The following is a 68,911-nucleotide window of genomic DNA, read 5'->3' as shown; positions in this document are numbered from 1 at the left end:
GGGGAAACTGAGGCACGGGGGCGTGACCTGCAAAAGGCTACACAGCAGGTCAGAACCAGGACCCAGCTCTCTTAACTTATACTCCAGTGCTCTAGGTACTACAGCACTGCAGCTTTGATCCCCGAGTGTTCCAAAATCCTGAGTCAGGGCCCCAAAATCCTGAGCTTGCTTTTAAACATCGTGACTTTTTTTTTTTTGAATAATGAATGTGAGGTTCTTGTTAATTTCCCTACTGGTTTCTGAGCCAGTTTCAAAATTTTCTCTGCCAACTGGGAGGACCTAGAAATGTAAAAAAAAAAATTTAAACCAAAGCGGAGAGTCTCACACAATCACCTGACTCCAGCAGGTGGGGCTTGAAGAAAAATGTCAAATAACGGGCAAGTTTCCAAGACTGCCAGGGCCTTGCAGGACCATTCTGTTTCTGCCATGTGGGCCCTGGCTTGCTGGAGTGGACTTTTCTGCAGGCTGGGATTCTAAATGCAGAGGACTGTTTGCTGGAGGGCTGGGGACATGCGTTTCTCTCCTGTCAAGAGGTTTGGGCTCATTGGGCATTTAGGACAGAGTGTCCTGGAGGGAATCTCGGCTTCTAGCAAAATCCTTTAAGAGTATCATCAGCACCTCAGTGGACTGAGCCAGATTCAGCATCCTATCAGACACAACCACTACACTGTCTATCCTTTCTGTCACTGCAGAAAGTGTCTACACTACAGCCTTGAGCTTTGAGCAACCTCCCTTAGGCTACAGTTTCTGGTGGGTGGGGTGAGGGTCCTTCTCTGTCTTGCTACACTTCTTAGGACGGGGAAGGTGGGAACCTTGCGCCTGTTACTTCTCCACAGCTCCTATTCCATTCTCCCATTCCCAGCCCCTCCAATAGCCTCTCTCGCGTCCTTACAGCTCCCTGCCACTGGAAATCTCACTTGCCCCTTGTAACGAATCTGAGGCCACTTAGGATTTCACGGTTGTCACTGTCAGGACCACCCGGAACGTCACAGCACTGAGCATGCACAGATTGAAAGACCAGGAGTGACGATCTAGTGTGACATCCAGCATAACACAGACCCCAGGACTTCCCCAAATTAACTCCCTTTTGAACCAGAGCATAGGGTAGAAGTCTGATCCTCCTTTCCAAGGACGTACTCCCCGCCAATAGGAGCTAAAGGGAAATCTCTTGCCAGCAGTATGGGGCCTATGGCAAGCGACTGAGCAATTCCGATCCCTTCCTGTAGGGGGCAGGGAGGCACATACACATTAGCCAATACCGGGCCTTCCTTATCTTTCCTAGAGGCCAGGCTAGCTAGAAGTGCATTCTCCAGGGACCTGTAAAGGCTTGTTGTCCGTAGTGGGACAAGCATGTGTTCACTCTGGTGATTAAGGCACCGGGCTGGGTGCAAGAGATCTTGCTTCAGTGCCATGGACTCTCTGTGTGACTTTGGCAAGTCACTTAATCTCTCTGGGCCTGATCCAGGGGCCCTGGGAAATCAATGGAAAAACGCCCCCTAAATTCAGTGGGCAGGGGGATCTGTTTATTGGTTCCTGTCTGGAGAATCAGGGCAATAATCCTCCCTTTGCTGGTCTGTGCTTGGAGCAAGGACTAGGCGTAGCTACCAGAGCTGGGGGAAAGAACAAGGGAACAGATCTTATTGTGCCTTTCACAGCCTGTGGCTCCGGCTGAAATTCACCCTCATGGAGCATGAGCCAGCGTCTGCACCATAAGAACGGCCACACTGGGTCAGACCAAAGATCCATCTAGCCCCGTGTCCTGTCTTCTGACAGTGGCCAATGCCAGGTGACCAGGGGGAATGAACAAAACAGGGAATCACCAGTGATCCATCCCCTGTTGCCCATTCCCAGCTTCTGGGACAGAAGCTAGGGAGACCATCTCTGCCCATCCTGGCTATTCACCATTGATGGACCTGTCCTCCATTAACTTATCTAGTTCCTTTTTGAATCTTGTTATAGTCTTTGCCTTCACAACATCCTCTGGCAAGGAGTTCCACTGATTGGCTGTGCGTTGTGTGAAGAACTACTGCTTTTTGTTTGTTTTAAACCTGCTGCCTATTAATTTCATTTGGTGACCCCTAGTTCTTGTGTTATGAGAAGGAGTAAATAACACTTCCTTATGTACTTTCTCCACAGCTGTCATGATTTAATAGACCTCTATCATATCCCCCGCTTAGTCATCTCTTTTCCAAGCTGAAAAGTCCCAGTTTTATTAATCTCTCCTCATAAGCATCCGTTCCATATTCCCAATAATTTTTGTTGCCCTTTTCTGAACTTTTTCCAATTCCAATACATCTTTTTAAAGATGGGGTGACCAGATCTGCAAGCAGTATTCAAGATGTGAGCGTACCATGGATTTATATAGAGGTGATATGATCTTTTCTGTCTGATTATCTGTCCCTTTCTTAATGATTCCCAGCATTCTGTTTGCTTTTCTGACTGCCGCTGCGCATTGAGTGGATGTTTTCAGAGAACTCTCCACAATGACTCCAAGATCTCTTTCCTGAGTGGTAACAGCTAATTTAGACCCCCTCATGTTATATGCATCGTTTGGATTATGTTTTCCTACGTGCATTACTTTGCATTTGTCAGCAATGACAAACAACAAAGAGACATGCCCAAGAGATGCCACCAACTCCCAACATCTGGCACCGCCTTCCTCAAAGCAAGAACAACCCCGCCATGCCATCCCCGCCTGGGCACTTCTGCAACCCAAAGCAGTGCAAACCCTTGAAAGCAAACCCAGCTACGGAGCCAGGCTGCCTACAGAGCTCTGCTCCGTGAGCTTTCCCCAGAATCCGCTTTCGACCACGGGGACATGCTCCAGTTTGCAGCGCCAGCATGATGCACCGAGAGTGGGCAGAGAGCTGGCTGCCTTCCCATAGCTGGGCGAGAAATTGAGAGGCCTGTGGTTTCCCTGGCGCACTGCTGCCACCTGCTGGCCAGAGGGGAGAGGAAGCAGCGTCTGGAGAAGTGGGTACCTAACGCGCCCCCATCTGCATTGCAATCACAGGGGAGCCCGAGATGCAACATTTAGACCAAGAGCCAAAGTTGCAAAATGTTTGCGCGGGGGGAGGGGGGGGTTGGGTTGGGCTCTATCTCCAGTTGCTGGGCTCCATGATTTAAGATTTTAACCAGCCAAGCTGTCCTGAGCTCTAAAGAAATCCGACCTTTCAAGCCCTGGGGCAAAAAGACCCAGGATGAAACAGAGGAGAAATAACTCACAAAGCCAGCTACACTGAGGATGTTTTCCCTTCCACAAGGAGCCTAGGCTGTGTTTAAAAACCAAGGCTGCTGAGAGCTCATTTACCTGAGGCCTTGCTAACCATAAATGGAGGCACTGTCGGTATCGGCTAGAGCCCCTCTGTCCCCCTGCAATCGGATCCATTTGGGGAGCCCAGTAGGTCTCGGGAGAGGCACAAGCAGTTTCAGTGGAAGACAGGCTAAGGAGAGCAGAGCGCCAATTCTGATATTAGCCAAGCTGTCATCTGTCAGCCCCAAGCAGAAATCACAGGACAGATACCTGGAAATACCTTCATTCACTGTAGCCCATTTGGTCTCCTGGCGAGTTATTCCAGAGCACCAGATGAGTGCCCCAGAACCAGTCATACGACTGCCGTCCTACAGACACACACACACCTATGCAATCATGCCTCCGAGACACACTCAGCTGCCTGCCAGCCAGCAATTTCACCTACCTAGGAAAGAACATTTATCCTGACAGTCCAAATTTAAGTCCATCCATCCCCCTTCCCAAAACCAAGGCCTCACAGCACAGAAATCAGCCAGTGAAATCTGCAGCCCCAGTTGGTATTTAGTGCTGGGCTCCCAGCATAGCTTTGCCTCGGTCCTGCTTATCGACTTGAAGGTCAGAAGGGACCATCGTGATCATCTAGTCTGACTTCCTGCACATCGCAGGTCACAGAACCTCATCCACTCCTGAAATAGACCTCTGACCGAGTTACTGAAGTCCTCAAGTCATGGATTCACCATTTACACTATTTTAAACATGCAAGTGACCCTACAGTAGCATCCATTGGCTGAGCAGTGTACACAGAACGAGAGACAGTCCCCTGCCCTGGATCCATATGATACAGATTTGGGTGGGAGGGTGAAGGGAGAAGTGAAGTGACTTGCCCATGGCCAAAAAGCAGCTCAGTAGCAGAGATGGGGCTAGAACTCAGGTCTCCTGAGTTTTGGTCTAGGGCTAGACTACACTGCCTCTCATACTGTGGCTAAACAGCCACTAGGGAGTAAGGTGAGACCAAACTTTGTTTCACCCACCAACATGAGAAAGGGCCATCAACTCCTGGGATCAGAAGCCTGTTCATAGCACCAAACACCCTCACTAACAGGCACCGGTACCCTCATATTTACTCCCATAGGGAAAAACCCTGCACAGTTCCACTGTACTGTATAACACAGGGCTTCTGGATAGGTCAAGCAGAGACTGAACCTGCGACCGCTAGCTCTGAGAGCAGGAGCAGCCATTGCCTGGGTCAAAGGACCAAGCGCATCAGCTCATAGGCTGTAGCACACTCAGAAACTTCTCCCAGCCACTAGAAGGCACGAGTGCCACAATGCATTAGCGTGGGGTAGCATTACTTTGTATTTCATTGCCTCCACGGTGTCAGTGCCATGCTGTCAAAGATCATAACCCTCTTGGCGGCTGCATGTCTCAGAGCAAATATAAGATCATTCTGCAATCTCAACCCTAAAGTCTGGGTGCAAAGGGCAAAGCACCGCTGACCAACCGCACAAAGGATGGTGGAGTTACTTCAGGTAGCCTGAAAGCCTACTTTCCAAGATCTATTCATCAGAGTGTTTATGACTGTCACTAATATCACAGCCTTAGCTTGCTGTATACAGCATTGAGAGACGGATTGGATGTTCGGATTTTTGTTTCCCATTCACTGGCATAAAGCTACAAATGATATGTGTAACCTTAACTCTGCATGCAAGTGCTCCTTATAATGCAGTCTCTCCTTCCATCATCACACATTGATTCTCAGTAAAAACACTTTAACAACATACACCTTCATTTACAACCTTAAATACAGTTGTTCTGTCTCGAAGTGGTGAGACTAAGAGTACTTTAAAGTCATCGATATGAAAAGCTCAGTAAATCGTTCTTACACAGTGGACTGTGGATTATGTATAACATGACAGAGCAAGAATGAAGATTTGCAGGTATGTAACAAACCACCTGAGCTCTCAGATAAATTAGTGTAGTAATTAAATGCCTCATCCCCAAATGCATCCTCCCACGGTCCTAGAGCCCAGGCTCCTGCCCAAGTCCAAACATCTAAACCACAGTTAAACAGCCCCTTAGCCAGAGCCCCATGAGCCTGAGCCAGATGAAATGGGTTAGCTGTGGGTTTTTAATTGCAGGTTAAACATACCCTGTGTAAGCTTTGAGAGCTTGGCTCTCTCACCAGCAGAAGATAGTCCAATAAAAAATGGTCCCACCTTGTCTCTCATCCCCTACGGAAAGTGTGAAACAATTGGAGAGGGTTCAGAGAAGAGGCACAGGAATCATTTGCAGTCTGGAACACCTGCCTCACAGAGAGAGACTTCAAGCGCTTTAAATCTATTTAGCTCATCAAAGAGACAACTAAAAAGTGCCCTGATCATGGTCAGGGAGAAGATTTCTGATAGCGGAGGACACTGTCGTCCAGCAGGCAAATACTTAATGAGATCCAATGGCTGGACATTGAAACCTGACAAATTCAGGATGGAAGATGAAAATAACAGATTTACGCTGGGGTGAGTGAGCCCTGTGCCATGCAAACAGATTGCCCGCTCTTTGGAGCAGGGGCTCTTTATTTTGTATTTGTACAGGGCCTAGCGCACTGGGGTCCTGGCCCATGAGGAGGGCTCCTAGGGGTTATTACGGTACAAATGCTATAATCATAATAATGCAGAAGGCCAGACTACATGATCACATGGTCCCTTTGCCCTGAAAACCTGTGAAAGTTGAAAATAAGTTCTATAGCACGTTCTTATTATTTATTTATCTGTATTACCATACCGGGCACACGGCATTGGCCACTGTCGGAAGACAGGATACTGGGCTAGATGGACATTTGGTCTGACCCAGTGTGGCAGTTCTTATGTTTTTATGAAGTACCTGGAAAACCCAGTTGACCGAAGTATTAAAATGCATACCTATGAGAGAGGAGAATCCAGCCTATAAAAAGTCTAGGCAATCACTATAACAAGTGAACCTAAGTATAAGAGAATGAAAAGAAATATTATCAGATGCTACACGTGTGTATTGACGGCTGTCGGAGAAATGCTCTGGTGTCATCTTGTACTGAGAATCAATACATGATCATATAATTCAAGACTGCATCGTAATACATATGCACAAGAGGCAGGGCTTAGGTGACACGGGCAATTTTACCTTTGTCTGTTCCTGGCTTCTGGGAGCTTAAAGTTACTTCTTTAATACTCTCTTGGCATAGTTTTCTGAATGGAGTTTCCTAGGGTGTTCTTGTTTAAGAATATTGGGTCAGACCAAAGCCCAGTATCTTGTCTTCTGACAGTGGCCAACGCCAGGTGCCCCAGAGGGAATGAACAGAACAGGGAATCACCCCAGTGATCGTTGCCCATTCCCAGTTCCTGGCAAACAGAGGCTAGGGGCATCATCCCTGCCTGTTCTGGCTAATTGCCATTGATGGACCTATTCTCCATGAATTCATCTAGTTCTTTTTTGAACCCTGTTATATTCTTGGCCTTCACAACATCCTCTGGCAAGGAGTTCCACGGGTTGACTGTGCTTTGTGGGGAAAAATACTTCCTTTTGTTTGTTTTAAACTTGCTGCCTATTTGTTTGTTTGTTTTAAGAAAGATGAAATTCTCTAGCATGGAATTTGACTAGACCCTCTCCTGCAACATCCCATCCCAAACAGCTAACAAATCCCCTCTCTGGCTCACTGTAGGAACTGGGAAGCTTTTTTTAACCTTTGAAAGAGGTATGGCAAATGACCCAACTCTCCTTCCACATTCACTATGCTCCCAACTCAGCAACCCACCAAAGCGTATGATTAAATCCCATCCAAATCAATGGGATTTAAGTACAAGCTTAAGTGCTTTGATATTTCAGGGCCTGTGTTTTTACTGTGCTGGTGAGCTAAACACACCTGCATTCTCACTGCGGCTTTCCCTCAGCTCCTGCCCCCCTTGGCTGCGGTATCAGGCTCTTTCTGGCTGGGTGGAGGTATCAGATCCTAGGTCATGCCTTATCTGACTAGCATGTGGGGAGGGGAAGGAATCAAATCCCAGCCCTTCTCCCAATATCTGCCTGGGAACACAGGCATCAGATCCCTGCCTTCCCCCATCTCTGATGAGGGTGTGGAAAGGGGGGAGGATATCAAATCCCAATCCTCCACCTACAACTGGGGAAGGGGGCAGGAAAGGTATCTGTTCCCAGTCCCACATGTCCATAGGCGGAAGGAGGGTATCAGATCTCAGTCCCCTTCCCTATAGCTAGGAGTAGCAGATCCCCCATGGCTTGTGAGATCTCACATCCCTCTCCCCTATGGTGGGGAGGGGAGGGGAGCAGATCCCCCTCCCCCATGGCTGGGAGGGTCTCAGGTCCCCCTCTCCTATGCCTGGGGTGTGTGTGTCTTACATCCCCGTCCCTTATGCCAGTAGGGGTCTCATATGTTCCCCCTCCCCCATGGCAGGGGGATCTCACATCCCTCTCCCCCATGGTGGGGAGGGGCTTAGCAGATCCCTCTCACCCATGGCTGAGAGGGTCTCAGGTCCCCTTCCCCTATGCCTGTGGGGGGAGTGCATATCTCCCCCCCATGGCAGGGGTCACAGATCTCCCCTTTCCCCAGTGGCTGAGGGGTGTCTCATATCCCCCCCCAATGGCAGGGGTCACAAATCCCCCTCTCCCCAATGGCTTGGGGGTTTCTCATATCCCCCCCTCCGCATGTCAGGGGTCACAGATTCCCCTCTCCCCAATGGCTGGGGGGTGTCTCATATTCCCCCCTTCCACATGTCAGGGATCACAGACCCCCCTCTCTCCACTGGCTGGGGGGTGTTTCATATCCCCCCCAGCAGGGGCCAGAGGTCCCCCTCTCCCCACTGGCTGGGGGGTGTCTCATATCCCTCCCTGGCAAGGGGTCACAGACCCCCTTCTCCTCAATGGCTGGGGGGGTGTCTCATATCGCCCCCTCCACATGTCAGGGTTCACAGACCCCCCCCCCTCTACTGGCTGGGGGGGTGTTTCATATCCCCTCCTGGCAGGGGGTCACAGGCCCCCCCTCTCCCCACTGGCTGGGGGGGTGTCTCATATCCCCCCCATGGCGGGGGTCGCAGATCCCCCTCTCCCCACCGGCTGGGGGGTGTCTCATATCCCCCCCATGGCGGGGGTCGCAGATCCCCCTCTCCCCACTGGCTGGGGGGTGTCTCATATCTCCCCCATGGTGGGGGTCACAGGCCCCCCCCTCTCCCCACTGGCTGGGGGGTGTCTCATATCTCCCCCCATGGCGGGGGTCACAGGCCCCCCCTCTCCCCACCGGCTGGGGGGTGTCTCATATCTCCCCCCATGGCGGGGGTCACAAGGCCCCCCCTCTCCCACCGGCATGGGGGGTGTCCCTCATAAATCTCCCCCATGGGCAGGGGTCGCAGATCCCCTCTCCCCACCTGGCTCGGGGGTGTCTCATATCTCCCCCCATGGGCGGGGGTCACCAGGCCCCCCTCTCCCCACTGGCTGGGAGTGTCTCATATCTCCCCCCATGTGGCGGGGTCACAGGCCCCCTCCTCTCCCCACTGGCTGGGGGGTGTCTCATATCCCCCCCATGGCGGGGGGTCGCAGATCCCCCTCTGGGTCCCCACCGGCTGGGGGGTGTACCTCTATATCCCCCCCATGGCGGGGGTCGCAGAATCCCCCTCTCCCCACCGGCTGGGGGGTGTCTCATATCCCCCCCATGGCGGGGGTCTCGCAGATCCCCCTCTCCCCACTGGCTGGGGGTGTCTCATATATCTCTGGCCCCAATGGCGCGGGGTCACAGGCCCCCCCTCTCCCCACTAAGCTGGGGGGTGTCTCATATCCCCCCGACATGGCGGGGGTCGCAGATCCCCCTCTCCCCTAACCGGCTGGGGGGTGTCTCCATATCCGACCCCCATGGCGGGGGTCGCAGATCCCCCTCTCCCCACTGGCTAGGGGGGTTCTCATATGCCCCACCCATGGCGGGGGTCGCAGATCCCCCTCTTCTCCCACCGGCTGGGGGTGTCTCATATCCCCCCCATGGCGGGGGTCACAAGGCCCCCCCTCTCCCCACTGGGCTGGGGGGTGTCTCATATCCCCCCCATGGGCGGGGGTCGCAGATCCCTCCTCCCCACTGGCTGGGGGGTGCTCATATCCCCCCATGGCGGGGGTCGCAGATCCCCCTCTCCCCACTGGCTGGGGGTGTCTCAAATATCTCCCCCCATGGCGGGGGTCGCAGAAGTCCCCCTCTCCCCACACACTGGCTGGGGGTGTCACCCCCCCTCATATCTCCCCCATGGTGGGGGTCTCATAGCCCCCCCACGCCCCACCCCACCGGCTGGAGTGTCTCACACCCCCTCCCCACGGCGGAGGAAGGGAGCCAGGGGCGGGTTCGGGGGCTGCTCTCTACCAATCGCATGTTTCCTTCCCGGCCGCCCCCAGCCTAACGCCTTCCCCGGCGTGGGCCGAGCTGGCCGGCAGCCGCCCCTGCGTGTGACCGCCTGTGCCGGGGTCGGGCGCCACCCCCCCGGCCGGACGTGTCTGGGACGCAAGCAGCCGCCCCTGGGGCCGGGCCCGCTCCCGCTACGTAGCGACGGCGCCCTGGGTCCGGCTGGCCGGCGCGGCGGGTGAGTGCGCGCGGCCGGGCCCGGAGGGATCGCGGGGCCGGTCGCGGGGCCTGGGGCAATGCGGGGAGGTGCCTAAAGCCCCGAGGCCCGGGGGTCCCAGGTGACGTGGGACAGGAGGGGCCTGAAGCCCCTAAGCCCGCGGGTCACAGGCAGGGAGGGGGCGCAGGGCTGGGGGTGCCCCCAGAGCGGCGGTGCTAGGCGGGGAGGGTCCCAGGGCCTGGGGAACGGGGGGATCCCCGAAGCCCCTCGGCCGGGGGCTCGCAGGGCAGTGGGGGGCAGGTGCCTGAAGCCCCTGGTCCCGGGGAGGACCCAAGGCGGGGGCTGGAATTAGGGCCGGATGAGACCCCCCCACACACATATTAAGGTAGTGGGGGGGCTTGCGTGGCCCTAAGCCGGAGCGTAGCCACAAAACCAGTGCAGGCCGTAAAGCCTCGGGCTCTATTTGAAAGAAGGCCGCCCCCGGCTGCGGGGCGAGCGGAGCCATTTCGTCCCGCCCACCGGCGTGCAGGCGATGACTGCCATGGGGCGGGGGGGCGGCTTTGGGTCGAGGCTAGCGGCGCGATTGGTGGAGGGACCTGTCAGTTAGGGGGCAGGGAGGTTGCCAGGTGGATTGTTTTGCAGACGGCCCGGGGTGAGGCTGGGGAGGAACCTGGAGGGCAGAGTAATGACCCCCCCCATTGGTGCCCACAGCCTGGCTTGACCACACTGCTAGAGCCAGGAATAGCCCCCTGCCTTAACTACTAGCTTACACGCACCCTGCCCTGGTAATAAAAGGCCTGGCTCCCACTCCCTGCTGCTTTCATTACAAGGCCATGCTTTACTGCCCCATCTGTGACTAGAACTCCCTTGTTCTCACTCCCCTTTGCTTTGCCTTTACCACTGGGCCATGCATCTCTCCCCAAAAGTTTGAGGGAACTTGTGAATGAAAATAAACTGACATCCTTAATCAACTCCTTTAAATGGGGCCATTTTAACCTCCCCACTGATGGATTGGCTTAAAAAAGTACAACCCCCCGCCACCCCCAGTTCCTCTTCTGTTTGCTGAGCAGTGTTGATGCCTCCACGCCCCCGTCGCCACCAAGCGTTTCCATAGCCCCATAAACGTACGCTGTGTGTTACACAACCCAGAACAAAATGCACTATGTGCCCCAGAGCGCTACAAAGTCGTCATAGACTCAGAGCCATGTGAGTAGGCTGTGGGGAATAAACTCTGGATCTGCAGATTAAAGTACTGATCTCTGCTCTCCGCCTGCCCTACACGCATGCCCACACGCTGCAATTTTTATCCGTAGAAGAGCTTTGTGACATTAACTTTCATCCCTTATTTTTAGGTTGGATTTTTGTTGCCCTGTTCTCCCTGCCAGCAGGCAGCTCGTGGGGGGTGACGTCTGCCCCAGACAGGAAGCAACAACTGGAGCAGTTCTTGAGCTAAGGTGACTTCTTCTAAAGGCTGGGTACTGGAATATGAGAAAGGGCCCAGTTCTTTGGGTGGGGTACGTTTAATCCAGGCACCAGCGTGGGAGAGAAGCACCAGCAAGCTGGGCAGTGGGTCAGGTTCATTCTGATGACTGGACCCTGACCTCTGCTAGGGAGTGATGCTTTTAGTGTACCAACCCCTTCCTTAGTGACAGCAGCACAGGAGCCTCCCCAGGCCTCTTTGCAAAAAGCTGCTGGCTCAGGACAAGGTGGGGTATGATGGCAATGAGGGGAGAGAATTAGACCTGCTTTCAGGGATAGCAACATCGTGCCAGGATGAGGTGAGGTGACTGGGAAATTTGCTCCTCTCTCCAAATCCATGCCAACATTCTCTACTTGTTAACACACTTCTGTTGCAGTGCTGTTTCCTGCTTTGAGCACATTTGGCTCCTCAGTGGGACCCTCCATTTGGATCCTGCTACTTCATTTTTTTGCATTTGATCTGCTTTCATAGCATGAGTACTGTGCTGTTGTCATTGTCACTTCTGTGTAATTCCCCCAAGTACCGCTGGACAAAAAGATTTTATATTCAAAAGGGGCAGCTGTTGTCGGGGTGCCCAAAATTAGAGGCCTCTTTAAAAAATGAGGGTGAAAAGGACTGTTACATCCAGGTCCTCACATTCCAGGGCTTTGCTACAGTATTCCCAGGGTGAGTTGAGTTAATCTCATTCACGGGGCAACATCTAGATAGTCAAGTGTGGAGGAGGTTTATCTGAACATGTTTACATGTGTTTGATGGGAAGCGTAGCCTGCAGGGCATGGGGAATACCAATCAGTGCTGTGTTAAAGGAAGCTGCAGGGTAGTATTAAAGAAACTCTAATCACCCATCTACGGACAAAGAGTGAGCTAGTAAGAGCTGAATCATTCCCCTCCTACGGAAAACCTCACAAACCTCACAGGAGGGGAAATGTTCCTTGTTCCCAGTGCTTGTTCCCTCCAGGGGATGGTTTTGCAGGCACAGGGCTCTTTCAGGGCTCCTGGGATCTTTTCATCAAGCTGAATGAAGCAGCAGTAACTTCTGTGGGGGCGTGTTGAAGAAATGCCACATGCTTGCTAAGGACAGTGCTCTGCTCCCCTCCCACCAGCTGATCCACCCCTAAACCTACAGAGTTCTAACATGCCCTCTTCACATGGAGGGACATCTGTGGGCTTGGAGAAAGTTGCTGCCTGCCTGTCTCTGAAAGCTTTGGCAAGGGCAGAGTGGAATTTCCTGTTGGAATTTTTAAAGGCTTTGCTTCCACTGGATCACTATTATTTTATTGTACTGTGAGTAGCTTGGGACCAGATTCTGAGTAGCTTGGGGCCAGATTCTGAGCTGCCCTTTAACCAGTGTAAACCTAGAATAACGACCCTGAGATCAGTGAATTTATTACAGATTTACAACAGCATAACAGACGCAGAATCTCGCCCACGCAATAGGAATAATTTATAATCTGTGCTATAGGTTGTGTCCTATGTTTTTCATCTCTTTCCATCTCACTGCATTTTACTACTGGGAGCTGTTGCTTATGGTTTTTGCTTAAAATAATTCAGTGGGAACATAAATAATGCAGCACGTTTGAAAGTAAAACTGCACAGGTGTGAAAATAAATTGAGGGTGAGTTTTAAAAACAACACAAGACTGGCCAAAAATTGTGTGTGTTAAGGGTTTTACAAAACCTAGTAATAGGCATTCTCTCTTATTTACATTCATAGCCCGCTCCCATCAGGGTTCAAAGCAGCTGATCAGAGAACACAGATATTTGTTTGGATTTAAACATTCTCTTTCAATATTTTCTAGGTTAGATATCACAGCCTTGGGCTAGTGCCTGAGAACCAGAAAGGAAAACTTGTTATAAATGAAAATGAAAACTGTAAAAGTGCAAAATGTAACTAATCCACCCAAGTGTGGTCCATTTAAATGCTTTGATTTAGAGATCGAGGGAGCTGCTAACACATCATAAGGAAATTTTTGATTGATATTTGGGACCTGATCATGCAGCCCTTACTCACACAAGTAGTCCTTACTCATGCAGGTAACCAGTGACTTTAGTAGGCCTACTTGTGTGAGTAGGGACTACTTATAATCCTGCTTCTTTTGACATGATTGATGCAGGAGTAGGCCACTTGTGCAATTTTACTCTCCTACGCTCATGCACAGGTGTTTGCTAGATCGGTGCCCTTGCCAACCCTGCAACCCATATTCACAAGATCATGCCTCTCTTGGGGTCCTTTGTGCATTTCCTTCCAGGTCAGCCATGATGTACAAGGAAATGTCCCGTGGATATGTAACTGCTGTGTCTTTCTTGTTCCTGCTTTATAGTTGGAGGAGAGACAATGGCCCAGGAGACTAATCAAACACAGGTGCCTATGCTGTGTACCACCGGCTGTGGATTCTACGGCAGCCCCCGGACCAATGGGATGTGCTCAGTTTGCTATAAAGAGTATCTACAGAGGCAGCAGAGCAGTGGCCGGATAAGCCCCCCAGGTAGAGGAAAGTCCATTGATTGGAAGTCTGGGTGCGTGATATTTTATGAAGCCAGGACAGAACGGATGAAATGTAGCGCTGCCTCTCAGCCGATCTGAGAGGTCTCTGGCTCGGCATATAAGCCAGGATCCCACAATCCCTGCACTACCTGATCCCCGTTGTTTGTTAGACATGGCTTCCATGCGTCACACTCCAGTACGTCGCATGTCCTGACAGTGAGACTCCATGCTGTTCAGAGCTCCCCAGTTACCACCAGAGACACCAGGCCAGATTCATCCCTGGTGCAAACCCACTGAAGTCAGTGAAATGGCACCAGGGATGAAACTGGCCACTTGGGTTGTCTAGTTTTCTCATCTCAATAGTGCCGACAAGCCAGAGCAGTGAAATTAAGGATCTGATCCTTGCTACTAAACACATTAGACGTGTGATTGAACAGAGAGGCAGCTGTGAAGACAAACTCTGCTCTTCCCATCGTTAGCAGGATTCACCCCTGCTGTGGACTTGTGCAGACACTGAGTGTACAGGTACCTAGATGGCAACGTGAGAGATGCCTGATAAATCCCTTATATATTTTTATCCCCAGCATAGCAATGCTGTACTTGATTTCACTGCAGGGGACGGTACACTAAGGAGGTTGTTATTCCTTAAGGAGGATTAGAGAATTCACTAAAGTGTTTGGTTTAGATCCTCAGCCGGTATAAATCATTGTTTCTTTTGTAGCCAGTGGAACGACACTGGTTTACAGCAGCTGAGAATCTGGTCCTTTGCCTTTAAGCAGTGGCAAAATAACATTTGGGTTTTAGATAACGTAGGTGCCTGCAGTGTCCCTTTAAGGGCCCTTTCAAAGGTCATGTCTGTCTTGAGGTGGAGAATGGGGCAGCTTGGTTTCTCAGTACCAAGAAACTGAGAGGCGGACTCTCAAAGAAGAGTCCTGTGGGGAGCTGAACAGCCTTCCATTGACGCCAATGGGAGTTGAGGGCGATTTGCACTCTGAACCTTTGAGGGTAGGTTCTCTTCATCCGTTAAAGCCTGAGGAGCAGCCAAAACCTCCATGGATGATCCCTTTGGCTCTTGTGGCAAAAACCACTTGAGTTAGTGAGAAGGGTTATGTGATCCTGGGTCTGAAGGACACCAAGTGAATCAGGAATTCATTCCTGAGCCTTACCTGCTGTCCCTTTGGCTACTGGTTAACGCCTGTGCAGCTTGCTAATGTTTCTGAGAGTTCACTGAGAGTGTGGGGTTTTGTCTTAGCAGCAAGTGGTCCCAGCAACAGCCCCGCGGCTTCAGATTCCATCCCAGGACAAGGCACAGAGGGAGACCCGACGCCTGAAGATGTTAAAAACAGGTAAGGGCAAGAAACTCTATGCAGATCTACCAGCAATAGCTGCGGGACCAGGAGAGAGGCTTTTATTCTCTGCCTTGCAGCTGATTAGCTTTTGTAAAACAGTCTAGGTCTAAAGAGGTCACTGACTCAGAGTTCACCTTTCTGACAGCAGGGCCAGCCTCTAAACTTCTAGTGCCCCAAAGATGACTAGCTGACATGTGGGGTCTGGTATGAAAAGGCATACACCTGTGAGTGTCCTTCCACCCCACTGCCCCCTGCTGCTTGGATCTTTGCTGAGGTTAACCCTGTCTGATCCTTTTCCTCTCCGCCTGCTTCATTTCAGAGGAGCATCCTGGCTGTACAGACAAGCCACAGGGCCTGATTCCCCTCTCAGGCTGGTGTAAAGAGTAATTACATTGAAGTCAGTGGAACTATATTGGTGTAAAAATGCTGTGAATGAGAAGAATAGAATACTTTGTGAAGTCCACAATAGATCTCCCTATGTATAGCTAATTTACCAGTGCAGCACCTGGATGCAAGGGTGATGGGCGTTCTAGAAAACCCCCAGAGGGCTGGAATGAGACAGAAGACTCAGACCTATTTTCTCCAGTACATTGCTGTAAAGTTCAGCAGAGTCCTGTCCTTAACTTGATTGAGGGAGCTGACTGCCTGGGTATGTTCACTTCAGCGGCTGAATGCAGGGGTGGCCAACCCGGCTTCTGATTGGAAGCAGCTGTTGATGAAAGAGAGAAACTGACCTTGCCTCTTTTCTAGCTGGAATAAAAAACCCACTGGATCAAATCCATCCCCACTATAATTCCATTGATGGCCCAGTGCTCTTCACCCTGGGTTGAATTCTGCTCATAGCTTTCAAAGGCTCCACATAGTATTAAATTCAAAACCAATGATACAGATGTGTCTGAAACAGACTTTAATAAATGGAAGGAAAAAAAATCCAGGGCTTAGAGTCTTTGAGGGAGAAAAATCAGGTGGATTTCTGACCTAGAATGCTAAGCTGTAGTAGATAAAAGTTGTAAATACAACTTACAAATATAGTAAATACAAGTTTGTATGCTCACAGCTCTGCCAGTGCACCCTAGCTGGAATCCAAAACACATGCTGTATTCAAATCCCAGTTTGTCCCAGCTGCTTCATAACTCACGCCACCCCTGCTATTCTCGCTCAGCTCTGTCATAGCCATGCAGTCCTCACCAGTAGCTGTTCCAGTCCTGGATCTCTCTCTATGGACCGTGAATCATGTCCATGGCTTTGGGATGTAGCAGGGAGGAGGGAGGCTGAGATCATCACAAATTCATTCCATTTGAGTCCTAAGAGAAACGTGATCCCAAGTCTCCAGAGAAGAGAGGGTAAATGGTTGACCTACCGTGCCGCTGTGCTTTCTGTGAACGTAATGAAGTTAATTTTGTGGGCTGAAGATGCATCTCGCATAACTGCTCATCTGAGGAAAATATTTCTGTTTGTTTGTTGTTAATGCTCCCAGGACTCAGACTCCTGTGACCCATCAGATGACGGCCATGAGCATATCCAGAGAGGAAACCAGCAGCGAGACAGTTGGATACATTAGCACAGACGAAACCTCATCAGCATCTTCTTCATCAGGTAGTTAGCTGATTAAGACTTGGCACGAGTATAAATGACAATCCACTTTTAAGCAGCAAATAGAATACTAGCCAGGAACACAGGGAAGAATCACACATGTATGATCTGTAGCTAAGATCTAGGGGAAGGCATTGGAAAGGTAGTTTCCTTATTGCCTGAGGACAAAGCCTAATAGATCGCTCTATGGGCTGAGAACTGACTAGCCACCAACCTTCAAATACCTGGCAGCCAGATAATCTTCCATGATTTCTGTCTTTTTAAATGTCAGAACACCTGGAAGCAACCCACTGCCTGGTGTGCTCCTCTAGGTGGCTGCATGCTGCGGTTCTGTTCTGCCTTTCTCGGGGGACAAGTGGCGATCGATCCAGAGCAGGTTAATGGCAGAGGACTAGGAAATAGGACTCCTGGGTTCTATTTCTGGCTATACTGGTGACTTGCTCTGTTGCGTTCCTCACTTTACTGATCTGTGAAATGGCCACATTAATACCCGCATGCCTCACAGAGATGTTTGTACAGTGGAGAAGTGCAAGTGTCAGTGCTAAGTAGGGAGCAGCTTCTGGTTGATCCGTTACAGTTGATTTGGAGCCATAACGGCGCCACACTTTGCCATGGAGATGCTCTCCTGCAGTCTGAAGCTACAGTTATTTAACCCACACCACCCATTTGTTCCTGTACAAACACTTTTTTTGAAAATGGAGTGTTGATGGCCATTAAAGGAAGTAAATCCTGCTGCCAGAATTGGCTCGAGTATGGTGACAGGAGTCCTTTTCTTATGAGCGCAGGGCAAGAACTTGGAAAGAGTAGGTGAGGCTGGTGGTGGTTTCTGGCAAGTGGCGCAAAGACAGAGGTAGCCTAATCTGATGGAAAAAGCACTGGGCAGGGACTTGAGAGACCTGGCTTCTGTTCCTGGCCACTGACTCATTGCATGATCATCAGCAAGTCACTGCTGAAGGTAGGTCTGCACTGCAGCGGGGGGGCGGGGGATGATTTGCCGTTCATGTAGATGCACCTGCACTAGCTGCACTTTAGCTAGTTTGCTAGATGAGCAGACTTAAGTATGTGGCAGCGTGGGCTGCACAAGTCGTCCCTACCCTTGGGGTGTGTACTTGCTTGTGCTGCCTGTACTGAAGTTCACGCCACTGCATCCTTGTGGCTGTTTTCAGTGAGCTAACGAAGTTAAAGCTAGCGTGGGTACGTCTGCACAAGCCACAGATCACATCCCCAGCTACAGTGTAGACGTAGCCTTCGTCTTCTAGGGCTAGATTTTCTAAGGTGTTTAGATACCTGAAGATGCAGATAGGTTCCTAGTGGGAGTTTCCAAAGTGCATAGGCTGCTTAGGCACCGAACTCCCATGGATCTCAATGGGAGACAGGTGCTAGTCTGCTTAGGTGCTTTTGGAAATCCAGCGATTTCTAAATACCTTTGAAAACCTGGCCCTTAGAGCCTCAGGGTTCCCACCAGTAGAGATGGGATAGTGGGGCTTACTTACGTGTGTAAAGCATTGTGAGATCTACAGGTGAAACATGCTATGGAAGTGTGACCATTCATTTATTTAACTAAGCTAAAGCCCTGAACTGGGACTCAAGAGATCTGGATCTCAGACAAGTCATGTGATCTCTTTGCCTCAATTCTTCGCCTGTAAAATGGAGATAATCTCTCTCCCCTTTCTGTGTTGTCTAGATGGTAAGTTCTTTAGGCCGGGTATTTTATCTCGCTGTACCTATGTACAGCTCCTAGCACAGTGGGGTGCCAATCTCCAGTAGGGCCTCTAGGTGCTAGTGTAACAAAAACAGTACATAAAAATGTTCCCTGGTGTGGAAGGGAGGTAAGGAAATTCTCCCCTCCCCTCTTTGTTCCAGAGACCCTCCTTGAAATATCCCAGAACTCTGTTGAGGGTGAGAAGACTTCAGAAAAACCCAAACAGAAAAAGAATCGCTGTTTTACTTGCCGGAAGAAGATTGGGCTAACTGGTAAGATGTAATGGGGAAAGCCACCTGTGGCCAAGAATGGTACCTGCCTACTTTAGGGAAAGCTGATTTTTAAATCCCTGAGGTGGTATCGGTTTTCAGACTTTATTGTAGGGTTTCATAAGCATACAGCCATAATGCCTGGTTCTGTGATCTTCTCTGATTTCACAAGATAAGCAGAGTTGGGGTGGGTCAGTATTTAGAGGTGAAATTTCCGAGGGATGTGTTGGTATCATGAGAAATGTGGGCAAATTGGTCAGCAGGACACTGTCCTTTGAACAATACTGAACCCACAGCCTTAGCTTTCCTAAGCAGTGGCAGAGTGCAAGTGACACAATTCTCATTTGTTTCCTTGCTGCTCTGAGCATTCCAATAGCAAGTTGAGTGGCACCTCTCAGTTTCGCTCCGCTGCTGCTTGGCAAAGCTTCGTGCAGAAGCATAGGCAATGGAGCTGGCTTTCTGCAGAATTGGGAGGACAGCTGGTGATTGTGGGTGCCTTGGTAGTTGGGTACCCTATTTGAGACATTTTAAAAGGGTCTGATCTTCAGAAAGGGCCTCATACCCACGCTCTGAAAATCAGGCCCTTTTAAGATCTCACAAGTTGGACCCTCAGAAATGGCGGTACCTAAAATCTCTAGTCACTCCTGAAAACCTTGGTCTGTGTATTTCAGGGGAAAGCTAAAGTGACGCGCTAGACCCCTGGCTTGCCAGAGGAGGCGGCAAGTATGTGTGTGGATTTTTTTAAGTCCTTTGTACTTTCTCCCTAATGCTGAGAGGCCACTGAGGAAATGTGAGCCTCATGCAGCTTGTGGATGTGGCGAAGGACAGATAAGGCCTGAGCGCAAGCTGAACTCAGTTAAGACCGGCTATAGGGAAGCTTGGGTAATATAAGAATGTATTATGACAAAGTTCCTCCTCTATCTTGGTGGGTCCTGCGCTTATTGGCATGTTTGTTTGCCTCAGAGATCTACCATGTGGGTCAGGGAGCAGCCCAGAGACCTTCCCCTCTGGCAGAACCCACAGTCCAGGTCAATTCCTCCCGTGTCTGATCAGGAGTTGGGAGGTTTGGGGGGAACCCAAACCCACCCTCTACTCCAGGTTCCAGCCCAGGACTCTGTGGACTGCAGCTGTCTATAGTGCCTCCTGGAACAGCTGCGCCACAGCTACAACTCCCTGGGCTACTTCCCCATGGCCTCTTCCCAACACCTTCTTTATCCTCACCACTGGACCTGCCGCTGGGTGTCTGATAATGCTTGTACTCTTCAATTCTCCAGCAATACACCTTCCCACTCAGCTCCTAGTGCCTCTTGCTCCCAGCTCCTCCCATGCACGCTACAAACTGAAGTGAGATCCTTTTTAAACTCAGGTGCCCTGATTAGCCAGCCTGTCCTTACTGATTCTAGCAGTTTCTTCTCAATTGGCTCCAAGTGTCCTAATTAGCCTGCCTGCCTGCCTTAATTGGTTCCAGCAAGTTCCTGCTTGTTCTGGAACTGCCCATTACCTTACCCAGGTTAAAGGGATCTACTTAATTCTGAGACTAATATATCTGCCTTCTAACACTCTCCTGTATGTGGGGCCTATTTCTGATGTGGGGCCAATTTCCGATCCTCCATCTGTTCATGTATCCAGGCAGAGTTCCTCTGGGCAACGACCACCGGCTCTCTCAATGTTTTTGAGGAGTGGTGGGTTTAGTGGCCTCTCCCTAGGAGGGAGGAGGGGTTTTCAGCAGTCATGTCCCAGTACTCCAAAGGAACACTCTCCTATATCCGTCTGGCCTGACCCTGTCACAGTATCTACACGTTTGTTTTGCAATAGGGATGTTTGGAATTCATTCACTGGGAGTCCAGGTCTGGAACAGCCTTCCAAGGGGAGTGGTGGGGGCAAAAACTCTTAACTGTCTTCAAGCCTGAGCTTGATAAGTTTCTGAAGGGGATGGGAGGATGAGTCTGCCTACCATGGCGTGTAGCCGATCTGCGACTGCCAGCCGCAAATCTCTCCAGCGGCTGGTGATGGGACACTAGGTGGGAACGGCTCTGAATTACTACAGAGAATCCTTGCTCAGGTGTCTGGCTGCTGGGGCTCGCCCACATGCTCGGGGTTGAGCTGAGCGCCATATTTGGGGTCAGGAAGGAAGTTCCCCCCAGGTCATTGTGGCAGAGACCCTGGGGGGTTTTCACTGCCTTCTGCAGCATGGGGCACAGGTCATTTGGAGGTTTAAACAGTAAATTTTCTGTAACTTGAAGCCTTTAAGCCATGATTTGAGGACGTCAGTAACTCAGCCAGAGGTCAATTCAGGAGTGGCTGGGTGAGGTTCTGCAGCCTGTGATGTGCGGGAGGTCAGAATAGATGATCACGATGGTCCCTTCTGGCTGTAAAGTCTAGGACAGGGGTCGGCAGCCTTTCAGAAGCGGTGTGCCAAGTCGTAATTTATTCACTCTAATTTAAGGTTTCATGTGCCAGTAATACATCTTAATGTTTTTAGAAGGTCTCATTTCTGTAATTCTATAATATATAATTAACTACCATTGTATGTAAAGTAAATTAAGTTTTTTGAAATGTTTAAGGGGCCTCATTGAAAATTAAATTAAAATGCAGAGCCCCCCGGACCGGTGGCCAGGACCTGGGCAGTGTGAGTGCCACTGAAAATTAGCTCTCCTGCCGCCTTTGGCACACGTGCCATAGGTTGCCTACCCCGGTCTAGGAGTCTGAGGTCCAGTGAGACACATTGTCAGAGGGGCAGGGAAAGGGAGGGCTTGCCCTGCTGTTACCGGTTCTTCATTCTCCAGGGCTGTCAGTTCTGCACCGTTCCCTAGCACTCCCTTCACTTAAATATACAGCCGTTCCTTGGAAAGAGAGAGCTTGACTTGCCAGCTGGCTAGGCCCTCTACCTCTCAGCCCTGGTATAGTCAGTCAGTCTTTTGTTCAGACTGGGGTCCCATCTATCAGCGACTCCCAGCATACCCCAGGGACTGTCTACTACTCTGGGTTTCTAGCGCCTGGCCCACTGGGGCTCCCTGTTTGGTTGGTCCTTAGCCACTAATGTAATAACCATGATCAGCATAACATGGGACTGATGCTCTAGGCTGGGTTTTTCAAAAGCACTTGGTGTTGGCCTAGTTTTGTTGAAGTCAATGGTCAAATCCCCACTGAGAGTAACAGGGGCAAAGTTAGGCCAGGAATGAGCACTTGAAAATCCCCCCAGCCCCCTGCCTGCTGCTGAAAATCAACTGGACTCTGACTGTTCAGTGAAAGCAAGATCAGACTATTCGTTATGAGCCTGTGGAGCTTGATGGTGAAAAAGTAACAGGGTTCTTCCAGGCAAGCAGCATTAATCAGGTCCTCTAAGATGTTACAGGCAAGAAAATTCACTAAGCAATTAACTTGGCTGCGTTTCCTTACCAAAAACAGTACTCCCCTCAAATTACTCCACCATTTAATCTTTCCCTGGAAAAAGTTAACCCTAGAGCTGCGGCGGTCACGCTGTTTGAGCAGAGCGCTCTTCTCTTTAACCTAGTTGTAGATTGTGATTAGCAACTTGAAATTTACACACGAGCCTTTGCTTTCACCGGCATTAAGGTCCCATGCGCAAGATAAGCCCGAGGTGTTTGTGCAGTGCCTGGCACAACGAAGCCCTGATCTCGATTTGCAGCCGTTGGGCGCTATCATATAAATGTTATTAGCAAGTCCACTCCAGGTACACAGAGGAGGGAAAATACACTCTTTGTGCAGGCTTTCCAGATCTGTAGGCAACCGGATGTCTTGGAAGGGAAGCTGCTTTCTTAACCCAACATGTTTAAAAAGTTGACCCCCCCACCCCCACCCCTTCTTATGGGAATAAACATATTGGGTAACTCACAAGAATTCTGTGTATTAGGGTAGGGTAAGGCAAGTCAGTACTCGTGTCCTTGGATTCTCACATGAGGATAAATTCATACATCCCATCAGTTTCTTGGAAATTCTTCCATAGCATGGTGCTTCCAGAAAGAGGCTGCAGCATTGTCCGGTGGTTAAAGTGCTGAACTGAGCTAGGAGACCGGAGTTTTGCTTGGCTGCTGAACTGGTGCAGATTACTTTCCTGCCCTGTGCTGGATTCCCCAATCTAGGACACTGGGATAATGATACTGGTTAAAACACCTTTGAAAAGCATTGTCTAAGAGCAAGCTAAACGACTGAACGACAGACTTCCAAGGCTTAGGTAGTTCACATGTGTAGTTGACTCCATACAAAGGCACCAGAGACATTAGCCATAAAACCCAGTTCTCTGGAAAGTTTTCAAGGGGACCAGTGATCAGAGTGGGACACAGTTATAGCTAACACGGTTCTGTGGATAAAGCAAACCTAAAATGTCCAAGTAGCAACCAGGCTGTTCCCTAGTATCTAGCGAGATCCATCAAAATGCAGCACAACCTCAACTATCTGAGCTTCAGCAAACTGGTTTCCAAAACAGGCTCATTTTCTCATAGTCCATTATCTTTGGTTATTCAAATGCTTCTAGTGCCGCTGCTGCCTTTGGTTTGTCCTTTGCTGAGTGGGTTGTGCTGTAAATCTAACATGGCATGGTGTGTTTTGAGCCACTCCTCCTGCCATGGGGGCACAAAAAAGCTGCCTCCTGGTCAGCAGAAATGTGAGAACAGGAAGCTTGATCTTTATTGGAAGCCTAGTGACATGCTGTGACCTCCAACCTTGGCTTCTGATTGGTTCACTAGCCCTCCTCCTCTCCGGTGAATATGGGAGCGCAGGGGCAGTAGGCCCCGTTAAAAATCTTTTCCCACCCGTTTGCGACAGCTGGCCTAGTCACAGGAAATCAAATGAAGTGATGGCCAAGCCTGCTCCGTGGCAGCAGCTGAGCTGCCCCGGATGAGAGAGGAGAGGGGATGATCCACAGAGGACTCGCAGGCAGTTAGTGCCTAATCTGATCTTTTTTAGGCATAAATGGGTCATCAGTGTGTGCTAAGAGCCAACCCTCTCGCCCTGTTTGTGTCACCTCCCCGTCCTGATAGTTCATGATTAACTCTGCTTTGTCTCTCTGGAATTTGCCTATCCAGGTTTCGACTGCCGCTGCGGGAACCTGTTCTGTGCCATCCACCGGTACTCTGACATGCATAGCTGCCCGTATGACTACAAGGCGGAGGCAGCCGAGAAGATCCGCAAGGAGAACCCCATTATTGTGGCAGAGAAGATCCAAAAGTTGTGAAGGAAGCTGAGCATTGAGTACTTGAGCCTTGTGGCGTGGCACTCCTCTCACTCTCTTTCCCTTCCCCCCAAGGTGTCTGGGATCCTGCCAGGAGGCAAGGAGACTCAGCAACCCCGTGGCTCCTTTCTCCCCACTTCTTTTCCTCTACCCGTCGCTCAGTTGACGTGTTTTTAACCCGTTTTCAACCAGAAAAGGGATCTGCACCTACCCCGTCCGCCCCCCTGTTAAGAGCTTTGGACTTGTCTTCCAGCAGGGCTGCGCACACAGTTGACGGTGTGGAGGAGTTCAGCAGCCCTTCCGTTCTGTCTGTGCGACAGCCCCGGGCTTTGCAAACAGGAGCCTGCTGTGAGCATTGGTGAGTCACTGCAGCACCTTGCTCAGCAGCAAACGTCATCTCCTCGCCCACTGAGGCTCCCATTTGGGCTCAGACACAGAACAAGGATTCTGTCCCATTACAGCTCTGAGTTTTCCCTCTTCCCCTTAAGCAGCGGTTGGTGTCGCGACAGAATCGTGAAGCAGCGGCAGCTGGTTCAGCATAAGGAGCTCGTGGCTCGCGGACGCTGCAGCCAAACGTAGCGTTACACCCCTGAGCCAGGAACGTTAAAGTAAAACCCACAAATGCCTCTTGCCCTTCCCCAGGCTTTGTGGGATGCTGGGCTCAGTGGCGGGGGCTGCTTTCAACGCTCCGGCGGGACGCCCAGTGCTAGCCTCGTGTTTCAGACTCACCAATGTGCAGTTGTTGGCTGCTTACCGAGCAAGGCCGATTGTAGCCCCACTGAAGCTCACACGACAATGACTCCCTTCCGCCCCTCCCACTCTTTACCTTCTGCCTTATTGTGTGATTCTCTCTTATCAGGGTTGTGCGCAAAACTCAGACCAGCAATCCTCCTCCTCCTCCTCCTCCCTGCATGCAAATCTCAGAGAGCTCTGTCCTCCCTCCAGGCCTCGCTGATATTCAGTGAGCCTCTCTCTCAAGTGGGTGGATCTGGTGGGAAATCACACTGAGCTGCCGACCTCTCCCAGCTCACTGCTTGTTCCCCAGAGTGCAGCGGTAGTGGCAAATCCTCAGCTGTTGTGAATCAGGGCCACTCCATTGCCTTATAGCAGCCTGCTAAAGAACTTCTACCGTTCTGAGCCATACAGGTCCCCCCCCAGTTCCCAGATGTGGATCAAAGGGGCTGAATTTGGGCACCTCTGGGACCCAGATTGAGGTTCTGATCCTAGATGGAGAGGAATGTTGGAAACTCACAGGATCTGGCCCTCGATTAGATTTGAAAAGAGGATTCGGGGCAGGGGTGGGTGTGAAATTCACTCCTGTGCGGTGTGCCATCCCCACACCCCTGCGTCACTGAAATCCCACTTGCATTCCTGTGATGAGCAGGACTTGGTATATAGGTGCTGGGCAGGCTCTCTGCAGAGGAGTGAATTTCACCCGGGCCTCTCAGCAGCTAGGAGCCTAGGTAGGAATCAGGCTGCCACTGCTGCTTTGAGGGGAGCTCTCGGATGGGAGCGTTAGGAGGTGGCTCGTTTGTGGGCTGTTTACAGGACCGAACAAACTGAACGAGCCCCGAATTCTAGAACCAAAGGAAGCGAAATGAGCCCCCGGAGAACAAAGCAACTAAAATGCCTCTGCCCCACTTTTAAACTATCCCACGTGATAAATTGTTCCCTTAAACATCAACTTTATAGTAAAAGTGCAAGAAGCAGTTCAATTCACCGGGCCAGACCTGAGCTGCTGTAAAGCAATCCTGAAATCCACGTGGCCTGGCCCATTCACACCAGCTGAGGATAAAGATTTTTAATTTTTCTACCTGGATCCAGCCAAATCAGTTTCTCCCCTCCTTGTCCTAGCAGCATTCCCTGCAGAAGGTACCATGAGGAAAGAATTCAAGGGCTAAATTCTGGGCTCTGTAACACTGGTGTAAATCCAGAGTAACTACAGTGGAGATAGAGATCCTCATTCACTAGTGCCGCCCTCTCCAGTCTTACTCTGGTGTAACTCCGTTGATCTGCATGGAGCTAGTGCATAAAACTGGAGTAACGCATTGGTGAATCTGATCCGCTCTGCAAATCCGGAGTAGCTCCATTGACTTCAGTGCAGACACGCCGGGCTAGCTACTGGGCTGGAGGATCCAGCCTGGAGCATCAATCCCAAGTAGCACTGCTGACTTCATGGCAAATTCCAAGTCTTGTTTTGGTTTCAGTAGAGGCGCTCTAGGTACGTGCCAAGGTAACATGGCACTGAATCAGGGCCAGGCTGTCAACGCAGAGCAGCTGTGTTCTTGTCAGTGCAGAAAGCTGGAATATCTCCGCTGGAGTCATTCTGGATATACATGGGTGCTTCTGAGACCAGCATCTGGTCTCCAGCAGGTTGAGGCCATATAACCAGTGTCGGGGGTTGGTTTCCTTCTGCGCCATCCTTTTGTTAGCCTAAGTGGGCTCGTTTGGTCTTGTGTTTAATTCAAGCCAGGAGGGTGAATGCTAGCGGTTTCCTCCTCCCACCATACGCTTCCTGGTGCCCACGCCCATCTTGAGTCCAGCAGAAACCCCACTTCCTTATGGAGAGACATTTTCATTGGTGAAAAGGGCCTGCTGCACCATGGCTGGCTTGGTCCCCAGCCTTGGTTCCAGCATGGCCATGGGAGCCCTGGAACCATTCTCCGATCACACACTGTCAGTAGCATTCACATTAAGCCTGGGAATTCTTAACCGGGGGAAGGGGCAGTTCATTGTGAAGGGAAGCCCAAGCAGTGATAAACCAGCCCTCTGTTTCTCCACCACTTCCTCTATCTCTGTCTTCTTCCTAGAAAGTCTGATACCAGATATGTAAATATTAATATATTCTAGTTTGCTTGGATGGTGTCAACTGCTCTTTGTCTTGCTGTGGCTCGGGACCTCTCTGGCCACCCGCCATTTGAGCTGATGTTTTGCGGGTGAACTGGTGACTACCCCAGGAATAGCTGCGTGATGAAGGGTGCCACTGTCTTGTTCATCTCCAGTCATCTTTGGCAGCGCGCTTTGAGATCTCCAGGTGACAAGCGCCATAGAAGAGCCGGGTATTCTGATGAGCACCTGGGTGGGCTTTTCCCCAAAATGCATTGCACTTGTTTCTTATCTCCCTTGCCCCAACATAAATCAGGAGTAGCTCCACTGGAATCAGCAGGCCTGATTCTTTGCCTTGTTCCTTGCGTCATTTAGAGCTGTGTAAAGTGACTGTTAAAACGGTGGCGTTCTGAATTGCCTGTGAATTTCTGTTCATTCCCCCTGGGTCATGTGGCATTGGCCACTGTTGGGAGACAGAATACTGGGCTGGATGAACCATTGGTCTGACCCTGTATGGCCATTCTTACTTGTTTTACACACCCACTTTGCATTCATGTAAATGGAGGGACAATGTGCAAGGGGTGTGGGGGGCCAGCAGCGTTAGACTGACACGAGTGAGCTCAGAATCAGGCCCTATCATGCTTCTGCTTTAGCATTCACTTTCAGATGATCTCCAGGTCTGACTCGTCACAAGCAGTGGCTGGGGATGGCTGCTGTAAAGCAGCGTCTCAGGTCAAAGGGGCTTTGCTGCCACTGAGTGGGGCATGATGAGTCGTGCCTTGGTAGCTGTCTTTTAAAGTGCCTGACTTGCTGTTCCATCCCCTACTGTGGAATACCCGAGCTAGCTGGGCTAAAGTGAGCTTGGGTGCATCTGCCCATGCTGCAGTCACACCCCGTGATTGTGGTGCAGACACACCCCGAGAGGCGTCTGGAGCCCAGGAACACAAGCTACAACGGGTTAGTGAAACTTCCCTGCCTGTCTTGCCCAACCCTAACCAAGGCCTTGCCAGGTGAGTGCCAAGCTGCCACTCGCTGTAGTGCTGTAGCCTGAATGCTTTGCAGGGATGGTGCTTGGAGGTGCCCATCCATGGTGCCTGGTGGAAGCCATTGGAAGCATGGTGCATCATGACCTAAGGCGCAGCTTGTGTTCCTCTGCTCCCCATGGCCCTGAGCAGGCTGGAGCTCCACAGTATCCTGCTGCCAGAGCCTGAGATCCATCTGCTGCTCCTCAGCTCCCAGCATGGCCATCACAGCAAGGCTGCCATAACCTGTCACTCACAGCGCCATGGGGGATGTGGAAGCAATGGCTGGGTCCCAGGGGAGGAAGGGGTTGGTGGCAATCACCTCGCGTGGATGAAAATGGCTGAGGGCCAAATGCTGCCCTTGGGCTCAAGTGTGTATGGGTCCTGTGGGAGCTTTGGCCCAGATCCTCAAAGGCATTTGGGCACCCAGCTTCCCTGGAAATCAGTGGGAGTTAGGAGCCCCAGTACCTTTGAGGAGCTAGGCCTTTGTGGGTCTGGTCGACAACCTGGGAGCTTCTGGAGCTGGGTCCATGTCCAGGGCCTCACTCACATCAGACGTTTGCTGCCAGGGAATGTGCTTGGGGAAAGCAAAGGAAGGGGGGTGTCAGAATGCTGCTGGGCCTAGAGCCACCACCTGGAGCTGTCCAGACCAACATTTCCCTGGCACAAGGAGATTCCCTTTAACCCTGCCTGGGCTGCTCAATGGCCCATGTGTCCTGTCACTAAAGCTGATAACCCAGCTCCAAATGCCCGGCATTAGTGAATCACATGTAGTCAAGGCAAAGTACAATACAGCCTCTGTGATCCCGCAGCTAAAAGGCATCCCAGGGAGATGACCTCGGTGGCCTTTGCTCCAGCGATCTCAGGAAACTGGCCATGTTTTATTTTTGTGCCTTAGCCTGCAAATGTGAATCTCTGCTTCTGGCCATGCCAAAAACTAAGCAAGCTCCGGCTGGAGCGTCAGCAGGGGCTGCGGGGCCACGTCTTTGGCTGGTGGAAGTCAATGGAGTGACACCAATTTGTGCCAGCTAAAGATCAGGCCCACACATTGTTGCTGATGGCTTTCACAGGCAAGACAAGAAGGGGAATTCCCCAGTGGTGGAGGAGCTGGTCAGGTGAAAAGAGACTCTCTCGAGGGGTGTGCCTCCATGTGATTTGGGAAGGCCAAAAAGGAACAATGCCAAGAAACAATGGAAAGGCTGCATCACTAGCTAGCCCCAGAGAGCGGCTGGGGAAGAGATGAAGCAGAGCAGAAACAGGAGAGGAGAAGCTTTGGCAACTTATCTGATCATCAGTTGCCTGCCATTGTCCAGCCTGAACGCTGGAGGAGTCCTTGCTTTGTAGTAGTGTCCCTTGTCCTAAGACTGCCTAATATCTACCATTATACAATTTTCCAGCCACTGTTGGAAGAGCTTTAGCACTATTGTGATTGGCAGCAGGACTTTGAAATTCACTAGGAGGTGATGTGTGGTGTCAGGGAGGCACTGCTGTTGGCTCTGTAATGATCCATTTGGATCTGGCTGAGTTACAAGCTGTCCGAACCCACCAGTCGCTGTACGCATTACGCTCAGCACAGCTTGCTGCTAAAATTGCCTGACAGGCTGTCTGCACTGAGCATCTCAGCGCTCCTCCCTGCGGCATTCGGAAGTGGCTGCGCAGGAAAGTCCCTGGATGAGACGCAGACCAAAAGGGTGAAATTCTCTGGCCTTTGTTAGATGATCAAAATGGTGCCTTCTGGACCTGACATCTATTGATCCTCCTGGTCCTGCACCCCCATCTAAACACCTTTTGGCCTATGGGAGGGAGCCTGAAGATGCCGACTTCAGGTCTCCCCTGTTTAATCTCTCCTCACCTCTCTGTTCACTCCAATTTTCTGAGTCTCTGCCAGTGTTACAAACCCTTTTTGCATCCTAGTTCTCCCAGGGCTGAAGATAAGTTGATGCCTCAGCCACCTCTGGTGGAAAGGGACAAGGATGGGTGCGGGGAGGAGGGTGCATTTGGGGCCCATGCCTGAGAGCCATGCACAGTGAGCAGTTTATATTAATCCTCGGCAGCTGTCTAGTTTATTTCAGCTGAGGTTTACAGAGGCAGCTCACTTGTCACCCCCGTCTTTAACGTTGGGGAAACTGATGCACAGGGAGGAGATGTGAGGAGCCCCATTCTCACAGCAAGTGACAGGTTCCCTGCTCTAGCCATTCCCAGGGCTGGGAAAGGAACCCAGGAGTCCTGTCCGCCAGTTTCCCTGTCTCCCTCGCTCTCCTCTGTTTGCCCCCCGCCCCCTTGTCAGGGGATTCTAATCCCCTGTCAGGGTTAATTCTCATTCTCCCCTCGCCTCGAGAGAAGCTCATTCTAAGAGCAAAGGACTCAGAGGTGGGGCGGGGGTGGATATTGTGAATCCTTCAAGAGGCTTACCCAGCACAGGTGCATGAGTTCTGGGTTTAGAAGGGGGTTGGTTTTCTGCTCCTGATAAATGGAAATGAATTTACTTGGAGACAAGGGAAGAGGCATTAGTCATAGATTGTAAGGCCAAACGAGAAGCAGTGTGGCCTAAGGGCTAGTGCACTGGCTTGAGACCTTGATTCTAGTCCTGGCTCTGCCAACGGCATATGGGGTGACCTTTTGGCAATTAATTGATCTTTATTAGCAGGTAAATATGCAGTGGTCTGTGATGGGATGTTAGATGAGGTGGGATCTGAGTTACTACAGAGAATTCTTTCCTGGGTGCTGGCTGGTGAGTCTTGCCCCACATGCTCAGCGGTTTAACTGATCACCATATTTGGGGATCGGGGAAGGAATTTTCCTCGCAGGGCAGATTGGCAGAGGCCCTGGAGTTTTTTGCCTTCCTCTGCAGCGTGGGACACGGGTCACTTGCTGGAGGATTCTCTGCACCTTGAGGTCTTCAAACCACAATTTGAGGACTTCAATAACTCAGACATAGGTTAGGGGTTTGTTACAGGAGTGGGTGGGTGAGATTCTGTGGCCTGCATTGTACAGGAGGTCAGACTAGATCATAATAGTCCCTTCTGACCTTAAGTCTATGAATCTATGAAAACCCTCTCTGTACCTCAGTTTCCCCATCTGTAAAATGAGGATGGCACTCTTCTGTGAAGATCTTTGAGATCTCTGAGTGAAAAGTGCTGGGGATTTCTAGTCTGACCTCCTACACGGGAATGTCACCCAGTTAGCTCTGCCTTGAGCCCAATAACTTGTGTTTGGCCAAAGCATCTCTCCCAGTGTCGGGGACTTGAACAGAGCAGGACGTGGAGAATCTTGGGTGTTTGTTCCCGTGGTTCCTCCCCTCACGGAGACAAACATGGGCCTGATTTCTACTCTGAATGCATCTGACTTCAGGATCCAGCCATTAGTCCTTGTCTGCCTCTCTGCTAGATTCATGAGCCGTTTGGAGCATGGGATTTTCTCCTTGACCCTGACACTGTGTTGCTCCAATGCAGCAGCGGGAGTGATCAGTTAAAAGGCCTCGGGGCCTGTTTCTCTTTTCCTGGCTGCAGAAATCCAGGTAATAAGCTGCCCCTCCTTGGATAGCCCCGGGGTGTAACCCATTTTTCTGAGCCTGGCTAGATGCCATCTACAAAAGGCAAAAACGTGTTTCAGCCAGTGTGGTTGAAGGGGGATGGCTGACCAGGTGCTGACGGATGTGAGGGAGGAATGATTTTAGGGTGTTCGGAGGGCATATAATTAGAGGCGATGGGATGAAAGGAAGAGGTAGGTGAGAGACAGGGCCGTCCTTAGGCATAGGCAACATAGGCAGCTGCGTAGGGCATCTGAAAATTTGGGGCACCACTGGGTCTTAGCGCCCACGCACCTTGTTTTCCTATCCCTGTTCTGACCCTTCCTGCAGGCTCCCACAGCTGGCTGCTGCAGCCTGGTGAGTCTTTCTTGGGAGGGAATCTAGTAGTTAAAAGTGAAAAAGCCTCCAGCCTGCGAGACCTATTAGCACAACATTGAAACTGTTAAAGAGCCATTCAAGGGGTAATGAAGCCATTTAACAGGCATTTGCCAACCCCCAGGTATATACTGACAGGTTTCAGAGTGGTAGTCCTGTTAGTCTGTATCAGCAAAAACAAGGAGGAGTCCTTGTGGCACCTTAGAGACTAACAAATTATTTGGGCATAAGCTTTCATGGGCTATAACCCACTTCATTAGATGCCCACAAAAGCTTATGCCCAAATAAACTTTTATACTGTCAGTTTTTGACTTTACTGACAAAAACAGTTGTGCATTAATGTAATATTTACACAGAACATGTCAGTCTACAGGACCTTAGTTTAAAATTTGCTTTAAACATATTTCATTAGTGAGCTGGTGTAGATTATAAAATCACATCTCTAAAAAATGCTTGCATAGACTTTTAGATGCACAATCATCTTTAGCCTTAAATGTTTGGATCTTCAGATATATAGTTTTTTTAAATAAATCCTTCAGAAGACCTCCCTTATCTAAAACACACATTTTAATTACTATAGTTAAAAAGAAAATGTTTCCAAGTCTTCCTGGCCTTTCTGTCCATCCCTTCACCACCTGTCCCCACACTCCTGACTGACGAGACCCCTTAAAGGGACAACAGTCCTTCCCTTCCAGATAGCTGGACAAAGAGTTTCCCTTTCTTTAATTCTGACTATCTGATGAACTAGTTTTAAGAGAACCCTCCAGCAAAATCAGAACCTTAGTAAGACATAAAATCCTTGTTATACCTAAAATCTTTGGAAACATGTTTTTTTAAAGTTGGTGAAATTTCATAAACATGTCTATTGTTGTGGATATCAGATAAAGTAAATTAGTGTTCCTTTTTTCTAAAAACAATGAACATTGTTATGAACACACTAAACCTCTCTGATTAATTTAAAATAATGTCTGTTCAGTGAGTTAAATATGTAGTAATCTGGAATGTTGGCTTAAGGTTTAAGAGTACATTTAAAATATAAATTCATGTTAGAAATACTGATTAAGAAAATGTAAAACAGAGAAGAGCTGCATCATGTGTTCCATTATATGTAATGTTGTATTCAGCGGGACAGCTGACTCACCCTTACTACGAAGCTTTTGCAAATAAGGCCTGGGCTACACTAGGGTGGGGTGTTGCTGTAAGATACGCAACTTCAGCTACGAAGTATCTTATTCCAACTTACCTCCCATCCTCATGGCGCGGGAGCGACGTCTGCGGCTCCCCCATCGACTCCACTATCGCTGCTCGCTCCGGTGGAGTTCCGGAGTCAACGGGGAGCGCATTCGGGGATCGATATATGAGACACGATATATCGATCCCTGATAAATCAATCGCTACCCGCCGTATCGGCGGGTAGTCTGGACGTACCATAAATCTCTGACAAACTTCAGGGCATATCAAAAAGACTGTGACTGACATTTTTTATTCCCAAGTTTTAGTGCTTTTCATTAGGTACCTTCATTTCCATTCTGCATGAGGGAGAGGGTATGGGGGTCTCTACGGGGAACTATGACTCTCCGCCACAGTGAGGGAGGCCGGGCATCTCATTATCCTTTGCTGTCTCGTCCCTCCTCCCCCACACCCTCCAGGCTGTGAGCTTGGGCTGCCATTGGGCATAGGGGTACCACTGCGTAGGGCCCCATAAATCCTAAGGACAGCCCTGGTGAGAGAGCAGGAAAAACTTCCTCCTGGTGCAGACTGGGAGGGGGTGCAGTCATCCCAGAGGACGTGGTGGGAGCCGCAGGACTTGAGCCTTTGAATCTAAACTAGACTAAAAAAAATGCCCAGGGTGATACGCTGCAAGGAACGATCTTGCACTGGCCTTGGGAGCTGGACTAACAGCTCAGTCCCAGCTGCAATTGCTGCACTGTGCAAAACAGTGTAGTCTAGCGGATAAAGTGCTCACCTGGGACTGAGGAAACTGGGTGTAATCCTGGCTCTGCCACTGGCCTCCTGGGCGACTGTGGGCAAATAATTTCCCCGCTCTGTGCCTCCATCTCTCCATCTGATACTGACTTCCTTGGCTTAAAAGCGCTATATATCAGTTAGGCCTTGTTATTACTGTGCTCATTCTTAGCCCAGCAAGTGCATGGGGCTAGATTGGGCTCAACACGCTCTCCAGGCCAATTCCTCACTGCTTTGCGGCAGGTCCAGCCCTATGGGGTTGGGATCAGAGCTGGGGGTTGGGGGAAGTCACCTTTCCCTTGAGCTCCAGCTGGAAGGGATCTCCTGCCATCTGTGATGCTGGGAGCTTGGCAGAGGGATTAGGACTGCGTCGTCTGACACAGGCTGGGTGTCTTGTCTTCGTGGCAGAGCCCAGGGCCAGCTTTCCAAGGGCTCAGCGCCCACCTTTGGTGCCAGGATTTTGGGTGAACTGGCAGCTCCTGTGGACATCACTTAGGGCCTCCTCTTTGAAAAGCCTGGCCCAGGTAAATAGCTTAAGTCAGAGATGCCCAATAACTGCAAATAACGGCATTTAGACGTGTCAGCTCTTCCTTTGGAGCCCAAGGGCTGAGGGGGCCCTGCAGCCTCGGCTGGGTGTGTTAGGGTGCTTTGGTTACCACAGGGCGGGCAGTTGTGTGGCTCATGTACAGGACGGGGGCACTGGCAGGGCCTTAAGGGCACCAGCTCACAAGGACCATGAGAAATAACGTTTCTACAACTGGAGCTGAGTCACTGAGGGGTGCACACTTCAGCCGGGCCTGCGGGAAAACCCCCTCTGATTGGCTGCCTTCCCAACTGCCCCACCCCCTGGGGTAGTGCAGCCAATCAGAGGCAGGCGGTGCAATCACGAGCCCCCACTGTTCTCACAGGAGAGGAGGGAGGTAAAGAGCCCATCAGTGCAGGGTGAGTCGGCTCCCTGCTCCCTTCCTGGGAGCAATGGGGACCGGGTGGCTCCTCTCCCTGCAGCACCCACCTGGGAAGGGCTGGGGGGCAAGGAATCCCAGCAGCTGCCCGAGGAGCTGAGGTGCGAGGGGCACAGAACTGATGGGGGGTAGGCAGATGCAATGTCACTTCCCTTGCCGGAGACAATGATTCTTTCCCGCCCCCCCCCCCAACTTTTTTTGGACCATTTTAAGCCATGGGCGTCCGGACTCCTGGGTTCTGTTCCTGGCTCCGCTACTGACTCGTGGGGTGACCTCATGTAAGTCACATCCCCTCTCCGGGCTCGGGTGGCCCCGTGTCGAATGGGGCCATCGCTATGACCCAGCCCTGGGGCTGATTCATTCTTGTTGGTGCGACGCTCTGAGAGCCGTGGAAGGATGGTGCTAGAGAAGGGCCAAGGGCCATCGTCATTCCCCGAACCCCATCAGCACAGGTGCCGTTTTACAGCTTCGAGCTCCATCCCTCCTGTGGGACGGGGCTGTGTCCTTGTTCCAGGGCAGGCGAGGGATCCCAGCCTGTAGAGAGACTAGACTCAGAAGCCCCTCCAGCCTGCGGTGTCGTAGTCACCACCTGCTCACACCCTTTGCTGGTGCAAAGCTGTCCTCTTCTGAGGACTCTGCCTTCTGCTCTCCTGGCAGCCAACCTCCAGGCCTGAGCAGGAACGTGTCTGGGAGGTGCCAGCTGGGGTGTCGGCAAGAGCTGTGCCACTGGGGAACAATACGGGAGAGGGAACGGGACCTAGCTATTCTCTCTCCCCACCGACCCTGCTTGGTACAGTTTGCAGCAGTAAGGGGGTGCAAGGCCTTGTAGCACTGTGGCTGGAGAAGGGGCAGAACCTGCTCTGACTAGCATGGCCTTACCCTCCATTCTGAGTCATGGCTCTGCCGGGGGGAGGGGGGGTGCGCTCTGCCAGCCAAGTAAGAGGGAACCAGAGGCGGGTTCTCAGCCTGTCTTCACCCACCAGCCTGTAATAGGAATTCCCAGCTTCCCATCTGGCTTGGGTGGGGGAGAGCACGCTGAGGTGCCTCTGAGGTGCACCGCACTGAGGTGCCTCTGCCGTGCTCCAAAGTTGGCCTCTCTGCCCTGGGTGGAAGGGAACGAATGTGACGGAACTGGCTCGCTCCATGGGCCCGATCCTGTACAGTGCTGCTCACAGCAGGGAGCAAAAAGTGCTTAGGCCCTTAAGACTGTGGCCACGCTGAGTAACACCACCCGTCCCCCACCACCGACATGCACCCCCTCTAGGGTGGAGCGTGCCTGCCAGGAGGCAGCCCATGGACAACACACTGCAAAATCTGAGCCTTGGCTCAACTGCTGCCCTGGTGCAATGCATCATGGGATCTTTAATAACCACACAGCTCAGGGAATGTCTCTGTTTCGTGAAGTCCCAGCCAGCCCAATGCAACTCACCTTCCCAAGGGGATGTTGTGAGACTCTATTAACATGTTTACCAAGCACTTTCGGCTGAGAGACTCCAAGGACAGGTGCCACCTTGTCTGTATTGATCCAATGTTCCTCTGCTGTTTGCTGAGGGTGTTTCCCCAGGCCAGGAGATCCCAACCTATTGTCAAAGTCTGGCTGGCTCCATGCTCCATCTAGGTGTGCCGGTTTCCAGACTGGGTTTGCCAGGCCAGTTAATCCCCTCTGGGTCAGCTGGGGCTACAGGTCCCGTCTGCTGTGACACATCTGCCTCGCTTAGACCGGCTGTGTAGCGCCCTGCGTCACCCTTATTGTCACCACCTTAACGGGGAAGAGGCAGGGGTGAAAATAACTTACAGGACTTACTGGTACTGCCAGAGTCCTGAGGGGGGCATGGCCTCACCCGAAAGAGGCGGGGCCTCTCAAGATTTAAAGGCCCTGGGGCACCGGCTGTGGCTGGGAGCTCTAGGGCCTTTATATCACCCCAGGGCTCCCAGCTGCAGAGGTAGCTGGGAGCCCCCGAGGCTCAGGGGCAAATTAAAGGGCCCGGGACTCCAGCTGCCGTGGAGCTCCGGGCCCTTTAAATCCCCACCGCCCCGAGCCTTGCTGGGCTGGGGCCGGGATTTAAAGGGCCTGGAGCTCCTGCCGCTGCAGGGAGCTCTGAGCCCTTTAAATCCTGGCCTCAGCCCAGCCGCTGGAGCTGCGGGTGGGATTCAAAGGGCTCTGGGCTCCCCGCAGCCACAGGGAGCCCAGAGCCCTTTAAATCCCTGCTGTGGAAGCCAGTACGGTCCAGCACAGTATATTGGCTCTTGCCTGTACGCTGTGCCGGACCAGCCCGGCTTACTTTCATCTCTGGGAAGAGGAGCTCTTCGGCCTAGTCTGCGTGGTCATTTGACCCCAGCTGGTCCTGGGGCTGGCTCTGGGTGCGATCTGTGGCCCCCCACAGCTAGTAATGGGGGCAGCTGGCAGGGGATCAGCTGGGGGATGGAGGGGGCCTGTGAGCAGACTGACCTGCATTTTATACCCAGACTGAATTAGTCACTCGAGGTAAATCAGACTCAGGTTTATAAATGAGGTTGAGGCTCTGAGTGAACAGAGAGGGGTATAGACACGTCACTGAGCTGGGACCAGCAGGTGTGTGGGGTTTGCAAGCCTGGGCCAGCCCTAGAGAAGGAAGACAGTAACCAGTTCTGCAGGCCTGTAGCTCTCCTTTCATCTGGGAGCATCAAAGCCCTTTGCAAGCACTGAGCAGCATCTGGGAGGCTGGTTAATTCCCAAGTGGATGCCACCGAGGAGGGAGGGAGGTTGTTCCCTGGGGCTTCCACTAGGGAGGGCTATGCTGGGAAAAGGGGTTTGGGGCACTGCCCCATCTCCTGACATGATGCCGTCCCTGACAGCTCCCTCAGCAGGCCAGCAGTGGGGAGATGGGTCGAATCAGGTCAGGATTCACACTGAGGAGCAGTCAGAATGGGGCTAGTGGGGGTGGTGGGTGAAGAGCCAGGAAGACAGAAGGGGGCTTGGTGGGCTGGCCCAGCAGGATGGGTGGGGACTAGAGGTGGGTGAAATTTCTTTGATGAAAAACAGAGTTTCAGGAACAAAAAACATTTTAAAAAAATAGAGCAGCCACCATCCCATTCAATGGGAGATTATAAGAAACACACCTTCATGCTTCGGAGCCTTAATTGGCCGCAGTGGTCAGGAAGTAATGCCCCCCCATGGGCAGATTATTCCATATATGTCCACTGAGGGGTTTCTTGCACCTCGCGCTGAAGCAGCTGGTACTGGCCACTTGCCAGTGTGTGCTGCTAGGACTTGTGGGGCTATATCCCCGGGCAATAGACTGAGCTACCCTGTGACTCTTTCCTAGTGAACTGAGGGAGAACTTGGTCTTTTGGGCACATGGGGAATTGTGGGAAGGTGCTTGGAGGACTATCACACTCAGGTGGTTTACCCTGCATCCTCACTGCACAATGGGGTGGAGTTACCAGCCCTAGTGAAAGCAACACCCACGGGTTGGCCTATCCCCTCCACCGGGCCAGCTAGCCTGGGTTGAAAGCACCACTCCATTTGGGTCAGAGGGATTCGTGTGTGGACGGGAGCTGGGTTAAGGGCAAAGCCTTGCAGTAAAGATGCACCCTTCTGAGGGTGTGGTTAGAGCAGAGGCTCACATACCTTGGCTGCACTGTGATCCTCCAGGCTGGAAGCTGTGATTTCAGCCACTGGCGGCAGCGTAGCTCTGCCTTCTGAAGCTTGTGAATGATTTTTGCACTCGACCCACCCTGTGTGCTCCTCATACCCACAGGCCCAGCACCCCAGTCCCCTCCTACCCTGTGCAATGCCCACTGGGTAACGGGCTCTGCCAGCGCTCAGGATGTGGCTGCTGGACGTGAACTAGGCTGCCACTGGAGGTGCTGGAAAGGGTGATTTTCAGGAAGGTCTAGACTGATGCCCATTCTGGTTGTCATGACAGCTGGAGCACTCTAAATATCCAACCCCTGTGAAGGGGGCACCTCGGGTTTTATAATGGGACATAGAAAAGTTACGAATCTGCACATTCAGGCCCCGGATCTCAGTTCTTCCCTCACTGCATGTAAGGCAGGGATGGAAGGGTAGGGGAAAGGCAAAGGTGACCTTACATCACCTTTGCACTCCCTGTATTCTAGGACCTGTTTAGCTTCTGGTGTAATTAGAGCAGCCCTCAAGCTGCTCTAACTTATGCTCTACTTCCTATAGGCCACAGGGAGCTGAGAACAGCCACAGTGCAGAGCACTCTAGCCATGCCCCTGATATGCCCCTATGCTGGGGACTGGAGGCAGGGCTGGTTTAGAGCCCTGGGACCAAAATCCACTCACGTTAAGGCTCCTTTGCATTGCCAGATTGGCATCCAGGGGCCTTAGCGTAACTGAGAATCAGGCTCTGAATATTTTAAACACCTGCACTTCCTGGTGTCAACATTTGAACCAGATGCCTGAGGCTTATTAAGTGGAGTGACTTTTTAAAATGGTTTAGACACATTGGGTTGTAGTAAGAGCTGGTCTGCAGGGGGAAGCTGCAGCAGTTAAACTACAAGGGGTGAATGTAAACTGATTTAGACTGGGGCAAAATGCTGTGGGGAGACCCCTATTTCAGTTTGAGTGGCTTATATCCTTCTTCTTCTTACATATTGTTGGCATTATTATTACAAACGCAGAGCAAAGGGACAGTCCCTGCCCCCAAGGAGCTTACGATCTAAGTATGAGTCAAGAGACAACTGCAGGCATGGAGTACGAGGCCAATATTGCTTAGCACGATAGGCTGTGGTCTCAGCAGCACTGTCAAGTTTTCTGTCCTGGGCTCTTATACAGGTTTTCATCAGCTGCACTCAAAGCACTTTACAAACAAGGTCAGTATCATGATCCCCATTTTACAGATGGGGAAACTGAGGCACAGAAAAGGCAGTCACTTGCGCAAGGTCACCCAGCAGCAGAGCCAGGAATAGAATGTAGGTCTCCTGTGTCCCAGTCTCTGTCCACTAGGTCGCATGGCCTCCCCACTAAGCTGCCGTCAAACCGAAGTAAGAGCGTCCATACAGGGATATTCACTGATTTCACTACAGTGATTATAAAACCCACTGAAGCTAAACTAGTGCAACTCTCTGGTGTAGCCACACCTGAAGAATCCTAGCCACATGCCCATGCGATGCGAGGCTATTTGATCGGCCCCAACGCCGTGTGTGCGTGCCCTGAGTTTACTGCTCTGTTACTTTTACAAATAAGGCTTCCTCTTTGGAAGCTTTATGTTATTCCTGGCTCTGAAAACAGCCGTCTGCGCGCAGAGCTGAGAGGACCCAACATCCCTGCTAAAATAATGGGACCTTTGCCATCCACTGCTGCGGTGCCATCCAGGTGGCGCCCGGGTGGATCATGCTAAGATCACTGGGGCTGTGGCACAGCAGAGCCTCTCTGGAGCATGCAAATTAAAACGCCAAAATAGGTTGACACGCATAGTACAACTGGATCACTCCTGCATGAGTGGCGAAGGCTGGGTAGGGAGCTAGTCTAGGAAGTGGGAGATCAGGGGTCAAATTACTGCTCTGTCGCAGATTGTTTGCATGGCCCTCGGACACGTCACGTCGTCTCCCTGTGTCTTGGCTCCCCCCATTGGTTCAAGGGGGATCGTTGCCCTGCCTGGCGTATGTTAAAGACTGGGAGGTGCTCCGATATTGGGGTAACGCAGGGGCCGGTTAAGCACCAGAGGTAGAACCTGTTATTGATTGGGCGTTAGGAGATAGGGTACCGGACCAGGAGAGCTGTTGTCGGTGTTATGGTAGCTCTTCGAGGCCCGGTTGTGCAGGGTGCCATACATCCAGGTAGTAAGAGACAGTACCTGTCCCCAAGAGCTCACCCCCGAAATAGACATGACATACAGGAGAGGCGGAGAAGTGACTGGTCCAGGGTGGCACAGCAGAACCAGGAAGAGAACCCAGACTCCTGTCTACATTGCCACCTGGATTCTAGCTCTGGCTCTGACACGCACCCAGGTGCCTCAGTTTCCCATTCTGTGAAGCACTTTGAGATCCACCTATGAAAAACTCTGGGAAGTTGCTCAGGGTTGTTGTTTTATCTCTGGTTCATCAAGGACCCGTGGCACAGGAGATACACCCAGTGTGCTCGGAATGGGACAGGTCACCTCACCTGAACCCTCCCAGCTCACCACGTGGGTGAAGTGGCCTCTTCTTGCTAATCCGAGATCCGAGGAGTTTTTAATGCCGCTTGAGGGAAACTGCAGCCTCTGTCACCCATGTTCCTGTACAAGAAGCCCCAACCTCGTGCGCAGCCTGCAAATAAGGAAGTGGGGAGAGTGTCACTACAGACAGCGCATGAAGTGTGAATACCTCGCCGCCCCATTTTGCACAGGGCTGGGTGCGGTGGGGGATCCAAGCACAAAGCATGCACCTAGCCTACAAGGAGTTCGCTGCCGCAAATGAAGCAAGCTGGAGCTTGCGAAGGGTGGGGTGAATAGTTCATCCAATTAAGCACGGAAATAGCAGCCATGCAAACCCGGGAGGGGGGAAGGGGGATTGCTGCAGTTTGTGAAGTATGCATCCGACATGCACGAAGCAATGAAGCATGCACCCCGCTGCACACACTGCAGCATGGGCGCAGGTGGGGTGTCGTTGCAGCAGTCCGTGGAGCACGCAGCCCCCTTCCCTGTGCACCAGGCTCCTGCTCCTCCTTCCCCGGGGGCTTTGCAGCGAGCAGGACTCGGGAGGAGGCGTCACTTCCAGTGCGGGCTGCGCTGCTGTCACATCCGCCGCGGGCCGCTCGGAGCGAGGGGAGGAGGCAGTGGCTGCACCGGCCTAGGAGCCTGGAGCGTCCGGGAGCAGCGCGGGTCCAGCCCGGAGGGGTCCCCGGGGGGGATGCAGGAGGCCGCGCTCGGCTCAAGCTGCTCAGCGGGCCCGGGACCGGCTCGAGCGGGCGGCAGCGGCCCGCGTCGGAGTGGGGCCCGGTACCGGCTCGGATCCCGGATGCTCCCCGCTCCGGAGATTGCAGCGGATAAAGGACCGAGGTGCCCTGCCTAGGAGCCCGCAGCCCGATCCCCCGCAGCCCCCGTCCCGCTGCAGCCCCCATCCCGGTCCCCCGCAGCCCCCCGTCCCGCTGCAGCCCGCAGCCCGATCCCCTGCAGCCTCCGTCCCGCTGCAGCTCCCAGCCCGATCCGCTGCAGCCCCCAGTCCGATCCCCCGCAGCCCCCGTCCCGCTGCAGCCCCCAGTCCGATCCCCCGCAGCCCCCGTCCCGCTGCAGCCCCCAGTCCGATCCCCCGCAGCCCCCGTCCCGCTGCAGCTCCCAGTCCGGTCCCGCTGCAGCCCCCGTCCGCTGCAGCCCCCAGCCCTCTGCAGCCCCCAGCCCATCTGGGAGCTGATTCAGTCTCCCCCGTACCGCCTCCCCCAGCTGCGATCACCTCCCCCGCCGTCCCATTAGAAGCTGATTTTCCCCCTCGCCCCTTCTTTCCCCCTGCCCCCCTCCCCGGGCTGCTGGCGTCTTCCTCCCTCAGCGCCTTCAATATCTCCAGCTCCGAACTTGCCCTGCTCAGCAGGGCCCGAGGCGCCTGCAGGATGTGGGGGTGATTATCCCAGTTTTCTAGCGTGCTGGGGGGGAGCGGGGGTGCATCGGTCAGTAGGAGTGGGCGGAGGTCCCTTTCCCTGCATTGACTTCTGCAAGGGCAGGATCGCAGCCAGCTTGTGTAAATCCAAATGCTGTGTCTCCCACCCCCCCGCTCCCGCCCCCACTAAGTTTGGAGTTTGACCCTTGTGGGGGGGGGGGCGGGGAGGCTAGTTTTCTTTTCTTTTAAGCGGTCATTTCCCCCGGTGGCTGATCCCTTCTTCTGCCCCCAAAATACTGTTGTCAGGCCGGGTGCATGTGTGTCTGGGAAGGGAGATAAGTGTGTGTCTGTAGCACAGATACTTGCCTGCGTTTTGTAGCGCTGTAATGGTGCTGTATCTGTCTGCAGTGTAGATAAGTGTGTGTGTCTGGGGCAGATAAGGGTGTGTTTTACGTTGCACAAGTCTAGTACAGACAGGTGTGTGACTGTCTGTATCAGGGTTGGAAGGGACCTCAGGAGGTATCTAGTCCAACCCCCTGCTCAAAGCAGGACCAATCCCGAGCTAAATCATCCCAGCCAAGGCTTTGTCAAGCTGTAGTGTAGAAAACTGTGTGTGTGTAGTGTAGATGGGTGTGTATGTGTGTGTGGTTTTTCTGTTCTGCATGTCTGTAGTGTAGACCGGTGTGGGCGTGAGCCTGTACTGTAAATATGTGTGTGTTTCTATCCTGCATGTGTCTACAGTACAACGCATCAGTGTGTGCCTGTAATACAGGTGACTGGGTGTGTGATCATGTATTCTGGTTTTGTCTCGTGCATGTGTCCGTGAAAAACAAGCGTACATTAGTGTTTGTGTGTGCCTGTCATACATGGTGCGTTTGGGTACATGTGTCTGATAAAGCAATGCGTGTGTATCTTGCAGATGGGTCATGCGGCAGCACGTGTCTAATGGCACATGTATATGATGCATCCGTCATGTCTGTGTGGCAGACACATATGTCTAGTGTGAACAGGTGTGTTTCTCTATGTTGCATGTCTCTAATGTAGCATTTATATAATGGGAGGGAAGGATCTGTTCTGCTAACTGCACAATGAAATGGAAGGAAGTGAGCCGCTGATCCTGGGACCTATTTGGGGGGGGACATGCGGGGAGGGGCTGAATAGATGATTTTCCATCTCCCTCCTGCCCCCTGTCAGCTTGTGTTGGGAGGCAGGGGGAAGTCACATCAGAGGCCCAATCCTGCTTTTGCCTACACAGGCCTAAATCCCGAGGAACTCCATTGTCTCCAGCGCAGCTACTCAGGATTTACACTGGGGTGAGATCAGAATTTGCCCCCTAATGTAAAACAAGTCCCAGACTGGATGTGTGTGTGTGCAGTAATCCAGTTATTCTGGGAGTGGGGGGATCCGGTTATTTGGGATAGAAATATTTCCATATAAGCCTTCGATTTCCTGGGCCTCTTTCCCTCCACCCTTTCCTCTTCTTTCGCCGCCTGCGGAAGCAGCTGGAGTAGAATTCCTCGCGGTCTGGGCTAGTTTAACATTCCTCAGTCAGGAGGCTCTGCCCAAACTTGCAGAAACCGCTTTGGTGTGTGTGTTACGTTCTGTCTCTTGGTTGTGAGCGTGTGCAGCAGAATTGCTGCCCATGTGTGGGGCGTTGTGTAATTTCTGGAGTGGATGTGGTGCCATGCTACTATGGGGATGATGGTAGCACGCGCAACATGCTAGCCCCATGTCCCGTCATCTGAGCTTTGCGGGAGGGGGCAGGGAGCCAGATTGCCGAATCAGGGTCATAGTGGGCATTGTGTATTGTGTTGTGTGTGGGGTTTGAGACGCAGGATGTGTGCCGTGTGTGTTGGTGATCAGCGTGCGTTGGTCAGAGAGTGGCTTTGGTATGTGAGTGCTATGGGCTGCATGTGGTTTTTGTCAGTATGAGTGTATGTGTGGTTTTCGGTGTATTGTGTGGCTGTGCTGTGTGTGGGTTTTGGTGGCGGGTATATGTTGGGTGGGTGAATTATGTGTGAGCAGAGGACTGCGTGGGGGTATTTTTTTGTGTTTTTCGGTGTGGGTATGTGGGTTTTGGTGACCAATATGTGTTGTGTGGGCGTACTGTGTGTATTTTACGGGAGGGCTGTGTAATATGTGATTTTTGGGAGGAGGGTGTTGTGTGAGTATGTGTTGTGTTTTGTGGGGTTTGGAGTGAGGGTGGTAAATTTTTTTTGTGTCTATTGTGTATTTTCCAGCAAGCGGGTTGTATTGTGTAGGTATAAAACATGTTTTTGGTAAGGTGATGGGTGTTATGTGTTTTTCAGTGAAGAGGGTGTGTTATGTGTGATTTTCTGGGGAGTGGTGTGTATTGTTTGGTTGTGTTTTGTGTGTTTTCTGGGGAGGGGTGTGTATTGTGCAGTTGTGCTGTGTGCTTTTCTGGGGAGGGGTGTGTATTGTGCGGTTGTGTTTTGTGTTTTTTTCTGGGGAGGGGTGTGTATTGTGCAGTTGTGCTGTGTGTGTTTTCTGGGGAGGGATGTGTATTGTGCAGTTGTGTGCTGTGTAGCTTTCAGAGCGTGGGCTGGGATGCTGGTTTTGCCATGTTGCACTGCATGTCGTTTCTCATGAACCCCTTATCCATCCGCTTCAGTCCTAGGGCGTTGCCGACAGGTGCGGATGGACAGAGGGTGGCCGACCCTACCTCGACCAGCGCCGCGGTGCACAGGACATGCCTGGCCCATTGGTTCTGACGGCCACCGTGCCGAAGGGAGGCTAAGGAGACGGGTTGTTACCAGGCCGGATCTGCTGATTTAAAAAAAAAACCTTTTGATTTTGTTCGTTAATTTGAAAAATAAACTGAGCTCCACGCTTGATTCCGCCGCCATGAACGGACTGTCGGTGAGTGAGTTGTGCTGCCTCTTCTGCTGCCCGCCCTGCCCCAGCCGGATAACGGCCAAGCTGGCGTTCCTCCCCCCGGAGCCTACTTACACCGTCGTCCCCGAGCCAGAGCCCGTGGGCAGCACCAGCTCCCTGAGAGGAGGCACCGCGGGGCGATGGAAGCTGCATTTGACGGACCGGGCGGATTTCCAGTACGCCCAGCGGGAGCTGGACACGATCGAGGTGTTTCTAACCAAGAGTGGTCGGGGGAACCGGATCGGCTGCATGTATATCCGGTGTGTGCCCGGCGCCAGGTGAGTGGCAGGCTGTGGACGGGCCTGGGAGCTGAGTCCTCTTTGCAGAGCAGGGCACGACCGCAGGTGTTGATTGCTGCTGGGGATAGGGTTCCCAACTCAGTTGGACCAGGCATCCCGCGGATCCTCTGTCTGGAACACTTTGTAGGCAGCGTACCATTCTGTGCCAATGCAGCTTCGACATGGCGCCACTTCCTGACCTGCGGCGACCCGGTGCCAAATCTGGCACCTTCCCAAGCAAGATGCCCAGTCACAGAGATTTGGAGATGCCCTGGTGAATGCTCACTGGGGGTTGGCTCTCAAAACCTGTTTTGCTCATAACTTGAAGTGGGGTTGGAATTAAACAAAAAGATCGAAAGAGAGGGAGGTAGGAAAAAGCACAGAGCTTGGGGCACGGATCCTGTTTTCCATATCCAGCCCTGCCGCTGACCCGGACTCCTGGCTTCCGTCCCCAGCCCTGCTGCTGACCCGAACTCCTGGGTTCCATTTTCAGCCCTGCTGCTGACCTTGAGCAAATTGCTTTCCTTACTCTGTGACTCAGTTTCCCCCATCTGTAGAATGAGGGAAATGGTGCTATACTGCGGGGGAGGGGGGGGTTGTGCTGCCTACTTAGCTGATTGCTGTGAAGTGCTGTAAGATCCGCCAGTGGATGCTGCTGGCGCAGGGCAGAGGGTTATTGACTAATAATGCTGAGGCTGAATCAGGCGAATGGGTGAGTTGTGCTGCGCCGGGGGTGTCCAGGCTGCCTGTGGGGGCCCTGTCCCTTTGCCAAAGACATTCACAGCTTATATAGGGTTCGGGGGGCCAATTCCAGGCTCTCAAGGATGGGTTGCAAGGCGAGGCCTTGTTGCCCACTTCTGATTGGCCGGTATTCCCTCACCTGAGTGTAGGGGCCTGGCCTGCGGCTTGCTGGCCCCTTGGTTCAGGTGGCAGAGCTGGGGGCAGGGAGGGGCGGAGTGAGCGGTAGCTTTATTTATGGACTGTGGACCAGCGCTGGGTCCTTTCTCTGTCTCCGCCCCCACCTGATCGTCAGCCCCACTCCCCTGCCCCACTTAGCGGGCTGGGCTCATTAGTCTCGTTAGCTGAGTCCGGAGTTTCTAGGCCCTGACTCTCACCTGGAGCCCCAGCTGCTCTCCTGAGCTAGGAGTCTCAGTGGAATCGCATCCCCTTCCCCCAGCCCTCTGTGCCCCTCATGCCATGATTTGTGAGCCCCACATACCCAGGCATCTGCCCGGGTGTCTCTTCCTCCCCGTTCTCACCCTGCTGCCACAGATCAGCCCCTGAGCTGCTCGGGTTTCAAGGGTCCTCCCAAAAGTGCGTGTCCCCAATCCAGCAGTCACGTCTCCCTCCCTTCCATGGTGTGCCCGGATCGGGCCTTGAGAAACCAAAGCAGGGTCCCTTGGAGGCGCTGAGCTGGGATCAGAGCTGTGGTGTGATGGGCAGTGAGAAGACCCTTTCTGCTGGCAGCGGGGAGCATATAAGGAGACCAATTAGCCCCACAGAATGTCGGTGTCAATTAACCCCTTCCCTCCCCAGGCCCACCCACCCCCCACAGAGAGCGCACAGCCTTTCCCTAGCCCTGGCGAAGGGCTGAGGCTGCCTTCTCCTCAGGGCAGGTGTCTGTTCAGAACCTCTCCATCCGCTGGGTATGCAGGGGTTGGTCTCAGCCCAGTGGTTGGTTGGTGTCCACAATGGAAGAGCCACCCTTGGACGCCCTTACTGACCGTGCAGCAGTCAGGCCAAGTGCCGGCCAAGTGCGATCCCAGTGCCGGCCCTTCCCAAGTCAGTCCAGGCCCATGGCTGGCGTGGGCTATGGATGTACTGCACAGAGGGGCCGTTGCTCTCCAGCGCCGCTGACTGCATGCTCCGTGTTTGTTCCAGCCAATGCTTCCCAACCCGGTCTGTCTCAGGGTCCCGCCCCCACTAAGTCAGGATTCCCCTCCCACATAGCAATATGGGGCAGGCAGGGGGTAATGTGACCCTCAGGATGAGAACTCACAACTCACTACCTCCAGGTGCCCAGCCTGAGACGGCTGGGGAGTGCTGGGCGCCCAGGACCCCCGGTGGTGTCATTGGGCTCTGCTGATGCTCACCATCTCTGAAAATGACACTCGTGGGCTGATGTCCTGGCCCTGCAAAAGTGGGAGTTTTGCCATTGACTTCAGTCGAGCCGGGATTTAGGCTCATAGAGTTTAAGGCCAGTAGGGACCATTAGAACATCTTGTCTGACCTCTTGTGTATCACAGGCCAGAGAATTGCACCCAATATTGAGCCAAATCATTTGTGTTTGGCTAAAGCAGTGGTTTTCAGCCTGGGGTCCAGAGGCCCCTGGAGATCTGCAGACTACGGGGGTCCGCATGTCCATTTGAAATACTTTAGGGGCCTGCAACTGAAAAAAGGTTGAAAACCCCTGGGCTAAAGCATCTTGCAGAAGGGCATTGGGTCTAGATTTGAAGACATCCAGAGATGATGTCCACCTGGTAGCTTGCTCCAGTGGTTGATCACTAGGCTTCCCTAGGTGTCTGAAGTTGTGATAATAGGAGCCAACAGAATCAGGGGCTGCTTTGGCAAATTTGGGTCTCAAATGTTAGAGATTTTATTTCTAAATAGGAAAAAACAAACAAAAAAACAAAGACAAGGGATTTAAAGTCACAAATATGATTTTATATATATTTATATAATATATATTTTTTCCTACTTTGCCCCTTCTGTTTGATTTGGGATCATAGATTCAAGGCCAGTTGGGACCACAATGGATCATCTAGTCTGACCTCGTGCATAACGTGCTGCCCCATAATAATTCCTAGAGCAGGTCTTGTAAAGAAAACATCCAATCTTGGTTTGAAAACTCTCAGTGATGGAGAATCCACCATGACTCTTGGTAAATTGTTCCAGTTGTTAATTACGCTCACCGTTAAAAATATGCCACTTATGTCCAGTCGGAATGTGTCTAGCTTCAACTTCCAGCCATTGGATCGTGTTAGACCTTTCTCTGTAGATTGAAGAGCCCGTTATTATAGATTTGTTCCCTGTGAATAACATCTTAACACGTAGAGACCTAGGTCTTTGCTGTCAACCTGCCTTGCAGGGCAGAATAATCCTGAGATGGAGGGCGTCTCAAATACTTAACTTACCTTCTACATGCCCAGGCTAGCAACTATTTGTCAAGGACAAGTGAAATATCACTAGTTCCCCATCTGCCCCCCATGATTCTGTGCTATTTAGGTTCTGATTCCTTACCCATCACCGTGGTATATGAGTGCCTTTCTCTGGAGCATCTTTATTCTGTGTATTACACTGGAGCATCTAGCGGCACCGTTGTGCTCAATGCGGTTGATTTTGTGCCTGGGCTGGTACATTTTGCTCGCCTGCGTGGGGCTGAAATTGTGCCAGTCTTATCCGAGGCTCCGTGCTGCCCCCTGTAGGCTGGAGTGGGACTTGCCTGGCGTGCTCCTAAACCTCTAACATTTGTGGCGGCACCTGGCAGTGACAGCTGGGGAAGGGCAGACAAAGGAGCAGCACTGAGGCTGCCTCGTGTTGTAAGTGCCCTGCCCTGGAGGCTGCAGTTCATCCTGCCTGTGGTTAGGGCTTGCAGGGGCATGGCTGAGTTTGGGAGCCAGCAGCTGCTGTGTAAGCTCTCTGCACAGCCGAGAGCTTCGCAGCTGCCTTTGGAATTCCTGTGTCACTGCCTTTGTTCCTGACAGTTGACGTGTGGCGTGATGCCCGTTGCTTGGGCCACCTCGGGCACTGGGTCTCTCAAACTGGGTTGCTCTTTGGATCGGAGACCTCCAGACGTCAGTGACTCAGCAGGGATCACTCCCCTCTCAGAGGCAGTGCTGCCTCACGCTGTGTGGGTGGAAGTGGGTCTTTCTGTCCATGTTAGACCTGACTTCTGGTCCTGGTTGAATCCTTGCTTAGGTAGTTACCTTCTTCTGAAGCGAATCCTCCCTGCAGGGTATTCCACACTTCCTGTCCTAAATGATTACACAGCGTGCCAGTGCAGGGTTAAACAGCTGCCATGTTCCCACTCCAGAGGTGGGTGCCTCTTAGTGGTGGGTGAAAAGGTCCCAATTGGCATACAGTTCCTGCTTGTAATTAAACTTAATGAAAGGGCATTTGTGAAGGGCTTTGACAGCGTTAACAGCATGAGACTAAGGCCACGTCTGCACCACTGTAGCATTGTAGTGTAGATGTTTCCTAAAGCAGTGGAAGTTAACTCAACTCTCTGAGTGGCAGTAGCTAGGGTGATGGAAAAATTCTTCTTCAAGTAGTGTCCCTGTGGCTGCTCCGCTTCAGGTGCCTCTTGAGCCCTTGGTCGGAGACTTTTCCGCTAGCAGTGTCCATTTAGGCCACGCGTGCACCCTGTGCCTCCTCCTGCCGAACACCGAGGCCACATAGGGATGAGCGGGTGAACCGCCTTCAGTTCCTTCTCCAGCACTTTGGCCTGAGACAGAGCCCTAGCGTCCTCTTGGGTCTCTCCTTGGCCCCAAGGGTGTCCTCCGAGGGCCTGTTGGTAGTGGCTGCTGATCTCTGACAGGAGACAATCCTGAATTATCTGCAGGGTTTGAAGAAATTGAGGTTATCACTTAACTCCGTTAAGGTCCATTTGGCTGCAGTATCAGCCTTTCATCCAAATATAGAGGGATTTTCCATATTGGCGCTTCCTGTATCTAGATTTTTTATGGGTTTGGGGAATCTCTATCCCCAGACTAGAGACCCGACCCCAACCTGGGACCTCAATCTGGTACTCAGTTACTTTATGAAACATTTGAACTTATGGCAACCTGTTCTCTACTCCATTTATCTATGAAGACAGCCTTTTTAGGAGCCATCACAATGCCCGTATAGTTGAGGAGATTGGCACTTTGATGGCAGATCTCCCCTTTACAAGAATACGGTTTCTTTACGCCCATGCCCTAAATTCTTCCCTAAGGTTCTCTCAGAGTTCCACCCCAACCAATATATTCATATGTCATTGGTTTTCCAAGAGCCATAGACCTCTGTAAGAGTCCTGTTTTCATACCCTGGATATTTGAAGAGCACTGGCCTTCTACTTGGATGGGACCAAGTGATTTCAAAGGTCCCCCAGGCCGTACATCTCCTCCGCAGATATATCCAAGGGATCTGCGATTGCTGCTCAGAGACTGTCGAAGTGGATAGCTGGATATATTGTCACTTGTTAGGAGATCACAAGCATTCATCACCCTCAAAGGGTGACAGGACATTGTACCAAATCACAAGAAACATCCAAAGCATTGCTTAAGAACATCCGATGTCTGAGTTATGTAGGGCTACCACGTGGGCTTCAGTACATACATTTTCGAAGCACTGCGCCTTGATACAGGCCATCAGATCTGATGGGGCTCAGGGTACAGAAGTACTATTTTCAGTTCTGGACTCAGTTCTGAAGCTCCCTCCTGCCTGTGGGGAAATCGCTCAGAAGTCCCCTGAAGTGGAGCACCCATAGGGACACTACTTGAAGAAGAGATTACTCACCTTGTGCAGTGACTACAGTTCTTCGAGATGTGATATTGGCATAGAAAGTACGCTTATTAAGTTTGCAGATGATACCAAACTGGGAGGGAGTGCAACTGCTTTGGAGGACAGGGTCATAATTCAAAATGATCTGGACAAATTGGAGAAATGGTCTGAGGTAAACAGGATGAAGTTTAATAAAGACAAATGCAAAGTGCTCCACTTAGGAAGGAACAATCAGTTTCACACATACAGAATGGGAAGAGACTGTCTAGGAAGGAGTATGGCAGAAAGAGATCTAGGGGTCATAGTGGACCACAAGCTAAATATGAGTCAACAGTGTGATACTGTTGCAAAAAAAGCAAATGTGATTCTGGGATGCATTAACAGGTGTGTTGTAAACAAGACACGAGAAGTCATTCTTCCGCTCTACTCTGCGCTGGTTAGGCCTCAACTGGAGTATTGTGTCCAGTTCTGGGCACCGCATTTCAAGAAAGATGTGGAGAAATTGGAGAGGGTCCAGAGAAGAGCAACAAGAATGATTAAAGGTCTTGAGAACATGACCTATGAAGGAAGGCTGAAAGAATTGGGTTTATTTAGTTTGGAAAAGAGAAGACTGAGAGGGGACATGATAGCAGTTTTCAGGTATCTAAAAGGGTGTCATCAGGAGGAGGGAGAAAACTTGTTCACCTTAGCCTCTAATGATAGAACAAGAAGCAATGGGCTTAAACTGCAGCAAGGGAGATTTAGGTTGGACATTAGGAAAAAGTTCCTAACTGTCAGGGTGGTTAAACACTGGAATAAATTGCCTAAGGAGGTTGTGGAATCTCCATCTCTGGAGATATTTAAGAGTAAGTTAGATAAATGTCTATCCAGGATGGTCTAGACAGTATTTGGTCCTGCCAGGAGGGCAAGGGACTGGACTCGATGACCTCTCAGGGTCCCTTCCAGTCCTACAGTCTGTGAATCTGTGTGTGTCCCTATGGGTGCTCCCCTACTTGTTCTCTTTCCCCTCTGCTTCGGACAGTTCTCTGCGGAGACGTTTGAGTGGAGAAGGCACGGAGGGCGGTTTGCCGACGTACCCGTGTATAGCCTCGGTGTCCAGCAGGAGGTGTTGAAGGGTGCACGCGCGGGCCGAACGGGCATTGCTATCGGAAAATCTCCCATCAAGGGCACGAGAAGCGCATGCACATCTGAAGTGGAGCGCCTCTACGGACACACATCCTGAAGAACTGCAGTTACAGCTCAAGGGGAGTAACTACTTCAGTTGCCTATGCTGGGGGGGGTTAGGTTGGCTTAACTATGGCACAAGAGCCTGAACTTTTCACCCCACCCCAGGTGATGTGACTCGGTCGATCTGAAATGTAAGCGTACAGCAGGGTCAGCAGACAATGCCGGATGATACTGGAGAGGTTTTCTCAGCCTGAGTTTGGAAAGCCCATTACACAAGTAAGGTATATAAATAAAGCTGACACCCCGTTCCCCACCATCGTGCAACCTGTGTATACCACGCGTCACAGGAGAAACTACAGCAGAACCTCCGAGTTCCAAACCCCTCAGGAAGGGAGGTTGTTCGTAACTCTGAAATGTTTGTAATTGAACAAAACATTATGGTTGTTCTTTCAAACGTTTACAACTGGCCATTGACTTAATACAGCTTTGAAACTTTACTATGCAGAAGAAAATTGCTGCTTTCCCTTTATTTTTTTAATAATTTATGTTTAACACAGTACTGTAGTGTATTTGCTTTTTTTTTTGTCTCTTCTGCTGCCTGATCACATACTTCCTGTTTCAAACGAGGTGTGTGCTTGGCTGGTCTGTTCGTAACTCTGAAGTTCTACTGTATGCTAGAAATGGATTTAGACATTTTAGTGGGACTTATTTTTTGGTATTCCTCCACCTGTAAACTCCGGCGCCCGAGGCCTGCTCTGCACACAGAAACTACAGTGATTTTAGCTGAACTAGATTCTGAATTTGGTAACAAACTGAATTAAGCTTTTCCCAAGAGGAGGCCCTCTTGAACATGCTTTAAGAGTGTCCACACCAGAGGGCTGTTTGATCTAAATTGATTTAGAAACCGTTTGACTTAAATCAGCCCAGTTACTATGTGTCTAGATTAAAAGCCCTTTGCTACCATGACCAAGATTCTTTAAAACCACTCAGCTTTCCATTTAGGCTTTAGGACCTGACTTTAAATGCTATGTCCTGTCCTCTCCCGTTCCCCCCTGAATCTTGGTCCTTCTGTCTTACTGCAGCACGGCTCAGAAAGGGCCAGTCACCCCCCTCACACACCCACATCCCCTCATGCCCCAAAATAACCTCACATAGTTTGTCTGTGCATAAGCATCTTGTGGCTTTCACGTGCACAGTCTTAGGCCATTCTGAAGCGAGAAGTAAGAGCTGTGTTTTCAAGTAGTATAAAACACCGACTGAAGCAACATTGCTTAGTAGGTAGAGCACTGTATCCTGGCTCTGCCACTGATCGGTGGATGACCTTGGGCGAGTCCCTGCCCCTCCCACAGTTTGTCTGCCTCCTTTGTTTAGGTTGCAAGTTTTTTGGCCCAGGGGCTGTCTCTTACTATGTGTCTGTGCAGCGCCTAGTACGATAGAACCCTGATAGAGCTCCTGTAGTACAACTCATCAATAGTAGCAGCAGTCAGACCTTAAACTTAAACTGGCGTAGGCCCAAGTTTACCCATCACGGGCATGTGGCCAGGGTAAATTGGGTACAGCAGTGGAATAATTTTTGGGATGGCTGCTCCAGCGGAATGAATAAACTTTGGGGCAGGTTGGTTAATAATCCCTAGTTTGTACATAGCACTTTCCATCAGCAGCTCTCAAAGCGCTTTACAAAGGAGGTCAGTGTCATTCTTCCCATTTTACAGATGGGGAAACTGAGGCGCAGAGAGGGGAAAGTGACTTGCCCAAGGACTCCTGTCAGGCCTAGTGGCAAAGCTGGGAGTTGAACTCAGGGCTCGATCCAGAGTGCATGTGAGGAGGGCAAAGGGCAGCGATAAGTGCAGTGTATGTGGGGTGATGTGTATCTGTGTTGGCCTGATTGGCACCTGACTTTGGCCGTGGAAAAGTCAAGGGCTCTCCCTGCTGCCCAGCAGAAGATGCTGCCCACAGCTGTCGTTGAGAGGAGCCGGAGGCACCTGGAGCACAACTGAATTAGGCTGGGCCGGCCTAAGCTGCCGGTGTGGGGTGGGTGGGGAACCAACCCAGGAGATAGGGAGTGAGGCCTGGACCAGGGCAGGGGGCATGGGTGAGAGAGCCTGGAATCCAAGGGTCCCCCAGCGACCAAACCAAGGGTCAGCTGGACCAGCCAGATTACACCCAGGGTCACCCAGCCGGACCATACCAAGGTTCAGCCAGATCACACCAAGGGTCACCCAGCCGGACCGTACCAAGGTTCAGCCAGATCACACCAAGGGTCCCCCAGCCGGACCGTACCAAAGTTCAGCCAGATCACACCAAGGGTCCCCCAGCTGGACTGTATCAAGGTTCAGCCAGATCATACCAAGGGTCACCCAGCCGGGCCATACCATGGTTCAGCCGGACCAGCCAGATCACACCAAGGGTCCCCCAGCCAGACTGTACCAGTGGTCAGACATCATACCAAGGGTCAGACAGAGCAGCTGGACCATACCAAGAGAGCAGCTAGGGGAGGGTGAGGGGGACAGAATTGAAGAGCTGAGCAGAGCAGAAATGGGAGTTTTTCGTGTAGTCCATTTCTGAAGGTTTGAAGCCCTGGGAGAGGTCTGGGGCTGGATGCTGCTCTGGGGGCCACACTCCCAACCAGGCCACCTGCTGCCTGGCCCCCTTCCCGTCCCATCCTCCAGCACGGTTGGCGCCGATGGGCAGTTCAGGCTCTCCGTGGCCGGCATGAGGTCACACTGCCGTCTGTCAGAGACACCAGCTCTGGTCGGGGTTCGTTCCACCTTGCATCCAGGCCTAGAAGCCCCGGATTTTGGGATGTGTCGCTGCACATCTGTTCTGTGGGGCTGTCCTCCTGCAAGCAGCGCTATGACCCAGCGGCGGAGCAGGCAGGGCAAAGGGGGACCTGGCTGCCCACGAGCAGGATTTCTGCCTCCAAATGTGCCAGTCGTACCTGGAGTGCCATAAAGAGCTGATCTAAGCACAGACCTGCCCCCATTTTTTTTTTTTTTTGCAGGCTCCTGGGTTTAGCACACCATTAGGACAGGCCGGGATTGCAGGGGATTTCTTTGCCTCTAAGCCGACCAAGTGTGTTAGCACCTGGTCCGGCTGCAGATGCTACCGGCCAAGCCTCTCTGCCTTGTCAATTTTGGCGGCCTCATAGACGCCGGCCCCATCTGGTTGCCAGGTGCTCGGTCTCTGATCTTCTCTCTGGCTGCTGGGATCCAAGGAGAGTGTGGCTCCCTGCCCCTCCCTTCCCCTGGGCTACGGACTGCTCAGGAGCTGATTTTCCCTGGTGCATTTTGAAGATCTGCTCTCCCCTCAGAGTAAGGCCGAGTCACGTCCCCTGTCCTCGCTCTGAGCAGCATTCGCACTTTGATGCTCACAACATGCCGAAGGGGGAGGAGTGCCCCCCCATCTTACAAAGGCACTGAAAGGACCCCGGAGCACAGCGCTCCTAAGCACGGAACTGAAGTTAGCTCTGCCCCAGTGGAAAGAGAGACAAGGTGGGCAAGGTAATGCTTCTTACTGGACCAACTTTGTTGGTGAGAGAGAGGAGCTTTCCAGCCACACAGGGCTTTTCAGGTTTGGGAAAGGTCCTTCCAGCCATCCAGCAAAATGCAAGGTGGAACAGTTTGATTAGCATGTATTGTAAGTAAGGGGCCATTCAAGTCAGAGTTGTCCATTAACACCTCTGCAGTCATAAGACAAAAATGGGGGGGTTAGCGGGTTACAGATTGTTGTAATAGCTGTAAATCCAGGGTCTCTGCAGTTTGTAAGTTTTAGTGTCTAGCAAAGTTATGCATTTAAGCTCCCAGGCTCATCTTTTGAAAGCATTGTGCAGGTTTACTGTGAGGACTAGGACTGACAGGTCAGGTATAGAGTGATCGCTTTGTGAAAAGTGTCCATCCACAGAGTGATGGGGTGTGTTTGGCTTTTATCATTTCCCTGTGTGAGCTGATTCGAAGTATAGTGATTGTTTGGTTTCACCCACACAGCTGTTACTGTGGCATTTAGTGTGCTGGATGAGGCACACCACATACTGTGGCAGGCATGTGTAGGACCCGTGGATCTGGAAAAGTGTGTTGGGCGGGGGGGTGTTGATCATTGTACTGGTGAAGATCTCTCTGCAGGTTTTCCATCTGTTGTTCTGGCTGGGTCTGGGGCCCCTTTGCGTTGGTGTGGGGAGCTTGTGTCTGATGGTCATCTTGGAGAGATTAAGGGTTGAAGGTCAGAAATGGGGGTTCAGGAATTATTTCTTTCAGGGTGGGGTCCCCACTGAGTATGGGTTATAGTTGTTTGATGACACCCCATTGGATTCCAGTGTGGGATGGTAGGTGAAAACTAGAGGTGCGCAGTTGGAGGGGGTTTATTTCTGGCCTGAAGCAGGTTCTCTTGAGGTTTTTGGGTGGCCCGTTCCGTGATGCGATCTACTTCTCTGCTGGCATGTCCTAGTTTGATGAAGGCGGGTTTAAATGTGTTAAGGTGTGTATCCCAGACTTACCCTGTCGAGCATATTCTGTGGTGTCTGAGTGCCTGGCTGCAGAGAACAGAGTTCTTGGTGTGTTTGGGGTGGTTACTGGATCTGTGAAGGTCGGTGGGGAGATCCTGGGGTGTCTTGTATATGGTTGTCTGTAGGGTTCCATTCTGGAAGCTGATCCTGGTGTCCAGGAAGTTGACGCTAATGCGGGAATGTTCCCATAAAAGCTGTTTCCTTCTCCCCCACCTTGTCTCTCTGGTATCCTGGGACCCACATGGTTACAACTACACTGCACTCCCCTCCCTCTAATGTGGTGGTTCTTAGCCCACCCCATGGCGTCAGCCTAGTGTGAACTCAGAAGGGAGAGCGCCAGCTAGTGACCGGTCACCAGTTCCTTCAGAGCCCACCCCAGGCGTGTCTTTCACTGGCCCTAGAGGCCGCCCCCTGGGGCAGTGACAACGGGGTGGGGAAGGGGACAGGGTCTGGGAGACGTCGCTGTTCATTTCAATGGAAGGTTGTTGCCCTCTCTGGGCACTGGGTGGACCCAGCCCCCTGTGCTCACGGGGTCTGCGCCGTCTGGGGTGTGCAGCCTCCGGCCTCTTGCCCCACCACTAGGAGCATGCGGGGGGGGGGGGGCTAGGAGAACGTCAGTTAGACTGAGCGGGGGGGACAGTGTTGAGCTGGCGGTTGGGGAGGGGGTTGGTGATGGGGAGAGGTTGGGTTCCATTCTGCTGGACTTACCTTTCTGTCTCCCACCTCCTCCCATCCTGTTCTCCTCTGGAATGACATTGGCACAGGGCCTCCCCTGCACCCTGGGCTCCTTTGCCCCCACCCCCCTGCTCCTCCGTGCCCCCTGATCTCCCCTGGATCCTCTTCCCTCCCCAAACTCCCCTCCCCCATGCCCCCTCCTGTGGCTCCCCCCTGCCCTTGGCTAGCGAGGTGCTGCTAGTGGCTCCCCAGCCCTGTGCTGGGTCCCTGTGGCAGCAGGACAGTTGGCAGGAGACTGCGGTGTCCAGCAGTGTCCCAGGGCCTCTGGCTGCCTCTCCCTGTGTATTAACCCACGGCTCTGCCCCGGCAGGTTCACGGTGCTCTTCTCCCATGGCAACGCCGTGGACCTGGGCCAGATGAGCAGCTTCTACATCGGCCTGGGCACCCGCATCAATTGCAACATCTTCTCCTATGACTACTCGGGCTACGGCGTGAGCACGGGGAAGCCCTCGGAGAAGAATCTCTACGCCGACATCGACGCGGCCTGGCAGGCCCTGAGAACGAGGTGAGCTCCCCCTGGGGCCGGCTAGCCTCCCCAGAGGCCCCACAGGCCCAAGGCTGCTGGGGAGGGGGGCGTAAAGGGAAATGAGTACAGGAAGATCTGGCCTTCATGGAGTCCTTCTCTGGCAGTCAGTGCCTGGGGACCCCAGGCCTGGCATAACTGGGGCTACGGGTCGGGATTGAGGGGCATCAGCAGAGCTGTGGACAGGAAGGACCCCCACAGCCAAGACAGCAGGGGGCTGCAGGTCAGGACTGGGGGGGCATTGGCAGAGCTGGGGGGATCACGGGGCTGGCATAGCATAGGAGCTGTGGGTCAGGTTTGAGAGGCATAAGCGGAGCTCAGGGCCAGAAGCATGTGGGAGAGGGAGGGCTGCAGGTTAGGGTTGAGAGAGGCACCGTGGCCCAGTGGATAGGCCTTCAGAGAGCCAAGTCCCACTCTGTGACTTTGGGCATGTCACCCTTCCGTGCCTCAGTTTCCCCCTATGTAAAACAGGGAGAATGATACCGACCTGTCTCGTAGGAGATGTGATGAGGAGTTTTGCTTATTGTGCGTCAAGTTCTTTGAGAGACTCAGATAGAAGATCACGTGCTAGAGCAGGGCCAAGGGTTATTTATGATCTGGACGACTGTCACCCGGTGGGATGGATTTTTGCTCCTTTGGGGCAGCTGTAGGGTGAGATTTCTGGGGCTTCCAGCCGTGTGCGCAGTATCGGAGGGCAGCTTTCCCTGCGGTTGCAGAGCCCCTCTGCAGGGAGCCAGGGAGCACAGACGTGTCACTGATATAAGGGGGGTGATAGAAGGGAACCCACCACACACCTTTGTGAGCCTGGAAAAAAGGTTCAGGTTTCAAAGCCTGAGAGCTGGGCTAAAAACGGGGGAGTATTTTGAGGGGGATGGGCAGATTTCTCAGCTATTTACAGAGGAGAGACCGCCTTTTGGCTTAAACCTCAGAGAGCTAGGACTCCTGGGTTCTCTTTCTGTCTCTGCCACCGACTCAGTGGATCATGTCACTTCCACCTTGCGGTGCCTCAGTTTCCCCATATGTTCAACGGGGAGGACCCAGGCTTGCTCTGCTGGGATGAACTGTCCAGTGTTGCTGGGAAATCTCATGTTTCTATGGAGTTCCACCAGGCTCCATCCTCTCACCCTGCAACGTGAAACTGTCAGGGGATCTGGCAAAGCAACACTGGCTGCAGCATGCGGCCACCACCTGGCTCTGCCCCTCCACCAGCAAGGAGCCCCGTCCCCCAGGTCTCTAGGTCAGCCTAGATCCGCACCAGCGTGAAAGGCAAGTGGCTGAGGCAGAGGCCAGACAATGCAGGGTGAGGAGAGCTCTTCTAATCCCAGCATCCCCTGACCCAGGCTACGGGAGGTTGTTGGATGCTCAACCTGGGAGTGCATGTGTGATGCTCCCTCTCTGTGCCCAAGCCACAGCTGGTACAAGGAGAGCTGGGGAAATGTTCCCACTAAAACTTTTTTCAGCAAAAGAGGCAGATTCAGGTTGACCAAAACATTTTGCAAATTCACCTTGAGTTCGGCAAATTGTTTTGGTCAGAAAAAAAAGTCTAAATCCCCCTCCCCCGCTCCAAAATCCGAACAAGCAGCAATGTTTTATTATGATGTTTTTGAAACGGAATCTCTTCATTTTACGATTGAGAACGAGTTTTAATTGTACTTAAAAAGCAAAAAAACGGGAGTGTGGGAGGGGATGGAGGATGACGAAGCTCAAAATCAAAAAGTCTTGACTGATTATTTTGACTCTGCGAGTTGCTGAAGACATCAGAATGGTTTGGGTTTGGGGCGACCCTCAGCGATTTTCCCCCAGTGTTTTACAGCTAGCCAGCAACCCCCAAACTCCGTTTCTCTCCCAGCTCTAGATCTGAGTCTGTTCCAGCCCCAGCTGGGAGCTTTGGTCAGGCGGTAGCAGCCCTGGCACGCTTTTAGCTCTGGAAGTCCCCGGTTTGCCCCCCCGGTACGTTGGCCGAGATGGCAGCTATTGCACCCAGATGTGGCCATGGGGACATCCAGGACATCAAGCAGCCACTGCTGCTGCTCGCTAGGGCAGCCGCGTGCCCGGAGGAGGCCCAGCTGGCATAGAAGGCAGCAGTGTGGTGGCTCTGGATTTCAGGTGGCTGGGAACCCGTCACTCCCGATGAGATACAGACAGCCCAGCTCGAGGTCACTGCAGCGAGTGCCGTGGGGGCGGGGAGGGCCAGGAAAGCCCCATGGCCTGCGCAGTGGAAAACAGGAAACCTCGCTGGGCGAGACAGCCGCTCGGAAGGAGCTCGCAGGGGAAGCCGCTGGTGGGGTGGGGACAGGGCTGAGCTAATGCACAGGGCGGCGGGGGTGGGCAGGCTATGGGGGAACTGTGGGGACAGAGCCTTCCCCTTGGGGTGACCAGTGTGACTACGGTCCAGGGCTGGTGGGTCCCAGTAGGGTGACCACATGAACTGATTTTATAGGGACAGTCCTGATCTTTGGGTCTTTTTCTTATGTAGGCTCCTGTTACCCCCCACTCCCTGTCCCAAATTTTCACACTTGCTGTTTGGTCACCCTAGACCCAGCTCAGCTTCCAGGGGGCAGGGCCAGTGGCCATGGTGGCTTTAACTGGCCTCAGTGAGGAGGCCAAGGGCTGCCCGGGCCCCAGAGGCTGAACCCCTCCTTCCTGGGCAGGGTATGGTGGGGGACAGGGCAGCATCAGGCATGGGGAAAGCTCATGCCCCAGGCAGCCAGGACTGCGGCTGGAAGGACAGTGTGAGTGGCACTCAGCTGGTGGAGGGCAGGGCACCTCCTGTGTCTCCCCAGCGCCTCCTGCAGGTGGTTTAACAAGCAGGCTCTGGAGGGCGTTCCCGCCCCACTCCCAGTGCAGGCTGGCAGCTCGCCATGGGAGCCCGTGGGGAGCAGGGGCAGGTGAGCGGGATGCTGGGGGACAGGTGGCAAAAGGAAGCATCCTGGAGAACCAACCATGATACATGAGCCCTGCTGACTTGGCGCGAAGGGATGGGCCCGGATGCTTTCGCCTGCCACGCACCAATCAGCGCCAAGGGGGGCTACGTGGATTGGATGCTGGGGGCTGGCGGGAGTGAGGCTGGGAGTCTCTGAGGCTGCTCTGGAAGGTGCCCAGCAAGGGGCTGCGGGGAGGTTTGTGCCCCTTTTGATAGGGTAGGAAAAGGGCCTGGAAGGTTTGGTTTGTTCTGCCTGGTTTGGGGTCTGGCGGGGGCGGCAGGTCTGGTTTAGCTGGAGGACTCCTGGGGTGACTCTGAGATGTGCAGCGGGAGCTTTGAACTGGATGGGCAGAATTGCTGAATCTTCTTTCCAGGGAGTGTTTCTCCTACAGGAAATAAGGCGATAAGGGAAGTGGTAGAAACAGCCTGAATAGAAGTCCCTGGGCACAGGCTGCCCATATCTAACCCTGTTGATTCTGCTGTTGCTCAGTGTCTAACCGGGGCCAGGATGCCTGAGTTCCCAATGTGACAAACCACACAAGGAAACAAATAAAGATTCAGACCTTTTCTGCATGTCGTTAGAGGATGCCACACTCCTCTCCCCCCATACAGATTCCCTTTATTACTACAATTGTCCCGGGTGCTGCACAGACACAGAGTGAGATAGTCCCAGCCCCAGAGCGCTCAAAGCCTAGCTAGACAACAGGTAGGAAGGGAAACTGAGGCACAGGGTAGGGACTTGCCCATGGCCATTCAGTGGCAGCACTAGGAACAGAACCCAGCTCTTCTGAGTCCCAAACTGCTGCGCTACCACTCGACTACACTCCTGCTACTGAGTAGGGAGGCGGGTTCCTCCTGTGGTCTTTGGAGGAGGCCGCCTGTCCCTCCTCTGGCTGCCTAGTGCCTGTTCGGAGAGCAGCCTGCACTGTGGCCGGGGTGTCACAGCCCCAGGCACTGTCACAGGCAGGGGCCAGCGTCTCTGCAGAGGAGGAAGCAGGAGGGAGAGGCCGGAGGCCGCAATTTATATGGTGGCTCTAGACAGTCCCAGCCCGCCCAGCAGCTCTGCTCTGGGGTGACTCATATCCCGGCGCCGTGGGGAGCCTTCCGGTTTGGGTGAAAGCAGGACGTGGGCTGGGCTCCGTTAAAAGAGAGAAGCCACAGAGTGGGGCTGGGCACTCAGCAACAGGAGCCAGCTTCCCTCTCCAGGTTCCAGCTCAGCCCCAGGGCAGAAGTGACTGGAAGCCTCCTGGCATACAGCACTTTAGCAGGTTGGTCTGTGGCCCAGTCAAGGCTCCCAGCCCTGAGTGGGGGCTCGCTGGCCAGTCCCTCAGTACCGGTATCCCTCTCCAGAGCAGGCTGCACTGACACCGAGAAAACCAACTGGCAATTCAGTTGTATTTCACCCAGAGGGAAGGCTTCAAACTCGGGGGAAAGACCAAGCCCCCTGTGCTGACTGGGCCTCAGTGATCCAACCAGAGAGGTGTGTCCTTCTGGAGCAGAGGACATCGGGGGAGGTGGTTTGCCTGGTTGTTGCCCAGGCTGTGGGTAAACAGAAGCATCTATCCCCACGGCTGCCAACGTGGCATCTTTCCCCAGCACCGAACGCCCCGGGGAAATGTACACTGGAGTCGCTGACGTTGCTAATTGCTCAGCGTCTGCCTGGGTCCCGCGTGCGGCCCTGCCTTTGCCCTCGGCGCTGTGCAGAAGTAGGTCACTGCCACGCAGGTAGCCAGTCCTCGCCCTACAGGGCTCGTAATCCAGAGGATCCCTGCACCTTGGAGCAGACCATGGGGCTGGCGTGTTGCTGCAGCCGTCTGCTGGGGGTGAGGGCTGGGAGCCTGGCGTTGGCTTGCGGGGAGGCTGAGCTGGACAGTTCCAGCTGCAGGGCCGGCCCCCCACCTGGGCCTGCTCAATGCTTTGCTTAAATTGATCCTGGGTGGGACACGGAGCCCCCCACACCTGGCGGCTCGTCCCAGCCATCCATGGCCCCTGCCTCTCCTGCACCCAGCAGTCCCTCTGCTGGCTCCTGGCTGGGCTGCCCTCCCGTCCATGGCCCTCCCTGCCTTGCTGCTGCCTCTGCTCTAGCTCCCAACACTTCCCCCCACCCCCCCACCCTCAGCACCTCCCTAGGCCCATGCCCCCAGCTGGAGCAGCCGTCCCCTCCTCTGCCCATTTCCTCCTCCGTCTCCCCCAGCTTTCCCTGCCCTACATCAGCCCCACACGCCTGCATGGGCAAAGGGTGTGTACAGGGCTCAGTCATGTTCACTGTGGGGAATGAGCCAGGGCCCAGGGCAGCCCAGCCCCAAGGATCTTAGCGTGCCCAGGACTGAGTGGGGGGCGCCTCAGGCTGGTCTGATTGAATCGGGGGGCGGGGCGGAGCCAGCTACCTGTGGAAGGGGCAGGGCCCGAAACCCAGAGGGAATAAGCCAGTCACCATGGCAGTCTCTGCGGTGCCTGCGTGTATGTTGGCCCGGCGATGGGTGTTTGTTTCAGTTGCTAGTGTTGGGGGGAGAGGCTAGAAGAAGGGGGGCCCTGCCTTTCGTGCCCTGAGCTCCATTGCAGCAGCCAGGAGGAAGGGGATCAGGCCCGAGGATGAGGGGCCTGTGTGTTGGGGGCTGGCCCCCTTCCCCCCCCTCGCTAGGAGGCAAATCAGTGCCACAAGCCTGAGTGCAGGGTTCGGCTCCCTGCTGCTCCCGGGGGGAGTGCAGAGCCACACCCAGCAACACCTCCTTGGGAAGGATGGAAACAGGCTGCTGCGTGGCTGGGAGTCCGGGGTACAAGGCTATGAGAGCATGGGGGGGTCACTCAGTCTCTGTGGTTGGGAGTGGTTAACCTGCCTTTTGCCCAGGTGGCCTGCAGGGAGACAGCCAGCTCGGGCAGCCCTTTGCATTGCCCTGTACTGGGGGTCCCTGATGGGCAGGGGGGAATCCCGCCACCTATTGTCCTCTGCCCAGGGACCCTCACTCTCAGGGAGTCATAGGAGCTGGGCCTATGGGACCTTCTCCTGGCCCGAGCGAGACAGTTCCTTGTTTGCCATCAGCCTGTGGGTTTGGGGCTGCAGGGAGAATGTCTCCCCAGCTGGACAGCGCCTGGGAATTAACCCCCCAGATTCCCTTCCTGCCCAGGTACGGGATCAGCCCGGAGAACATCATCCTGTATGGGCAGAGCATCGGCACGGTGCCCACTGTGGACCTGGCCTCCCGCTACGAGTGCGCCGCCGTGGTGCTCCACTCACCCCTCACCTCGGGCATGAGGGTCGCCTTTCCTGACACTAAGAAGACGTACTGCTTCGACGCCTTCCCCAAGTGAGTGTTTCCCCCACCCTGCCCCTCCCCAGCTGGGGAGCGAGCTCAGCTTGGGCTGCCAGGGGACGATGGCCCAGTGTCCACATGGGCTCCAACTGCAGCTGGCCCTTGGAGGGGTATGGGGCAGCACAAGGGATTGTAGGTAAAAGGTGAGCCTTGGGCTGCTTTCTGTGTGGCTGTGACACCTGCTTATCCCGTGGGAGGTGCCCGTCTCTGCAGGGGTGCATGCATGTCCATTGGTCCCAGATGGCAGGGTGCAGAAAATTGGTGCCCCTCTGGCTGCCAGCTGCCCCTCTGGAAATCCAGACACCCCTGGAAGGGGGCGGGGAGGCACCAGTTTAATCCCACTCTCCCCCATTCTCGTGCTGCTGCCATGCCTGCTGGGCCCCAGAGCCAGCCTGGGGACCAAAGGCAGATTCTCCTCTAGAAGTGGCCACGGATCCCCCCAAACAGTGAGATTCTGGGATGCCTGCACCACGCTGCTTTGTACCCACAGCACCCCGCTTGCATTGGAACCACAGCCTGGGGCCCTCGACCCGCCTTGCAGACATTAGTTGCCCAAGTGGGCGTGGGAGGTTTTTCCTGCTTTGTGCAGCATCAGCAGAATGGGTTGTTATGTTCCGGGCAGCGCCCCTGTGTAATCACAGTGACAGCTGTGGCCTGGTTTGTACGTCTACGCTGCAGTAAAACACTGGCCCTGGTCCGCTGATTCAGGCTGTGGGTCTGTAAAATTGTGGAGTAGATGTTCGGGCTGGAGGCTGAGCTGTGAGCCCCTGCAATGGGGAGAGGGTCCCAGCGCTCCAGCCGGAGCCGGAATATCTACTGCAATTTGATGACTCTGTGAGCCCAAGTCAGCTGACCCGGGGCAGCCACGGGTGTTCTGTAGCCATGTACACGTACGCTCAGTTACCGGCAACGTCAGTCACAGACTCACGGAGGTGTTGGGCTGGAAGGGACTCGGGAAGGTTGTCTAGTCCAGCCACCGACGCTGAGCCAGGACTAAGTAAATCTAGACAAGTTTTTGTCCAACCTGTTCTTAAAACCCTCCAGGAACAGGGATGTACTGAAAGGAAAATCCCTGGGGAACTGTGCCAAGAGAGGTGGGGGATTCTCCATCATTTGGAATCTCTAACTGGCGATCAGTTGGCTCTTTCTAAAGGATGCACTAAGGCTCTCCGAGTTCTGAGCCCATTGCAAGAAGCACTGGGGGAAATCCTCTGGCCCGTGCGTGCAGGAGGTCAGAGCAGATGACCACACCCGTCTCTTCTGGCCTTGGAATCTAGGAGTTGACAGCGCTGGCTTGGAGAAACCCCCTGTTTTCCCTTGTAGTCAGAGCATGGCAGAGCCAGAGTCCCTGGGGTTCGTCTTCGCTGCAGAAGAGGTGCGTTCTGAACTCAGGTCAGCGAACCAGGTGAAAACAGTAGTGAGGGTGTGGCAGCTTGGCTTTGGACTGGGCTGAGCAGATGCAGATGGAGCCCGGGCTGGATCTTGAGCTGCCAGCCTGAGCTGCCATGTGCTATTTCAACCCGAGTTCAGGACACACCTCTTTGGCAGTGAAGACGTACCCTGATGGTCAATCCATGTGGAGCCCCTGCCCCCGGTTTCCTGGCGCTCCTAGCAAGCCCATTATTGTGGGCTAACACTGGTCTGTGGGGTGTTAGAGGATACACAGCGCCTGTTGTGAGGGGTTTGCAGTCTAGCTGAGAGTTGGCGGGGGAGCCGGAGTAGGGTTTGCTGCAAGTCCTTACCGTAATTCCTCAAGCCCTCCACCCCCAACAAATTGTGCACCGGGCTATGAGCTAGTAGGTTGCTTCTCCTCCTCCACCCCAGAGGTGGCTGCATTTCACTGATGGGGTCTGGGCTGCAGCCTGTTCTGGGGCGCCCCTGGTGGCAGGAGGTGCTTGATGCAGGGCAGCGTTTGCTCAGGGGGTTGTTTGCTTCTCTCCTCCCTGCAGCATCGAGAAGGTGTCCAAGATCACTTCGCCCGTCCTCATCATCCACGGCACCGAAGATGAGGTCATCGACTTCTCGCATGGCCTGGCGCTGTACGAGCGCTGCCCCAAGGCTGTGGAGCCCCTGTGGGTGGAGGGGGCTGGCCACAATGACATTGAACTGTACAGCCAGTACCTCGAGCGCCTGCGGAAGTTCATCTCCCAGGAGCTGGCCAGTCAACGCAACTGAGCCCCAGCTGCTGCCCCGGACTCTGACCCAGAGGAGGGATCAGGCCATGCTGCCCCCATGGAGGTGTAACGAACTTGGGCGGCCCCAGCTCCAGCCCACATTGAGGTTGGCGAGCTGGTGGGACGTGGCCAGTCCTCAAATGTGCGTTGTGTTTCCAGGCACGGTGCTCTCGGCTCGGGCCACCCTCCTCCTCCCAGCCAGACACTACGGATGGGTCATGCTGGGTGGATCCCATTTCAACCTGGGCAGCCTCAGCTAGAGGAGTCCCCATGTAGTGGGGAAAAGACCGGCTCCACCTTCCCAACTCCTGCCCCGAGTGCTGAGGCCACTTTCGATCCGTCTCCGGAGCTTGCCGTGGGTTCTGTCCCCTCATCCCACTGCAAACAGCTGGGAGCCATCTTAATCCTTTTCCCATCATGCAGCGGTTCGGACATTAGCAATGAGATGGCTTGGAGTCCTGGCCTGGCCGCAGATTTGAGGGGTTAATTATCCCTGCAGAGCCCCATGCCTTTTCCTATCTGGGATCTGATCACTGCATGATTCACCCCCCACACCCCCCATCTGCCTTACCCGATTCAGTAGCATCAGAATGGAGGAGCAGGGCTCTCTGGCCCTGAGCAAAGCTTCGCTTGGATCGAACACCAGTGAGAACCGGTAGGGCAGGGACTGAGGGGACCAAGCGGCGTTTGATCTCCCTGCTGGGAAGGAATGGCCCTGCCATGTAGCCACTGCTCTCTGAAAGGGGTCGGGCAAGTGTGGCTAGGAGATGTGCGCTGTCCCCGATCTCTGGCATCCGGCCTGTTTTCTCTTTCCACAGGACTCCCCTATATTTGGGGCACCCCCTTTCTTTATTCCAAATATCTACAGACAGATCCCTCGCGTCACACTGGAAGCAGGGAAAAGAAGAATAAAGATTTAAGATGTAAAATTTTACAAGACTTCTCACCAGGTGCCCATCTGAGCTTTTTTTACATCTCAGGGGGTCCGAGAATGGGTGTTTTTAGAGCCCAGCACAAGGGGCGATTTATGGCGCTTTGCGTCGTGATTTGTTGTGCCAGAGGCCTGATTTCCCCCTTTCTCTCAAGCTCACAACTGCAAGCCTGTGAGCACAGTACGAGTTCACCAGCAGGGCAGCCACTCTCCCCCCCGCCCCACACACACACTCTCATGCCCTCCTCTCTGAGGTGGATGGAAGCCACTGGGGCATCCCCCCTTTGCCTTCTCCATTCTGGGCTGTGCTGCCAGGGCAAGGGGGCACAGGAGCTTTATGCCACTTTTGTTGCCCTCCGCATGCTGGGGACTGAACCTGCCCTGCCCCCTAAGTCAGAGCAGCCCAGGGCTGCTCAAAATCTCTGGCTCTCTGTGCTCCTATTTCTGGCTCCCCTCCCTGCAGTAGCCGAGCCCCTCACGATCGCTAACGTATTTATCCTAAGCCCCCCAGGAGACGGAGCAGGGCTCTTACCCCATGTTACAGAGGGGAAACTGAGGCACCAAGAGACTGTCTCGGGCTGATTGTAGTGGGAGTTTAGCAAAGGTCCCCCAGCGAGTGTGTAGCAAAGCAGGGAAATGAACCAGCTAGCACGCCAGCCTGTCCTCTCCCAGAAGGGTGGGCCAGTGCAGAATCTCTGATACTGTGTGCTCTGGGGCTTGTGAAGCAGGCACTGTGTGGCTGCTTGTGGTAGCTCTGTGCTGGGCTCGTGCTAGGGAATTCACCTCCAGAGCCTTGCAACATAACGGCCCCTCTGTGCCCCCAGAGCAGCGTATGGGGACCAGCGGAGGCTGGGTGGGGAGGGGGCAGACTAGCCTGAGGGGTGGAAATTACCTCAGTTTAGAACGTGTCTCCCTGACCTAGACTCCCCCCTTCGCCCCATTTATTAGAGTCCACAACAGAATCTCTGCCCCAGGTGAGTTCCTGACGTGCTGCATGGAAGGCTTGGAGCCTCTCCAGAGCTCTGGCTGTGCTGGCGTTTTCTCCCCATTGCTGGGCATGCGGCTGGTGTGAAGCAGTCACCGGCCCTTTGGGCCCGGCCGCATTTCTGCAGGTGAGAACCAGTGCAAGAGGAGCAAAGACAGACCAGGCCTCAGCCCCTCAATTCTGCCCTCTTGTGCATCCCCCTACCCGCAGGGCTGAGTTTTAACCCCAAAGGCAGCCAGTACTGCAGAAAACTAGCGGGGTGAATGTGGCACTCGGGAGAGCGAGGGATTAGTCAGGCTGGTGGGAGCTAAGCCAGGAGGGCTGGTGTTCTGCAAGCGTTCTCCACACAGCTCTGCTGGTGCCCCTGTCCTGATCTACACCCCCTGCTCTGCTAGGCCTGGGGTCTCCCCCGCGTCAGCTCTGCCGGTGCCCCGCAGCCCCAGGCTCCCCCTACCAGCTCGTCTGATGACCAGCAACCTTGATGGGGCAGAGGGCGGGTCAGTGCGACAGGACTGACATCTGTGCAGGCATGCTGGGAGCTGGCACATCCAGCCCTGCAGGAGTGGGAGCTTGTAAAGGGGACCCAGAGCAGGGGGGGTGGGGGGGGCTGGGAGAGTCGGGGGACGGGAGGGAGACAAGCCCCACTAACAGCCAGCGAAAGCCTTGTGCCCCCGGTGCCCTGGCGCCTGGCTCTGGTGGCTCTGAGTCCCGGCATGGCTAGGGGTGGCAGGAGGGATGGGGCCTTCCTCTGTCTGGGGCAGCATGTGGGGGAGGGACGTATGCAGGGGACGCTGCTACCGGAGCGACATGTCCACCGCACACACCTGCATTCACCCTCACCACAGGGTCACACCTGCCCCCCATGTGCATACTCCCCATGTGCGCTCATACGTATACCTCCCTGTGTTCACACTCACC

The 68,911-nt window shown here is 53.2% G+C and overlaps 2 protein-coding genes and 1 long non-coding RNA gene across 11 annotated transcripts; 2 read left to right on the top strand and 1 right to left on the bottom strand.

The window, feature by feature from the left end:
• Window positions 1-9,652: 9,652 nt before the first annotated feature.
• Window positions 9,653-26,756, top strand: LOC116829430 (AN1-type zinc finger protein 5-like). 2 transcript variants are annotated; one of them, XM_075070853.1, is made up of 7 exons: window positions 9,653-9,849; window positions 11,181-11,282; window positions 13,629-13,793; window positions 15,048-15,138; window positions 16,619-16,737; window positions 18,598-18,708; window positions 23,751-26,756. In XM_075070853.1, the coding sequence occupies exons 3-7, from the start codon at window positions 13,643-13,645 to the stop codon at window positions 23,897-23,899; spliced, it is 621 nt and encodes a 206-aa protein (XP_074926954.1). In that variant the 5' UTR covers window positions 9,653-9,849; window positions 11,181-11,282; window positions 13,629-13,642; the 3' UTR covers window positions 23,900-26,756. The 2 variants fall into 2 exon arrangements, with proteins under 2 accessions (XP_074926954.1, XP_074926953.1); XM_075070852.1 differs by having other exon boundaries at window positions 9,676-9,849; window positions 15,045-15,138.
• Window positions 26,757-33,366: 6,610 nt separating this feature from the next.
• On the bottom strand, window positions 33,367-41,339 carry LOC116829439 (uncharacterized). 5 transcript variants are annotated; one of them, XR_012656802.1, is made up of 4 exons: window positions 40,948-41,339; window positions 40,687-40,829; window positions 35,556-36,334; window positions 33,367-35,301 (listed from the first exon to the last, which is right to left on the bottom strand). It is a non-coding gene; the product is annotated as an uncharacterized LOC116829439 (long non-coding RNA). The 5 variants fall into 5 exon arrangements; XR_012656801.1 differs by having other exon boundaries at window positions 41,142-41,339; XR_012656803.1 differs by lacking the exon at window positions 40,948-41,339 and having other exon boundaries at window positions 35,556-35,743; window positions 36,001-36,334; window positions 40,687-40,902.
• Window positions 41,340-41,856: 517 nt separating this feature from the next.
• ABHD17A (abhydrolase domain containing 17A, depalmitoylase) lies at window positions 41,857-67,023 on the top strand. 4 transcript variants are annotated; one of them, XM_032788232.2, is made up of 5 exons: window positions 41,857-42,113; window positions 44,731-45,265; window positions 57,457-57,651; window positions 63,718-63,897; window positions 65,853-67,023. In XM_032788232.2, exons 2-5 carry the CDS (start codon window positions 44,958-44,960, stop codon window positions 66,076-66,078), a joined length of 909 nt encoding a protein of 302 aa, XP_032644123.1. In that variant the 5' UTR covers window positions 41,857-42,113; window positions 44,731-44,957; the 3' UTR covers window positions 66,079-67,023. The 4 variants fall into 4 exon arrangements, with proteins under 4 accessions (XP_032644123.1, XP_032644133.1, XP_032644147.1 ...); XM_032788242.2 differs by having other exon boundaries at window positions 44,725-45,265; XM_032788256.2 differs by lacking the exons at window positions 41,857-42,113; window positions 44,731-45,265 and adding an exon at window positions 54,954-55,404.
• The last annotated feature ends 1,888 nt before the right edge of the window (window positions 67,024-68,911 follow it).

Source organism: Chelonoidis abingdonii, chromosome 11, assembly GCF_003597395.2.
Source record: "Chelonoidis abingdonii isolate Lonesome George chromosome 11, CheloAbing_2.0, whole genome shotgun sequence".
Taxonomy (NCBI): Eukaryota; Metazoa; Chordata; order Testudines; family Testudinidae; genus Chelonoidis; species Chelonoidis abingdonii.
The sequence above is the reverse complement of the archived record's forward strand: the minus strand, read 5'-3'. Positions and strand labels throughout refer to the sequence as shown.

Excerpts from the sequence above, each read along its gene's own strand:
- ABHD17A (XM_032788232.2), top strand. The coding sequence starts at position 44,958 with ATGAACGGACTGTCGGTGAGTGAGTTGTGCTGCCTCTTCTGCTGCCCG. Across the intron at positions 45,266-57,456 it reads CGGTGTGTGCCCGGCGCCAG|GTTCACGGTGCTCTTCTCCC; the intron begins GTGAGTGGCAGG and ends CTGCCCCGGCAG. Across the intron at positions 63,898-65,852 it reads TGCTTCGACGCCTTCCCCAA|CATCGAGAAGGTGTCCAAGA; the intron begins GTGAGTGTTTCC and ends TCCTCCCTGCAG.
- LOC116829430 (XM_075070852.1), top strand. The coding sequence starts at position 13,643 with ATGGCCCAGGAGACTAATCAAACACAGGTGCCTATGCTGTGTACCACC. Across the intron at positions 16,738-18,597 it reads ATCAGCATCTTCTTCATCAG|AGACCCTCCTTGAAATATCC; the intron begins GTAGTTAGCTGA and ends TCTTTGTTCCAG. Across the intron at positions 18,709-23,750 it reads GAAGAAGATTGGGCTAACTG|GTTTCGACTGCCGCTGCGGG; the intron begins GTAAGATGTAAT and ends TTGCCTATCCAG.